This window comes from Nicotiana tomentosiformis, chromosome 5, assembly GCF_000390325.3.
Source record: "Nicotiana tomentosiformis chromosome 5, ASM39032v3, whole genome shotgun sequence".
Lineage (NCBI taxonomy): Eukaryota > Viridiplantae > Streptophyta > Magnoliopsida > Solanales > Solanaceae > Nicotiana > Nicotiana tomentosiformis.
The window spans coordinates 220,017-292,105 of NC_090816.1; the positions used below are offsets into that span (position 1 = coordinate 220,017).

Genomic DNA, 72,089 nt, shown 5'->3' on the forward strand with positions numbered 1-72,089 from the left:
CCGGTTTAATGGCCGTAAAACTCTAGAAAATGAGGAATGGTAATGGAGGGGCGCTGATTATGGTTCCTTAGGTCATATTGGATGTCCCAGAAAAATTTAAGGCGATCCTGGTTCGGGGGCCCGGGCCCATGGCGGAAGGCGTGGACTATATAGCACACGAAAATCTGGGAATCGGGAGGAATTCTAGTTTTATTGCCGTAAAATGCCGAAAATTGAGGAACGGTAATTGCGGGGCATTGATTATGGTTCCATAGGTCGTATTGGATTTCTCGGACAAATTTTAGGCGATCTGGGTTCGGGGGCCTGGCACATGGTGGATGGCGTGGGCTATAGCACAAGAAAATTTAGGAATCAGGCGGAATTCCAGTTTTATGACCGTAAAATGCCAACAAAATGAGGAAAGGTCATGGAGGGGCATTAACTATGGTTCCTTAGGCTGTATTTGATGTCCTGGAAGAGTTTTAGGTGATTCGGGTCCGGGGGCCAGGGCTCATGGCGAAAGGCGTGGGCTATAGCACACGAAAATATGGGAATCAGGCGGAATTTAAGTTTTGTTTCCCGTAAAATGCCAACAGATGAAGAACCGTCATGGAGGGGTAGTGACTATGGTTCCTTTGGTCATATTGGATGTCCCGAAAATTCTTTAGGAGATACGGGTTTAGGGGGCTAGGACCATGGAGGAAGGCGTGGGCTATAACACACGAAAATCTGGGAATCAAGCGGAATTCATATTTTTTTGCCGTAAAACGCCAAAGAATGAGGAAGGGTCAAGGAGGGATGGTGAAAATGGTTCCATAGGTTATATTGGATGTCTCGGACAAATTTTAGGCGATCCGGGTTTGGGGGCCAGAGCCCATGGCGCAAGGCGTGGGCTCATGAAAATCTAGGAATCGGGTGGAATTTCGGTTTAATAGCCATAAAACTCCACAAAATGTGGAACGGTCATGGAGGGGAGATGACAACGGTTCCAAAGGTCATATTAGATGTCTCGGATAAATTTTAAGCGATCCGATTCCAAGGGCCCAGGCCCATGGCGAAAGGCGTGGCTATAGCACACGAAAACCTGGGAATTGGGCGGACTTCCAGTTTTATGGCCGTAAAATGCCACAAAATGAGGAACGGTCATGGAAGGGAGATGATTATGGTTCCGTATGTCGTATATTATGTCCTAAAAGTGTTTAGGCGATACAGGTCTGGGGACCCGAGCCCATGGCGGATGCATGGGCTATAGCACACGAATATCGTTCAATCAGGCGAAATTCCAGTTTTTGTGACCGTAAATGACAGAAAACGAGGAATGATCATGGAGGAGCGGTGACTATGGTTTCTTAGGTCATATTTGTGGTCCTAGACAAATTTTAGGCAATCCTGGTCCAGGGGCCCTAGTCCATGGCGGAAGGCGTGGGCTATAGCACATCAAAATCTAGGAATCGGGCGGAATTCCAGTTTTATGGTCGTAAAATACCAAATAAAGAGGATAGGTCATGGCGAGGCAGTGACTATGGTTCCTTAGGTCGTATTTGATGTCCCGGAAAACTTTTAGGTAGTCCGGGTCAGGGGGCCCGTGGCCATGGCGGAATTAATGGGTTATAGCACCCGAAAATATGGGAATCAGGCGAAATTTCAATTTTATGGCCGTAAAATGCCAAAAATCGAGAAACGGTCATGGAAGGGCGGTGCCTATCATTCCTTAGGTCGTATTGGATGTCCTAGAAAAATTTTAGGCTATCCGGGTCGGGTTGTCCGAGTCCATGTTGGAAGGCCTTGGCTATAGCACACGAAAATCTTTAAATCAGGCGGAATTCCAGTTTTGTGGCCGTAAAACGCCAAAAAACGAGAAACTATCATGGAGGAATTGTAAATACTGTTCCTTATGTCATATTGGATGTCCCAGGTAAATTTCATGTGATCCTGGTTCGGGGGCCCGGGCACATGGCGGAAGGCGTGGGCTATACCACACGAAAATCTAATAATCGGGCGGAATTCCAATTTGATGGCCGTAAAATGCCAAAATACGAGGAACGGTCATAGAGGAGCGGTGACTATGGTTCCTTAGGTCTTATTGGATATCCCAAAAATATTTTAGGCAATCTGTGTTCAGGGGACCGGGCCCATGAGGGAAGGCGAGAGCTATAGCACATGAAAATATGGGAATCAGGCAGAATTCTAGTTTTATGGCTGTAAAATATCAAAAGACGAGGAAATTTCATGGAGGGGCTGTGACTATGGTTCATTAGGCTGTATTTGATGTCCCGGATAAATGTTAGGCGATCCGGGTCCTAGGGTCCGGGCCCATGATGGAAGGCGTGGGCTATAGCACATGAAAATCTGGGATTCAGGCGGAATTCAAAATTTATGGCAGTAAAATGCCAAAAAATGAGGAACAGTCATCGCGGGGCGCTGACTATGGTTCCATAGGTCATATTTCATATAGCGGAAATATTTAGGCGATATAGATTCGGGAGACCGAGCCAATGGCAGAATGCGTGGGCTATAGCACACGAAAATCTGGGAATCTGCGGAATTTTAGTTTTATGGCTGTAAGATGCTAAAATGAGGAACGATCATGGTGCGGTAAAGGCTATGGTTCCATAGCTTGTATTGGATGTCCGAAAGAAATTATAGGATATCTGGATTTGGGGTCCCGGTTCCATGGCGGAAGGCATGGGCTATAGCACACAAAAATCTAGGAATCAGGCGGAATTCTAGTTTTATGGTCGTAAAATGCCAAAATATGAGGAATGGTCCTAGAAGGATGGTGACTATCATTCCTTAGGTCGTATTTGATGTCCCATAAAATTGTTTGGCGATCCCGGTCTGAGGGCCGGGACCATGGCGAAAGGCATAGGCTATAACACCCGAAAAGCTTTGAAATGGTGGAATTCCATTTTTATGGACGTAAAATGCCAAAAAACCAGGAACCGTCGTGGCGAGGTGGTGAATATGGTTCTATAGGTCGAATTGGATGTCCCTGACAAATTTTAGGCGATCCGAGTTTGGGGGCCTGGGCCCATGGCGGAATGCGTAGGCTATATCACATGAAAATCTGGAAATCGGGCAGTGACAAAGGTTCCATAGGTCATATTAGATGTCTCGTACAAATGTTAGGCGATCCAGGTCCAAGGGCTCGGGCCCATGGCGGAAGGCGTGGCTATAGCACACGAAAATCTGGGAATCAAGTGCAATTCCAGTTTTATGGTCGTACAATGCCACAAAATGAGGAACGGTCATGGAAGGGCGGTGTTTGTGGTTCCTTAGGTCATATTTGATGTCATAGAAAAGTTTTAGGAGTTCCAGTTCCGGGGACCCAAGCCCATGGCGGATGCATGGACTATAGTATACGAATATCATTGAATCGGATAAAAATTCTAGTTTTGTGGCCGTAAAATTCCAAAACTCGAGGAACGGTGAAGGAGGAGCAGTGATTATGGTTCCTTAAGTTGTATTGGATATCCAATACATATTTTAGGCGATCATGGTCCGGGGGCTCAGGCCCATGGAGGAAGGCATGGGCTATATAGCACATGAAAATCTTGGAATCGGGCAAAATTTCAGTTTTATGGCCGTAAAATGCCAAATAACGAGGATAGGTCATGGAGGGGCAGTGACTATATCTCCTTAGGTAATATTTGATGTCCCGTAAAACTTTTAGGCGATCCGGGTCCGGGGGCCCGTGCCCATGGCAAAAATCGTGGGTTATAGCACCCTAAAATATGGGAATCGGGCGGAATTTCAGTTTTATAATCGTAAAATGCCAAAACACAAGGAACGGTCATGGTATGGTGGTGACTATCATTCCTTAGATTGTATTGGATGTCCTAGAAAATATTTAGGTGATCCGGGTCGGGGGGCCCGAGCCCATGTCGGAAGGCGTTGGTTATAGCACACAAACATTTTTAAATCGGGTGGAATTCCAATTTTGTGGCCATAAAAAGCCAAAAAATGAGAAGCTGTCATGGAGAGTGGTAACTACTGTTCCTTATGTCGTATTTGATGTCCTAGATAAATTTTATCTGATCCTGGTTAGAGGGCCAGGCCCATTGCGGAAGGCGTGGGCTATAGCACACAAAAATCTAGGAAATGGTCGGAATTCTAGTTTTATGGCCGTAAAATGCCAAAACATGAGGAACAGTCATTGCGGGGCAGTGACTATGGTTCCTTAGGTCTTATTTGATATACCTAAAATATTTTAGGCGATCCGGGTTCAGGGGCCCCAGCCCATGACGGAAGGCGTGGGCTATAGCACAAGAAAATATGGAAATCGGGCTAAATTCTAGTTTTCTGACCATAAAACGCCAAACAATGAGGAACGGTCATGGAGTGGTGATGACTATAGTTCATTAGGTCATATTTGATGTCCTGAATAAATGTTAGGCAATCCAGGTCCGAGGGTCCGGGCCCATGATGGAAGGCGTGGGCTATACCACATGAAAATCTAGGAATCATGCGAAGTTCTGGTTTAATGGCCGTAAAACTCCATAAAATGAGGAACGGTCATGGAGAAGTGATGAGAATGGTTCCATAGGTCATATTATATGTCTCGTACAAATTTTAGGTGATCCGAGACCAAGGGCCCAGGCCCATGGCGGAAGGCGTGGCTATAGCACACGAAAATCTGGAAATCGGGCGGAATTCCAGTTTTAGGGCCGTAAAATGCCACAAAAAGAGGAACGGTCATGGAAGGGCAATGGATGTGGTTCCTTAGGTCATACTTTATGTCCTAGAAAAGTTTTAGGTGATCCAAGTCCGGGGACTCGAGCTCATGGTGGATGTGTTGGCTATAGCACACGAATATCATTAAATAGGGCAGAATTCCAGTTTTGTAGTCGTAAAATGCCAAAAACGAGGAACGGTCATGGAGTAGCAGTGAATACGGTTCCTTAGGTTGTATTCGATGTCCAAGACAAATATTATGCATTCCTGGTCTGGGGGCCCAGGCCCATGGAGGAAGGCGTAGGCTATAGCACACGAAAATCTGGAAATCGGGTGAATTCTAGGTTTATGGCCATAAAATGCCAAATAACGAGGATAGGACATGGCCAGGCAGTAACTATGGATCCATAGTATGTATTGGATGTCCCGAAAAACTTTTACGCGATCCGGGTCCATGGGCCTTGGCCCATGGCTGAAAATCGTGGGTTATTGCACCCGAAAATATAGGAATCTGGCGGAATTGCAGTTTTATGGCCGTAAAATGCCAAAATACGAGGAACGGTTATGGCAGGGCGGTGACTATAACTCCTTATGTCATATTGGATGTCCTAGAAAAATTTTAGGCGATGCGAGTCGGGGGCCCGAGCCCATGTCGGAAGGCATTGGCTATAGCATACGAAAAGCTTTAAATCGTGCGGAATTCCAGTTTTGTGGTCGTAAAATGCCAAAAAAGAGGAAATGTCATGTCGGAGTGGTAAATACTGTTCCTTATGTCGTATTCGATGTCCTAGATAAAGTTTATGTGATCATGGTTTGGGGGGCCGTGCCCATGGCGGAAGGCGTGGTTTATAACACACGGAAATTTAGGAATCGGGCAGAATTCCAGTTTTATGGCCGTAAAATGACAAATAACGAGTAACAATCATTGTATAGCACTGACTATCGTACCATAGGTCATATTGGACATCCCAAAAATATTTTAGGCGATCCGGGTTCTGGGGCCCCTGGCCCATGGAGGAAGGCGTGGGCTATAACACACGAAAATATGGGAATCGGGCGAAATTCTAGTTTTATGGCCATAAAACGCCAAACAACGAGGAACGGTCAGGGGGGGGTGACTATAGTTCCTTAAGTCATATCTGATGTCCCAGATAAATGTTAGGTGATCCAGGTCCGAGGGCCCAGGCCTCTGATGGAAGGCGTGGGCTATAGCACACGAAAATATGGGATTCAAGCGGAATTCCAAATTTATGGCCATAAAATACCAAAATACGACGAACGGTCATGGCGGGGCGGTGAATATTGTTCCATAGGTCGTATTGCATGTCCGGGACAAATTTTAGGCGATCCGGGTTCGGGGGCCTGGGCCCATTACGGAAGGCGTGGGCTATAACATACGAAAATCTAGGAATCAGGAGGAATTCTAGTTTTATGGCCATAAAATGCCAAAAAATAAGGACTATGGTTCCTTATGTCATATTTGAAGTCCCAAAAAAATTTAGCGATCCTGGTCCGGGGGCCCAAGACCATGGCGGAAGGCGTGGGCTATAACACACATAAATATGGGAATCAGGCGAAATTCTAGTTTTATGGATAAACAAATTCCAAAAAATGAGGAACGGTTATGGCGGGGAGGTGACTATGGTTCCTTTAGTCATATTGGACGTCCCCAAATAATTTTAGGCGATATGGATTTGGGGCCCCGAGACCATGGCGGAAGGTGTGGGCTATTGCACCCACGAGTATAGGCCAAAACACTAGTATAGGTCTTGGTGTGGCGGTGACTATGGTTCCTTAGGTCATATTTGATGTCCCAGAAACATTTTAGGCGATCCAGGTCTAGGGGATCGGGCCCTTGGCGGAAGGCGTGGGCTATTGCACCCGAAAATATGAGAATCAAGTGGAATTTTAGTTTTATGGCCGTTAACCGCTAAACAAACAAGGAATGGTCATGGAAGGGTGATGACTATGGTTCCTTACGTCCTATTGGATATCCCGGGTCCCGGTTTAGGGACCCAGGCCCATGGCGAAAGGCATGGGCTATAGCACACAAAAATACGAGAATCGGACGAAATTCCTGTTTTATGGACGTAAAACACCAAACAATGAGAAACGGTCATGGAGGGGTAGTGACTATGGTTCCTTAGGTCATATTTGATGTTTTGGACAAATGTTAGGCAATCCGGGTCCAAGGGCCTTGTCCCATGGCGAAATGTATGGGCTCTAGCACACGAAAATCTGAGAATCGGGCGGAATTCCAATTTTATGGCGGTAAAACTCCAACAAATGAGGAACGGTCATGGCGGGGTGGTGACTATGGTTCCTTTGGTCGTATTCGATGTCCCGAACAAATTTTAAGCGATATTGGTACGGGGACCCAGGCTTATGGCGGAAGGCGTGGGCTATAACATACGAAAATATGGGAATCGGGCGGAATTCTAGTTTTATAGCCACAAAACGCCAAACAACGAGGAACGGTCATGGCGGGGTGGTGGATATAGTTCATTAGGGCGTATCTAATGTCCCAGATAAATGTTAGGTGATCCAGGTCCGAAGGCCCGGGCATCTGATGGAATGCGTAGGCTATAGCACACGAAAATATGGGATTCAGGTGGAATTCCAGATTTATGGCTGTAATATTCCAAACAACGACGAACGGTCATGGCGGGGCAGTGAATATTGTTCCATAGGTCGTATTGCATGTTCGGGACAAATTTTAGGCGATCCGGGTTCGGGGGCCTAGGCCCATTGCGGAAGGCGTGGGCTATAACATACGAAAATCTAGGAATCAGGCTGAATTCTAGTTTTATGGCCGTAAAACGCCAAAATATAAGGACTATGGTTCCTTAGGTTATATTTGATGTCTCGGAAAAATTTTAGCGATCCTGGTCCGGGGGCCCGAGACCATGGCGGAAGGCGTGGGCTATAACACACAAAAATATGGGAATCAGGCGATATTCTAGTTTTATGGAAAAATAAATTATAAAAAATGAGGAACGGTCATGGCAGGGAGGTGACTATGGTTCCTTTAGTCATATTGGACGTCCCCAAAACATTTTAGGCAATACGAATTCGGGCGGCCAGGACCATGGTAGAAGGCGTGGGCTATTGCACCTACGGGTATAGGCCAAAACACTAGTATATGACTTGGTGTGGCGGTGACTATGGTTCCTTAGGTCATATTTGATGTCCCAGAAAATTTTTAGGCGATCCAGGTCCGAGGGCTCGGGCCCTTGGCGGAAGGCGTGGGCTATTGCACCCGAAAATATGAGAATCAGGTGGAATATTAGGTTTATGGCCGTTAACCGCCAAACAAATGAGAAATGGTCATGGTAGTTCAATGACTATGGTTCCTTACGTCATATTGGATATCCCGTGTCCCGTTTTAGGGACCCGGGCCCATGGCGGAAGGCGTGGGCTATAGCACACAAAAATATGAGAATCGGACAAAATTCTAGTTTTATGGACGTAAAACACCAAATAACGAGAAACGGTCATGGAGGGGCAGTGACTATGGTTCCTTAGGTCATATTTGATATCCTGGACAAATGTTAGGCAATCCGGGTCAAAGGGCCTTGGCCCATGGCGAAATGCGTGGGCTCTAGCACACGAAAATCTGAGAATCGGGCGGAATTCCAATTTTCTGGGTGTAAAACTCCAATAAATGAGGAACGGTCATGGAGGGGTGGTGACTATGGTTCCTTTGGTCATATTTGATGTCCCGAACAAATTTTAGGCTATACTGGTTCGGGCCCCCAGGCCTATGGCGGAAGGCGTGGGCTATAGCACACGCAAATATGGGAATCGTGCAGAATTCTAGTTTTATGGCCATAAAACGCCAAACAACGAGGAACGGTCATGGTGGGGTAGTGACTATAGTTCCTTACGTCGTATCTAATGTCCCAGATAAATGTTAGGTGATTCAGGTCCGAGGGCCCGGGCCTCTGATGGAAGGCGTGGGCTATAGCTCATGAAAATATGAGATTCAGGCGGAATTCCACATTTATGGCGTAAAATGCCAAAACATGAGAAACAGTCAGGGCGGGGCAGTGAATATGGTTCCATAGGTTGTATTGGATGTCCGGGACAAATTTTAGGGGATCCAGGTTCGGGGGCCTGGGCCCATTGCGAAAGACGTGGGATATAACATACGAAAATCTAGGATTCAGGCGGAATTCTAGTTTTATTGCCGTAAAATGCCAAAAAATAAGGACTATGGTTCCTTAGGTCATATATGATGTCCCGAAAAAAATTTAGCGAACCTAGTCCGGGGGCTCGGGTCCATGGCGGAAGGCGTGGGCTATAACACACAAAACTATGGGAATCGGGTAAAATTCTTGTTTTATGGCTAAACAAATTCCAAAAAATGAGGAACGTTCATGGCGGGGAGGTGACTATGGTTCTATTGGTCATATTGGACGTCCCGAAAACATTTTAGGCGATACGGATTCGGGGGCCCGGGACCATGGCAGAAGGCGTGGGCTATTGCACCCACGAGTATAGGCCAAAACACTATAATAGGTCTTGGCGTAGCGGTGAATATGGTTCCTTAGGTCGTATTTGGTGTCTCAGAAACATTTTAGGCGATCCAGCTACAGGGGCTCGGGCCCTTGGCGGAAGACGTGGGCTATTGCACCCGAAAATATGAGAATTAGGTGGAATTTTAGTTTTATGGCCGTTAACCGCTAAACAAACGAGGAATGGTCATGGAAGGGTGATGACTATGGTTCCTTACGCCGTATTGGATATCCTGGGTCCCGGTTTAGGTACTCGGGCCCATGGCGAAAGGCGTGGGCTATAGCACACAAAAATATGAGAATCAGAAGAAATTCCAATTTTATGGACGTAAAACACCAAACAACAAGAAAGGGTCATAGAGGCACAGTTACTATGGTTCCTTAGGTCATATTTGATGTCCTGGACAAATGTTAGGCAATCCGGGTCCAAGGGCCTTGGCCCATGGCGAAATGTGTGGGCTCTAGCACACGAAAATCTGAGAATTGGGCGGAATTCCAATTTTCTAGCAGTAAAACTCCAACAAATGTGGAACGGTCATGGAGGGGCTGTGACTATGGTTCCTTTAGTCGTATTGGATGTCCCGAACAAATTTTAGGCGATACTGGTTCGGGGACCCAGTCCTATGGCGGAAGGCGTGGGCTATAACACACGAAAATATGGGAATCGGGCGGAATTCTAGTTTTATAGCCATAAAACGCCAAACAACGAGGAACGGTCATGGTGGGGTAGTGACTATAGTTCCTTACGTCGTATCTGATGCCCCAGATAAATGTTAGGTAATTCAGGTCCGAGGGCCCGGGCTTCTGATGGAAGGCGTGGGCTAGGCGAAATTCCAAATTTATGGCCGTAAAATGCCAAAACACGAGGAACAGTTAGGGCGGGGCGGTGAATATGGTTCCATAGGTCGTATTGGATGTCAAGGACAAATTTTAGGTGATCCGGGTTCGAGGGCCTGGGCCCGTTGAGGAAGGCGTGGGATATAACATACGAAAATCTAGGAATCAGGCGGAATTCTAGTTTTATGGCCGTAAAACACCAAACACTAAGGACTATGGTTCCTTAGGTCATATATGATGTCCCGAAAATATTTTAGCGATCCTAGTCCGGGGGCCCGGGTCCATGGCAGAAGGCATGGGCTATAACACACAAAACTATGAGAATCGGGTAAAATTCTTATTTTATGGCTAGACAAATTCCAATAAATGAGGAACGGTCATGGCGGGGAGGTGACTATGGTTCCATTGGTCATATTGGACGTCCCCAAAATATTTTAGGCGATACGGATTCGGGGGCACGGGACCATGGCAGAAGGCGTGGGCTATTGCACCCACGAGTATAGGCCAAAACACTAGTATAGGTCTTGGCGTGGCGGTGACTATGGTTCCTTAAGTTGTATTTGATATCTTAGAAATATTTTAGGCGATCCAGGTCTGGGGGCTCGGGCCCTTGGCGGAAGACGTGGGCTATTGCACCCTAAAATATGAGAATCAGGTGGAATTTTAGTTTTATGGCCGTTAACCGCCAAACAAACGAGGAATGGTCAAGGAAGGGTGATGACTATGGTCCCTTACGTCGTATTGGACATCCTAGGTCCCGGTTTAGGGACCCGGGCCCATGTCAGAAGGCGTGGGCTATAGCACACAAAAATATGAGAATCGGATGAAATTCCAGTTTTATGGACGTAAAACACCAAACAATGAGAAATGGTCATGGAGGGGCAGTGAATATGGTTAATTAGGTCATATTTGATGTCATGGACAAATGTTAAGCAATCCGGGTCCAAGGGCCTTGGCCCATGGCGAAATGCGTGGGCTCTAGCATACAAAACTCTGAGAATCGGGCGGAATTCTAATTTTCTGGCGGTAAAACTCCAACAAATAAGGAACGGTCATGGAGGGGTGGTGAACATGGTTACTTTGGTCGTATTGGATGTCCTGGACAAATTTTAGGCTATACTGGTTCGGTGGCCCAGGCCTATGGCGGAAGGCGTGGGCTATAGCAAACGAAAATATGGGAATCGGGCGGAATTTTAGTTTTATGGCCATAAAACACCAAATAACGAAGAACGGTCATGGAGGGGTGGTGAATATAGTTCCTTAGGTTGTATTTTATGTCCTAGATAAATATTAGGTGATCTAGATCCGAGGGCCCGGGCCTCTGATGGAAGGCGTGGGCTATAGCACACGAAAATATGGGATTCAGGCGGAATTCCAAATTTATGGCCGTAAAATGCCAAAGAACGAGGAACGGTCATGTAGGGGCGGTGAATATTGTTCCATAGGTCGTATTACATGTCTGGGACATATTTTAGGCGATCCGGGTTCGGAGGGCTGGGCCCATTACGGAAGGCATGGGCTATAACATACGAAAATCTAGGAATCAGGCAGAATTCTAGTTTTGTGGCCATAAAACGCCAATAAATAAGGACTATGATTCCTTAATTCATATTTGATGTCCCGAAAATATTTTAACGATCCTGGTCTGAGGACCCGAGGCTATGGCGGAAGGTGTGGGCAAGAACACACAAAAATATGGGAATCGGGCAAAATTCTAGTTTTATGGCTAAACAAATTCCAAAAAATGAGGAACGGTCATGGCGGGGAGGTGACTATGGTTCCTTTGGTCATATTGGATCTCCCCAAAATTTTTAGGCGATACAGATTCGGGGGACCGGGACCATGGCACAAGGTGTGGGCTATTGCACCCACGAGTATAGGCCAAAACACTAGTATAGGTCTTGGCGTGGCGGTGACTATGGTTCCTTAGGTCATATTTGATGTCCCAGAAATTTTTTAGGTGATCCAGGTGCGGGGGCTCGGGCCCTTGGAGAAAGGCGTAGTCTATTGCAACCGAAAATATGAGAATCGGGTGGAATATTAGTTTTATGGCCGTTAACCGCCAAACAAACGAGGAATGGTCATGGAAGGGTGATGACTATGGTTCCTTACGTCGTATTGGATATCCCGGGTCCCGGTTTAGGTACTCGGGCCCATGGAGGAAGGCGTAGGCTATAGCACACAAAAATATGAGAATCAACAGAAATTCCAGTTTTATGGACGTAAAACACCAAACAACAAGAAAGGGTCATAGAGGCACAGTGACTATGGTTCCTTAGGTCATATTTGATGTCCTGGACAAATGTTAGGCAATCCAGGTCCAAGGGCCTTGGCCCATGGCGAAATGCGTGGGCTCTAGCACACGAAAATCTGAGAATTGGGCGGAATTCCAATTTTCTGGCAGTAAAACTCCAACAAATGAGGAACGGTCATGGAGGGGCTGTGACTATGGTTCCTTTGGTCGTATTGGATGTCCCCAACAAATTTTAGGCGATACTGGTTCGGGGACCCAGGCCTATGGCGGAAGGCGTGGGCTATAACACACGAAAATATGGGAATCGGGCGGAGTTCTAGTTTTATAGCCATAATATGCTAAACAACGAGGAACGGTCATGGCGGGGTGGTGGCTATAGTTCCTAAGATCGTATCTGATGTCCCAGATAAATGTTAGGCGATCCAGGTCTGTGGGCCTGGGCCTCTGATCGAAGGCGTGGGCTATAGCACACGAAAATATGGGATTCAGGCAAAATTCCAAGTTTATGGCCGTAAAATGCCAAAGAACGAGGAACAGTCATGGCGGGGCGGTGAATATTGTTCCATAGGTCATATTGCATGTCCGGGACAAATTTTAGGCAATCCGGGTTCGGGGGCCTGGGCCCATTGCGGAAGGCGTGGGCTATAACATACGAAAATCTAGGAATCACGTGAAATTTTAGTTTTATGGCCGTAAAACGCCAAAAAATAAGGACTATGGTTCCTTAAGTCATAATTGATGTCCCGGAAATTTTTTAGCGATCCTCGTCCGCGGGCCCAGGACCATGGCGGAAGGCGTGGGCTAGAACACACAAAAATATGGCAATCAGGCGAAATTCTAGTTTTATGGCTAAACAAATTCCAAAAAATGAGGAACGGTCATGGAAGGGAGGTGACTATGGTTCCTTTGGTCATATTGGACGTCCCCAAAAACTTTTAGGCGATACGGATTCGGGGGGCCGGGATTATAGCGGAAGGCGTGGGCTATTGCACCCACGAGTATAGGCCAAAACACTAGTATAGGTCTTGGCGTGGCGGTGAATATGGTTTCTTAGGTCGTATTTGACGTCTCAGAAAAAGTTTAGGCTATCCAGGTCCGGCGGCTCGGACCCTTGGCGGAAGGCGTAGGCTATTGCACCCGAAAATATGAGAATCGGGTGGAATATTAGTTTTATGGCCGTTAGCTGCCAAACAAATGAGGAATGGTCATGGAAGGGCGATGACTATGGTTCCTTACGTCGTATTGGATATCCCGGGTCCCAGTTTAAGGACTCGGGCCCATGGCGGAAGGCGTGGGCTATAGCAGACAAAAATATGAGAATCAAACGAAATTCCAGATTTATGGACGTAAAACACCAAACAACGAGAAACGGTCATGACGGGGTAGTGACTATGGTTCCTTAGGTCATATTTGATGTCCTGGACAAATGTTAGGCTATCCGGGTCCAAGGGCCTTGGCCCATGGCGAAATGCGTGGGCTCTAGCACACGAAAATCTGAGAATCAGGGAATTCCAATTTTCTGGCGGTAAAACTCCAACAAATGAGAAGCGGTCATGGAGGGGTGGTGACTATGGTTCCTTTGGTCGTATTGGATATCCCGAAAAAAATTTAGGCGATACTGGTACAGGGACCCAGGCCTATGGCGGAAGGCGTGGGCTATAACACACGAAAATATGTGAATTGGGCGGAATTCTAGTTTTATAGCCATAAAACGCCAAACAACGAGGAACGATCATGGCGGGGTAGTGACTATAGTTCCTTAGGTTATATTTGATGTCCTAGATAAATGTTAGGTGATCCAGGTCCGAGGGCCCGGGCTTCTGATGGAAGGCGGGGGCTATAGCACACGAAAATATGGGATTCAGGCGGAATTCCATATTTATGGCCGTAAAATGCCAAACAATGAGGAACAATCATGGCAGGGCGGTGAATATGGTTCCATAGGTTGTATTGGATGTCCGAGACAAATTTTAGGTGATTTGGGTTCGGGGGCTTGCGCCCATTGCGGAAGGTGTGGGATATCACATACAAAAATCTAGAAATCAGGCAGAATTCTAGTTTTATGGCCGTAAAACGCCAAAAAATAAGGACTATGGTTCCTTAGGTCATATTTGATGTCCCGAAATTTTTTTAACGATCCTGGTCTGGGGGCTCGGGTCCATAGGAGAAGGCGTGGGCTATAACACACAAAAAGATGGGAATCGGGTAAATGTCTAGTTTTATGGCCAAATAAATTCAAAAAATGAGGAACGGTCATGGCGGGGAGGTGACTATGGTTCCTTTGGTCATATTGAATGTCCCCAAAACATTTTAGGCGATACGGATTCGGGGGCCCGAGACCATGGTGGAAGGCGTGGGCTATTGCACCCACGATTATAGGCCAAAACACTAGTATAGGTCTTGGCGTGGCGGTGACTATGGTTCCTTAGGTTGTATTTGATGTCCCAGAAACATTTTAGGCGATCCAGGTCCGGGGGAGTGACTAGTTTTATTGATGTAAAACACCAAACAACGAGAAATGATCATGCCGGGGCAGTGACTGTGGTTCCTTAGGTCATATTTGATGTCCTGGACAAATGTTAGGCGATCCGGGTACAAGGACCTTGGCCCATGGCGAAATGCGTGGGCTCTAGCACATGAAAATCTGAGAATCGGGCAGAATTCCAATTTTCTGGCGGTAAAACTCCAACAAATGAGGAACGGGCATGGCGGGGTGGTGACTATAGTTCCTTTGGTAGTATTGGATGTCCCAAACAAATTTTAGGAGATACTGGTTCTGGGGCCCAGGCCTATGGCGGAAGGTATGGGCTATAGCACACGAAAATCTGGGAATCGGAAGGAATTCTAGTTTAATGGCCGTAAAATGCCAAATATATGAGGAACAGTCATGGTGGTGCGGTGACTATAGTTCCATAGGTCGTATTGGATGTCCCGGACAAATTTTAGGCTATCCGTGTTGTGGGGGCCTGGGCCCATAGTAGAAGGCGTGGGCTATAGCACAAGAAAATCTGGGAATCTGGCGGAATTCCACTTTTATGGTTGTAAAAAGCCAACAAATAAGGAATGGTCATGGAGGGGTGGGGACTATGGTTTCTTAGGTAATTTTTGATGTCCCGAACAAATTTTAGGCAATTCGGGTTCGGGGGCCGGGCCCATGGCAGAAGGCATGGGCTATAAACACACAAAAATCTAGGAATCGAGCAGAATTCCAGTTTCATATCTATAAAATGCCAAACAATGAGGAAAGGTCATGACGGGGTGGTGATTATGGTCCCTTAGGTCATTTAGGCTGTCCCGTACAAATTTTAGGTTATTCGGGTTCGGGGGCCCGGGCCCATGGCAGAAGGCATGGGCTATAGCACGCAAAAATTTGGGAATCAGGCGGAATTCCAGTTTTATAGCCGTAAAGTGCCAAAATATGAGTAACAGTCATGTAGGGTTAGGTAATATGGTTCCTTTGGTCCTATTAGATGTTCCGAAAATATTTTAGGCGATACGGGATAGGGGGCCGGGGCCCTGGGCAGAAGATGGCGCACGAAAATCTAAGAATCGGGCAAAATTCCAGTTTTATGATCGTAAAATACCAAAATATGAGGAACGGTCATGGCGGGGCAATGAATATAGTTACTTAAGTCGTATTTGGTATTGTGGACAAATATTAGGCGATCCGGGTCCAAGGGCCCGGGCCCATGGCGCAATAGCACACGAAAGTCTAGGAATGAGGCGGAATTCCAGATTTGTGGCCGTAAAGAGCGAAACAATGAGGACCGGTCATGGTGGGGCGGGGTCTATAGTTCCTTAGGTCGTTTTGGATATCCTCGATAAATTTTAGGCAATCCGGGTTCGGGGGCCCGGGCCCATGGCTGAAGGCATGGGCTATAGCACACAAACATCTAGGAATCGAGCAGAATTCCAGTTTCATGGCCGTAAAATTCCAAAACACAAGGAACAGTCATGGCAGGGTGGTGATTATGGTTCCTTAGGTCGTTTTGGCTGTCCTGAAAAGTTTTTAGGTGATCCGGGGTCTGGGACCCGAGCCCATAGCAGAAGGCATGGGCTATGCACACAAAAATCTGGGAATCGGGCGGAATTCCAGTTTATTGCCGTAAAATGCCAAAATATAAGGAACGGTCAATGCGGGGTGGGGAATATAGTTCCTTTGGTCCTATTGGATGTCCCGTAAAATTTTTAGGGGATACGGGTTAGGGGGCCTAGGCCCATGGTGCAAGGCGGCAAACAAAAATTTAAGAATTGGGAAAATTCCAGTTTTATGGTCGTAAAACGCCATAAAATAAGGAACGGTCATGGAGAGGCGGTGATTGTGCTTCCTTAGGTCATATTTGATATCACTGACAAATGTTAGCCGATCCGTGTCAAAGGGGCCGGGCCCATGGCGGAAGGCGTGGGCTATAGCACACGAAAATCTAGGAATCAGGCTGAATTCTAGATTCATGGCCGTAAAAAGCCAAAACATGAGGAACGGTCATAGCGGGGCAGGGTTCTATGGTTCCTTAAGTGGTTTTGGATGTCCCGGACAAATGTTAGGTAATTCGGGTTCGGGGGCCCGGGCCCATGGCTGAAGGCATGGGCTATAGCATACAAAAATATGGGAATCGGGTAGAATTATAGTTTCATGGCCGTAAAACACCAAAATATGAGGAACGGTCATGCAGGGGCAGTTATTATGGTTCCTTTGGTCGTTTTGGCTATCACGAAAATTTTTAGGGGATCTGAGTTCGGAGGCCCGAGCCCATGGCAGAAGGCGTGGGCTATAGCATACAAACATCTGGGAATCAGGCGGAATTCCAATTTTATGGCCGTAAAATGCCAAACCATGAAGAACGGACATGGCGGGGCAGGTAATATGGTTCCTTTGGTTCTATTGGATGTCCCAGATAAATTTTAGGCGAAACGCATTAGGGTGCCCGGGCCCATGGCGGAAGGCGGCACACGGTCATGGTGGGGAGATGACTATGGTTACTTATGTCATATTTGATGTCCCGGACAAATTTTACGTGATTCGGGTCCAAGGGCCGGGGCTCATGGCGGAAGGCATGGGCTAAAGCACACGAAAATCTAGGAATCAGGTGGAATTCCAGTTTTATAGCCGCAAAACACCAAACAATGAGGAACAACCATGGAGGGGCAGTTAATATTGTTACTTTGGTCATATTGGATATCCCGGACAAATCTTATGCGATACGAATTCGGGGGCCCAGGGCCATGGCGGAAGGCATGGGCTATAGCACATTAATTTCTTTGAATTAAGTAGCATTCGAATTTTATGGTTGTAACACGCCACAAAATGAGGAACGGTCATGGAGGGATGGTGACTATGGTTCCTTAGGTCATATTGGATGTCCCGAATAAATTTTAGGCGATCTGGATTCAGGGGCCCGGGCCCATGGCGGACGGAGTGGGTATAGCACACGAAAAATTGGAAATTAGGCGAAATTTAGATTTTATAGCCGTAAAATGCCAAATAACGAGGAGCGATAATTGAAGGGTGTTGATTATGGTTTCTTAGGTCATATTTGATATCCTAGAAAAATTTAGGCGATCCCGGTTCGGAGGCCCGGGCCTATGGCGGAAGGCGTGGGCTAGGGCATACGAAAATCTAGGAATCAGGCGGAATTCCAGTTTTATGGCTGTAAAATGCCAAAAAATGAGGAACGGTCATGGCGGGGCGGTGAGTAAGGTTCCATTGGCCTTACAAATCTAGGAATCGAGCGAAATATTAGTTTTATGGCCGTAAAATATCAAAAAACAAGGAACGATCAAGGCGGGCGGTGACTATGGTTCCTTAGGACATATTTGATTGATCGTAAAAATTTAGCCGATCCGAGTCCGGGGGCCCGGGGTCCATATGGAATGCGTGGGATATAGCACATGAAAACATGAGAATCGAATGGAATTCCAGTTTTATGGTTGTAAAACACACAAAAAAACAAGAAACGATCATGGAGGGACAGTGACCATGGTTACTTAGGTCGTATTTGATAGCCTATAATAATTTTAGGCAAATCGGGTCTGGGGGCCCGGGCCCATGCAGAAGGTGCGGGTTATAGTACACGAAAAGCTAAGAATGAAGCTGAATTCAGGTTTTATGGCCCTAAAATGCCAAAAATGAGAAACAGTCATGGCAGGGAGGTGACCATGGTTCCTTAGGTTGTTTTCGATGGCCCGGAATAATTTTAGGCATTCTAGGTCCGGGGCACCCGAGCCCATGCGGAAGGCGTAGGCTATAGATCACGAAAATCTAAGAATCGGGCTAAATTCACGTTTTATGGTCCTAAAACACCAAAATTTGAGAAACGATCATGGAGTGGAGGTGACCATGGTTACTTAGGTCATATTTAATGGCTCTGAATAATTTTAGGTGATCCAGGTCTGGGGGCTCGGGCCCATACGGAAGGCGTGGGCTATAGCACACGAAAATCTAGGAATCTAGCAAAATTCCAATTTTATGGCCGTAAAATGCCAAACAATGAGGAACTATCATGGCGGGCGGTGACTATGGTTCCTTAAGTCGTATTTGATTGCACGAAAAATTTCAGGCAATCCGGGTCCCGGGCCCATATGCAAGGTGTGGGCTATAGCACATGAAAATCTAGGAATCGAGCGGAATTCCAGTTTTATAACCGTAAAATGCCAAAAAGGAGTAATGGTCATAGAAGAATGGTGACCATGGTTCCTAAGGTTGCATTCGATGGCCCTGGAATAATTTTAGGCAATCCGGGTCCAAGGGCCGGGGCCCATGCGGAAGGTGTGGGCTATAGCACACGAAAAGTTGGAAATCGGGCAGAATTCCAGTTTTATGGCCGTAAAATGCCTAGATATGAGGAACGGTCATGGAGGGGCGGTGACTATGGTTCCTTAGGTCATATTTGATGGCCTACAAATTTTTTAGGCGATCCCGGTCCGAGGGCCGGAGTGCATGTGAAGGGGTGGCCTATGGCACACAAAAATCTAGGAATCAGGCGGAATTCACGTTTTATGACCGTAAAACGCCAAAATATAAGAAAACGTCATGGCGGGGTGGTGAACATGGTTCCTTAGATTGTATTTGATAGCCCTATATAATTTTAGGTGATTCTGGTTCGGGGACCCAGGCCCATGCTGAAGGCGTAGGCTACAACACACGAGAATCTAGGAATTGGGCGGAATTATAGTTTTATCATCGTAAAATGCCAAAAGAGGAGGAACCGTCGTGGAGGGGCAGTGGATATGGTTACTTATGTCAAGTTTGATGTCCCAGAATAATTTTAGGTGATTCAGGTCCGGGCCTATGCAGGAGACGTTGGTTATTATAGCACACAAAGATCTAGTAATCGGGCGGAATTCTAGTTTTATGGCCGTAAAATGCCAAAACACAAGGAGTGGTCTTGGCGGAGTGCTGACTATGGTTCCTTAGGTCATATTTGATGGCTTGAAAATATTTTAGGTGATCTGGGTCTGGGCTCCTGGGCCAATGAGGAACGCGTGTGCTATCGCACACGAAAATCTGAGAATCGAGCGAAATTCTAGTTATATGGCTGTAAAATGCCAAATAACGTGAAACGATCATGGCGGGGTAGTGACCATTGTTCCTTAGGTTGTATTTAATGGTTCGGAATAATTTTAAGCAATTCGGGTCTGGGGGTCTGGGCCCATGTAGAAGGCGTGGGCTATAGCACATGAAAATCTTGGAATCGGGCGGAATTCCAGTTTTGTGGCCGTATAACGCAAAAAAATGAGGAAAGATCATGGCGGGGACGTGACTATGGTTCCTTAAGACGTATTTGATGACCCACAAAACTTTTAGGCAATTCGGGTCCCGGGCCCATGAGGAAGGCGTGGGCTGTCGCACAAGAAAATATGAGAATCAAGCGGAATTTTAGTTTTATGGCCGTAAAACGCAAAACAACAAGGAACGAGGTTAGGTCATTGTTTATGGATCGGTATACTTTTAGGCTATCTAGGTCTGGGGTCCCGGCCCCATGCGGAAGGTGCGGGCTATAGTACATGAAAATCTATGAATCAGGTTGAACTCACATTTTATGGCCGTAAAATGCAAGACAATGAGAGACGGTCATGGCAGGGCGGTGACCATGGTTCCTTAGGTCATTTGTGATAGCCCAGAATAATTTTAGGCGGTCCAGGTCCGGGGGCCCGGGTCCCATACGGAAGGTATGGGCTATAGATTACGAAAATCTAGGAATCGGATGAATCATCAACCCGAGGAGCTGCTGCATTCAGTTCTGTCACCATGGCCATTCATGAAGTGGGGAATGGACATTGTTGGCCCCCTTCCATGGGAACCTGGTAAGGCTTAATTTATATTATTTATGACTGACTATTTTTCTAAGTAGGTGGAAGCCCAGGCATACGAGAAAGTCAGGGAGAATGAGGTCATTGACTTTATTTGGGACCACATCATATGCCGGTTCGAAATGCCAGCCGGGATCGAGTGCGACAATAGGAAACAATTCATCGGCAGCAAAGTAAGCAGGTTTCTCGAAGACCATAAGATCAAAAGGATCCTATCAACGCCTTATCACCCTAGTAGGAACAGACAAGCAGAATCGACCAACAAAACCATACTCTAGAACCTCAAAAACAAGTTTGTCGCCAAAGGAAAATGGAAGGAAATCCTTCCCGATGTCTTATGGGCATACCGTATGACCTCAAAGTCCAGTACCAGGGCCACCCCATTTTCGCTGATTTACGGCGTCAAAGCTCTAATACCGGTAGAAATCGGAGAACCAAGTCTCAGGTTCCGATATGCAACCAAGGAATCAAACGACGAGGCCATGAATACAAGCCTGGATCTATTAGATGAAAGGCGCAAAGCTGCCCTTGTTCTATTTGCCGCCCAAAAGTAGTGGATCGAGAGGTATTACAAACGAAGAGCTAACATTCGACACTTCAATGTCGGGGACTTGGTATTAAGGAAGGTTACACTAAACACCCGAAACCCAAACAAATGGAAGTTTGGGCCGAACTGGGATGGTCCGTATCAAATTATTGAGATAACTGGAAAGGGGTCCTACAAACTTAGTGTAATAAACGGCGAGAAACTACCGAACAACTGGAATATAACTTACTTGAAACGATATTACTGCTAAGGTACGACCCCATTCATTTCTTTTATTTTTGAGATAACACTTGCAGGTAACGTGCAATGGACGATACAATTTTTAGGCCTGAAAGCACGCTGTAGACACTTAAATTTTAATAGATCAAGATAAATCCCAAATTTAAGACGACTCTTGAAATATTAGGTGTATATTAAGGTTACTTGGTGTCTAATCCACCCAAACCCTAATTCATGCCTATAAATAAGGCTATATATGTCCTTCATATATGATCTCACCAATCCCATAGTGCACAAAGAGATCACATATACGATCTCAAAATTCCATTAAAATTCATGGAATATTCATTAGCGATCAAAAGCATGTCAATTATATCTTGCTCAAAGTTCTAGCAACATTCAAGATTCAAATGGAGTGTTGCTACATGCTTCTTGATCATCAAATACATCAAGGAGATGCATATCATCCTACATTCGAGAAATATGCTGCTAAGGCCCTCGAATTACGGATAACAAATCGGAGGGAAGAATCAAGGGATAAACAAAGTTGTAACCTACAATATTTATCAATAAAATCTTTTTTTTTTATAGTTGTTTGCGATTACAGTTTTATTTTTCTGCACAAATTTATTGCAAACAAATTGGCATGCCCAGTGGGACCAGTTCTGCCCTTCATCTCTTCCTATTGCATATCAAAAACTTCAAGTTTCAAGATTATCTGTTGTGATGGTCGGGTACTTTAAGTCTCGTCTTCATGTTTCAGCAAGCCTACACCTTGACAAACCTTGAAGTAGGGGGCATTTGTAGACATTGAAATTTTAACAGATTAAGATAAATCCCAAATTCAAGACGACTATTGAAATAGTAGGAGTCTATTAGGGTTACTTGGTGGCTACTCCACCCAGACCCTAATTCATGCATATAAATAAGGCTACATATGTCCTTCAAAGATGATCTCACCAATCCCATAGTGCAGAAAGAGATTGCATATACGATCTTGAAATTCCATAAACATTCATGGAATATTCATTAGAGATCAAAGACATGTCAAATATGTCTTGATCAAAGTTCTAGCAACATTCAAGATCCAAATGGAGTGTTGCTATATGCTTATTGATCATCAAATACATCAAAGAGATGCATATCATCCTACGTTTGAGAAATACGCTGCTAAGGCCTTCGAATTACAGATAACAAATCGGAGGAAACAATCAAGGGATAAACAAAGTTGTAACCTGCAATGTTTATCAATAAAATCTTTTTCTTTATAGTTGTTTGTGATTGCAGTTTTATTTTTCTCCACCAATTTATTAGAAACACACGCGTTGCACTCTTTTTCCCTTGAACCGATTTTGTCCCAAATGTCGGCGAGGTTTTTAACTAGGCAATAATAAATCGTGCTAACTTAGACCGGTATCGAAGATCAGGACAATAGTATTCGAGGCCTTTGTACTATCAGCCCCGAACACCGGGGAGCATTACCCTCAGATAACGACTTTAGCAAGGAAAGAAACTTTATGATTGAATGGTCTTGGTACGATCGATAGGATTCACTGTAAGGGCCAAACAATCAAATGAACCATGTCCGCATAGACTGCTCGAGCCCTGGCACAAAACTTGTACACTTGTGTAACTATTGCGCACCAGAATAAAAATAAGTCTCTACCTTACGGATAAATATATTCTCCCTTAAAGATTTCTCTTTTTTCTTTCCTCTTAAGGAATTTCCTACATTCAATTCCCTAAAGGTATCGAGCCCAAGGGCTGCCTTTATCCGTGTTCAAATGATCACTACCAATCGGGGACTGCCGTCCAAAAACAAACTCGGACGGCTCGAGGTAAGGGAGCCAGGGGGTACAAGACCTATTAGGCAACGCCCGAACCTTAAAGGCTACGGCCATCCCCATTCGGGGATTGTTATCTTAGGCAAGCCCGGATAATTCGAGGTGGCAAGCCCACTTGGCAACACCAAAACTAAAAAGGGCTACGACCATATTAAAATGGCTCGAAGACGTCTGTGACCCTTAATAAAAAACAAGGACTTGAAAAATTTCTAAACCGGTTCTAAAGGCTACCCTCGACAAACTATAGTCTAAAACATTATAAGTACTTTTGGGAAAATTTTTCGTCATACTGAACCCCCACGACGCCTTGAACAAAATAATGTCAAAGGCAATTAGTGTTCGAACCACCGAACATGACCTAACTAGTTCATGCTAAGGCATTTCGATCTTTGCAAACATAAAGAATAAATAAAAAAAATACAAAACTCAGAAATTGTCGAAGGGAAAAGGAAGCCTTGTATTATATATACATAAAATCTTTACAAAGGCCAAATGGCCTTGACAAAAAATACAAAAGTATACAAGTACAAAAAAACAAAAAAGCAAAAACATCTACAAAGGCGTCTAAATAGCCTAGTCTTCTTCACCCCGGGATCCATCGGAACCCTAGGAGTCTTTTTCTTCTTCCTTGAGGTTAGCCAACTTCTTGGCCTCGGCCTCCCCTTAGCGGTATCGATCTCGGCCGACATATCAAAACCCCGAGCATGAATCTCCTCGAGAGCCTCTCTTCTTGATTGCCGCTTCTCGTATTCAACGAAGTCTTTCAAGCGGTCCTGGGCCGCCTCGACATCGGCCTTATATTGGGCCACCATTTCGTCGGCTTCGTCTTTGACCACCACGACCGCTGACTTGGCCGTTTCAAGCTCCTTGGCCATAATTTCTCAATCATAGGCGGCCAAACTTAGCAGAGATTGGAGCTCTTCAACCGTTTTGGCTTGCACCTCGGCCTTTTCCTTTACCGCTCGAAGCTGGACCTCAGTCGAAGTCAGTTGCGCCAGAGCAACCTCTTTTTCTGAGGCCATACAGTCCATTCTGCCTCTCTTTTCTTCGGTCTTGGCCTTAATTGCATCCATCTCGGCTCAAAGCTGATCGATCCGATCGATCTTCTGTTGGACCTGCGGATTTCGACCATCAGTCACCGAACTTAGTTCATCGTCACTAACCTCAAATATTTTTAGCTGCTCTGCCAGGTCGACATGCTCCTTCTGAGCAACCCCCAGCTCAGCTCGGAGGCTCTTAGCCTCCCCTTCAAACTGCTCGTTGAGAAGTTTATAAGCATTTCTCTTCTCAGTGAGCCCTCAAATCTAGGTTTAAAGCTGTTTCATCTCATCCCAGTATTGGAGAAAAGTCTCATGGTGAAGCACTGAGGCCTACAAGCACAAAGATAAAATGTTAGAGTTATCTATAAAATAGCCTAAGTACAAATTAAAAACCATTGAGGCGTATCTGAAGATTACCCGGTTTAACGCCTGTTATGCTTTATTGAATAGATAGGGTGCATCCACCTCATTCATCTTGGCCTAATCATCCTCGGTCACTAGACACCGAAGATAACAGACCACCAATACGGGGGAGAAGAGGACCCAAGCATCCTCTGGAAGGGAGAAAATGATGGATTGTTTTCGGCAAGGATTCACACTCAGAGCAGGGAATCGATTGACCGGTTTAGATCTCGAGGAAGGTCTGCTTGCTTCCGAAGATGGGATTTTCCTCGGTATCTCTAAGTCACCCAATCCGATGATGTCCTCCGTGGCCGTAGAGTGCACTCCATCAAGAAACCAACTGAAGGGGTCGTCCGCTCCATGGGCCCTCTAATTGGGCCGTACTTTATCCGTTTGGGCCTCATTGTACATGGACTCAGTAAACGGGGGTGACTTGGTGATCTCTATCACACCAAGTGCTTCCTTCAGGGCATTGCCCACATCCCGTGAAGCTTCGGTCCCGGCCTCCTCCTCGACCTTCCAAACTTGATAAATATCGGTATCACCTGCCTCTGGTTCGGATGCCCCTTGCCCTTCGAGCCGCAACGGCATGCTGGCCATCAAATCGAAGGCTTGTCCTTATGCCTTTAGATTCATCCCTCAGCCGATAGAGTGAATTCGGAGACGGTGCTCGAGCACTGGTGCTTTCTTCGGATTTATGCACCAACCTTCTCCTTGGCTTCTTTTTCTCCGAGCTCGGAGAACTTGTAGCCCTTTTTCTTTTCTTCCTTTCATCCTATCTTGGAGCTGGGGACTTGGTGTGGAAATCATCGCTACCGGATGGAGGCATCATTTTGACATCCTGAGATGATAGGCCGGTGAGAACTTAATGATGCAAAAGGGAAACCAAATATTACTCATGAAAGAGATCTCACCGTGCAAACAGGCCTCTCATCGGCCCTTTGAAAGCTCGCGGCATGAACGCTCGGAATAAGGCCTTTGTAATACGATGCCCTCGACCCGCTCCTTGAGTCAAGGAACTGCATTCGTGATCCGAGCAACAGCTGCACCACCACAGAACACCGATAAGAAGAAAGAAAAAAAGCGATAAATTAAATCTTGGATCAAAATTATACTTACGTGATGTGTTCCACTTCTCAGGGAACGACATGTGCTCGGCCGGGATCAAGTCCGAGGTCCTCACTCGGACGAAATGGCCTAGCCAACCTCGGTCTCGATCTTCATCGATACTCGAGAACGGGGCTTTACTGGACTAATGGGAGAGCTTGACTAGTCCCCCCGGTAGAGTCGGGGACAGTGACGGACTCAGGAGTTTGTATAAGCGGGTTCAATCAAATATCACGGTAATCGATTGTATAAGTGCAGCAATAAATGAAATTTGTACACTGCTCTTTTTTGTTCATCAAATCACTTCAAAATGAAGTCATTTTTTTAAGGTAGGGGGAAATTTTAAAAAAATATAACAAAGAAAATTTCGCCCATTAATTTTATAAAAACATTTTTCTATATAAATTAACAAATTATATTTCAAAAAATTTAGCAATTTTAACCAAAAAGTATTTAACCTACTTAAAAATTGTACTATAAATTTAAGAAATTTAACATAAAAAATTATTACAAAACAAAGACATGTAAAAAGAGAGTAATAAACTAAACTAATTTATACTAATTATTAAAGAAAAAGATATTTTACACCAAACTAAAGCTTTGAATATAACACAAATTAACAATTTCAATACAAACTAAACTAAACTAAATTAAAAGATTACAAGTAATTTCGATAACGTACTAGAAAAAAAATTCATTTTGTAGAAAGGATTAAATTTTTCTGAAGTAAAATGGAGGAGTTTAATAAAAATAGATTTTATTGGATTTAAGTAAAAAAAGGAATCATAAAGCGATGTAAGAAAACAAAGATAAAATAGGAAACAATAAGCAAAATAATATATATGTTCAGCAAAAAGGCCATAGGTAGTTCGTTGCATTAGCAGCGGTTAAAACTTGGTACATTGGCCTTACTTTGAACCCACTTTGCCACTGCTCTATCGCTTCTGTTAGTGTAAAGTGGGTTCAGGTATTATAATATATATCAGTTTCATAATTTTTTGATGAAATTCCAAGTTAAAAATAATTAATTTTTTCAACGAAGCGGGTTCAACTGAACCTCCTTCCTATAAGGTGGGTCCTCCCCTGGTCGGGGATTGTATAAACGCATGAGGTGGTCGATAGTGAAGGGGCACCGAGTTTATAATGAAACAGAGGAGGATTACGATCCTCCAGAAAGAAGGGTGAATTTGACCGAGGGTTACCTCGTATCTTCTGCAAAAGTTGATGATAACCAGGTCCAAGGGGCCCAGCGTGAAGGGATAAGTGTAAAAACTTAAAAATCCCTCGACGTGGGTGGTGATGGCTTTGTCAGGTTCAGGAATCACCACATGTTTGTCAACCCAGTTGCAATCCCTTTTCAATTCGGATAGAATATCCTCAGTGATAGAGCAGATGTACCTCGAGACGTCCTCGCACCGGCCTGGTACGGAGGAGGGCTTTTCGACCTTAAAATCAACATTTATCGGGCACCCCCCGGGGATGAACATTTTCAGAGGAGGTTCCGGTACATGTTCCTCGACAGCAGTATGCGAGACGGTTTCCTCGATAGCCGACTGCGAGATAGAGGGAGTTTCTTTTTGGGGAATGGATTTTGAAGTCTTCGCCATTTCTTTGAAAGATGGAGAAAAAATGAGGGAAAAGAAGAAGTTAAACAGTACACTTGATGGTTTGAGATGAAGATGAATGGGAGTTCTTATAAAAGATCTCAAAGTAACCAGAATATGAGTGCTTGGAAGTATTGAAATTTCATAGACACGAGGGCAGAAGGCTTGGATGTAAAGTTTGAATGAACAAAGGGAGGAGCATTTATAGTTTTCAGTGATGGTTCACATCTGGGAGTGGCTGACCGGTAACTGACAAGCATTTAATGCCATTAAGACTAGACTGACTGGACGTTTCAACTATTTTGTCGTTTCAGTCACGGGATATCGAAGTGAGAATTGGGAGCTCATGTCGTTTCTCGCCATCTACTCTCCAAAAAATGAGGGGACTATCTGTATATGGGTAAAATCGAGCTCGGAGTATACCCTACATACGACATGATAGGCCGGGCTCGAGACATGGCAATAAATGACTGAAGATCGGCCCCAAGCCCCACCGGGTTAACAACGGGGACCAAACACCTACCTTCGATAACACCGAGGTCGTGACTCCGAAATCGGACCTGGTTCAAACAACCTCGAAGAAACATTATTAGCATAACAGAAGATCGAAATATCCGTGACCGATCGGATATTACAATGGGAATCTCAACATGTATCAATAAGGAACCGACAATCAGCAAATCAAGAGATTTATTTATCTTTTATAGAGTTGTAACTAATGTAGGACTCCCCAACTATATAAAGGGGTTCTAATTACTTGTAAAAGATATCGAAACACGCATTCCAAATCAATACATTATTATTATCATTACTCTCTTATTCTTCCTTGTCTTGATACCGATCAAAGTACGTATGTCTCAAGGGTGATTAACCTTCCAAGGCTGAGACTGTTCAATTCGTGTGGTTTGCATTTACTTTATCATTATTTATTTTAATTGCTATCTAATTTATCATTTTGTGTCAAGTTAATCCATGTATCCTTAAAACAACTTATAAATTCAATTATTATCCGATTTTGAGGGTAAACAATAGCCTTAAGAACCTACTTCATGCCCATGGATCTCTAATCCTCTTTGTGGGAAAAGCCATGACTGCTAAAGCGCCCGCGATAAGAATGGCTCTTGAACGAGCAATTACAAATGGTTGGAAGAAGGTGAAGCTTTTATCAGATGTAAAGAGTGTTATTGATATGATCCGAAATAAAATTAATATCTCATGGGAGATAGAAGTAACGTGTGAAGACATTTCGAAGCTATCGACTTTGCTTGATCATGTCGAATTTGTTTATATTCCTAAAAGTCTAAATAAACTATCACATAACTTAGCTAAGTTTTCTTTTACTTTGTTAAAGGAAGTATCTTGGGAAAACTATTTTCCTAGTTGAAATGCAAATGATGCTATGGGCACCTTTGCTCAAATTATTTATTTGCTGCATTAATAAAATATCTACCTTTGATGGGGAAACAATGTAAGCATTGAAGAGTAAATAATGTTTCTGAATATATTCCATTGCTTGAAATATCAATCAAAACATCAAATGGAGTAATGTGCCAAGCAAGACAAATATAAGGAGATAAAACTCAACTTTTATTAATAACGTTTTATCATATGTCCCCGAAGGCACAATATTTTTTTGCTTCAATAACAACAATAACAATAACTATTCTGGTCCCAAAGAAGTAGGGTAACGATTCTGGTCCCAAACAAGTTGGGTGTTTTATTTGCTTCAAAAATAAAAATAAAATCAAAGAACAACCATAACAAACTGCAAAATGAGGAATCACATAAAGACTTGCGTAGTCTCGCAAACACTCTATATGATCCCAATTTCAAAATTTAGGGAGCCAATTCCAGGGCACGGAAAAAATCATCCACAGAGTTTTCAGCAATAGACTGAGCCACCATGTCTTCCATTTCAGGAGGAACATGGACGTTCGTCGCCTCGGTTGGAGGCTGAGGGATGTAGATGTTAGCATCAGGAGGAGCAAGCGTGATCGATGAAAATTGAGGCAACCTAGGCATAGACTTCGAGGAACCAGCTTGATCCTCGAAAGGTAGCATTATATTGAACTTCGTCGCAACTTCTTTAATCTGTACGACCATCAGATGACTGACAAATTGAACTCGATTTACTTATCACTAGTTCTTTTCTTCAAGAGTTTAACTTATAAAAAAGCTAGTGTAACAAATTTTTATACTAGTTATCCATTGCATGAAGTAATTAACCTGCTTTATTTTCAATTTACAAATCTCACTTTTCAAGATTAATTAAAAGATCTTTCTTCATTTATATATTCTTCATTCCTTAAAAGAATCAAGAAGTGAGCGAGGAACGTACCTCCACCTCGTGGAGCACCTTTTGTTGTCTCTCTTCCAACGAAGCTTCTCTATTGCTAGAAAATAAATGAATCCATTAAAAGAAAGAGGAAAAAAATTGACCTAATTAAGCATATCAGAAAAATAGAATGGAGATCTTTTATCAATTTATGGCATGAAAAAGGATTCAGGATTAATTCAAAACAATAGCATGATTTGAAATATCACTATGTAACCCCCCCCCCCCCCCCCCGCCCCAAGGCAATGCTAAGGAAGAAACAGAACAGGTTCGAGTCTAAGAGAGCAAAGTGGATAGTTGATGTGAGGGGTAAAAAAAAAAGAAACGGAAAGCTAATATACTCATCGCCTTCCTTCTTCTCGCGTCATCCGGCTCCTGCGCCATTCTATACTTCTGCAGAGAATATCATATTTTGAGTAATGTTAGAATATTGGATTGATTAGTATTACAACTCTACGAAGAATAAAGATTAATTAAAGATGATTACAAGATACCTGTAAGTGACTTTTAATGTGGTACAGAGTTATAGCCGTCACTCGCATTTTTCTCCAAATCGCCCTTGGCTTAGCCTCTGCAAATTAAACAGATTGAAATATATAAGAAGAATATATATTGCTTATAAGAACCAACAATAACAACAGTTTAAATGATTATTTCTGCTTTGGTATAATAAAAATGTCATTAAAAATAAGAGTTTATCACTAATTACAACGTACCACATCTTTTGTTTACATTGCAAGTTGCTATTTATATGTATTAAATAGAATTAATAACCTAAAACATATACAAGGCAAGTGATATTTTGGAGTATGTTAAAATTACATCTGTAATTTACAATTTTTCATTACGTTATATTATATGTTTAAATTTTTGCCTAAATCTAAACGGATCGGATCTATTAAGAGCAAATAAGTGATGGTAAAAAGCGAAACAAAATAAATGAATATAACAGAATGTCACTTGGGAGTTTCAAATTAAATGGAATTCAATAACACCCCCTCTTGGCCTCTCCTCTCCCCAAAAAGAAAAAGAAGAACGATTGCTAGCTTCTTAAACAAAAAAAATGAAAAAAATAAAAAAGGTTTCATATGAGGAGCCGCCTTTCGGCCAAGTATTAATTAAGAAGAGATGGAGTATTTGAGAAAGATAGATTTGCATACTAGGTAGTTATTACTATGAATATGCAAACATATCACAAAAGGTTGTGATGATATGGATATGATCTCTCTACCGTTAATTAGACTTTTCGGGTTCGAGTCCTGAAAAATAAAAAAAATCCTGATTTTCTCCTTTAATGCCTTACACGGCGCGAATTCGAATTAATTGGAGTTCCAATACAATTACTGTTTGCATATAAAAAAAAGGAAAAATAAAAAGCAATGTAACCATATATATATATATATATATATATATATATAGATATAAAAAAAAAAAAGGTAAAAAGTTACTAACCCCATGCTCCACCAAGTTCGGCAACAGCATTGACAAAGCTTTCATGCAACTCTTCAGTCCATTTCATGCGAGGTTTGACCAATCTAGGCTGGTCAACTTCTTGTTCAACTTGAGGCACATTAACATCAAAGAAACAAAGATTGTTATCATCATAATTATTCATCACATTCATTTCTCCAAGAAATCTTAGAGGTTGGTGGTTTTGGTTAGCCAAGGCTGGTAAATTGTTCAATGGTAAAGGGTTTAGTTGTTCCTGAAACTAACGGTCCAGAATGGGGATTCTTCTGTATTGACGAGAGTTGTCATTCATGGCAAAAGGCACAAGGGGAAACATTGTCATAGAGTTCAGAGAAAGAGAGGTAACAAAAATAGTACTGAACTCTCTGTGAATGGGATGTAGAGAGAAACCTTATGACATCCTTTTATAGTTGTATTCTCACCAAGGAGAGGACCACCTTTTGAATTCTCATAATCTTAAAATAAAAATAAATAATAATAATAATATTATTATTATTATTATTATTATTATTATTATTATTATTATTATTATATGGGTTGTTATTTTTTTTAATGTATTTCGCCTCGCGGTGAGTAAGAGATTATAATAAAGACAAAAAACTAATTGCTTGGCTCTTGATTTACAAAAGTAATGGATGAAAGGCCTTTTCAATTTTACACTTATATGACGTTCTGAGGTCCTTTAAAATAATTAATTTATTTATTGCGTAAAATGTATGATAGTTTTGATTTAGATAATTTTTGATTTATTTATAAATTTTTTAAAGTCAAAAATTTCATATTAAAGAATCTAATGAATCAAATCTTCGTCTTCAACTTTGGCTAATATTAAACACGCTTAACTGCTAACCAAAATTCGTGTAAGTATGTTTTAGTAAGTAAAGAGTCAAGAAGAAAATAAAACAAAAAGATCATAGTCAATGACACGTCAGAAGTGCAAGTAAATCAATCATATCAGATATTGTTCAGTAATGTATCAAACGATGCATTACTAAACGATGCCGTCTATATTTATTTACACATGTGCTTCTACTATATACATAAGTTCTTACCATCGCTGCGGGATTCGAACAATATATTGAAAATTATGCATACACGATTTAAGAAATACTTACTATTTTCTTTTCTTCACCTTTTTTTCAACTTTTTTCTACACCTAGATTCGAGAATGGTTGGAAAACTTAAATAAATAATTCACTTGTGCCTGCTCTTGTACACGTTCAATAAATATCAGAATTATAATAGTACTTTCTGCTCCTTACAACTTAATTTTAAAACTTATTACAAAACATACGTTTTACCCTTCTTCCTTTTTCCGGCTACCCCTTTTTTTCAAAATTATAAACATCTTTCATGCGCCAAAAATGCCTAACATTTCTGACCCACAAAAATAAATTGCCCGACATTTTTCTACTCTGGGTTAGGAAAGTTCTATTATTACTAGTAATAAATACAAGTATATTTAATGAGAGGGAACTTGGCTTTTTTGATAAATCAATAGAATTGGCTAGGAGGACGATACCTGAGCATTTTGATTTTTGGATAAATCTTCATAGAGAGCGTAGAGCAGTAAGTTTTACTCACACTCAGTTGTTTGATAAATTCAATGAATACATAATATACGTCTTCATATATGCACACTTATCACTAAACTATGATTCATTAATACATATTCTCACGTTAATTTATGACTTATCATGGTAAACTAGTATATATGGTATAATCTAAACACCGAATATGAATGAGTTTTTACCTAAGCGAGCAAACATATATTTTCAAGATAGTTTGGGAAATTTGCTTCTTCTTTTTTGCCCCTTCTAGCTTCCCACTTTTTAGTTCAAGTTGCGACCATTCAAACTACATTTTGGCTTGGTGCACAGATAAGTTGATATCATATTTGTATACGGTCAAAACCGGGTTCACCTCTTGTGTGACTAATCGAGACTGAAATATGGTAGGTTAAAGTTCGACCTCGAATTATATCGAACCAAGGTGCAAATTATATCGTTAAGATCGAGACCATGTCATCGAACAAAATCGAGATTAGACGAGATCGAGGAAAATTTTCCAAGCCGAATAACAGAAGGACGAAATATCCGCGATCGGTTGTAGATCATGACGGAAATCTCGGCACATATCAAGGATAGGCCAATTGATTACCAAATCATGAGGTTTTTTACCTTGTATAGAATTATATCAAGAGTAGGACTCCCCTGCTATATAAAGGGGGTATGGTCATTTGTAATACAGAACACATTATGCAACATAAAGTAATATACTGTCATTTTCTAGCTTTTATCATCTTGTTATTCTATTCATACATCAGTTGAGACATCTCTTGGTTCAAGGGTGATCTAACTTGAGGAACAAGGCTGTTCGATTTGGTAAACAGTTTGGTATAAGGTTATTCGATTTGTGTGGTTTGCATTTATTCTTTTGTTGTCAATTTCAATTCTAGTTTGTTTCCTTAATTTGTATCAAGTTATATCACGTATCCTTAAAACCGCATATAAATTCAAGTGTTATCCGATTTTTTGGGTAAACAGTTTGGCTCCCACCGTGGGGCTAAGGATAATAGTAATTATTTTGGCTCATGCATCAAGGAGCATTGCAACATGCGTGGACTCTTCCGTTTTATCTTCGGATGAATACTTGCCCCCATTCTCAGCATCCTTTTCTTCTATTTCATAATGAGGCTCAAAGCGAGGAGACCTTTGATATCTACTTATAGACATACTCAATTCCATATCATGTGCACGAGTTATTAGTTCTTCAAATGTTTTGGGCTTTATGCCTTGTAAGATATAGCAAATACTCTAGTGCATGCCTTAAATGCACATTTTGATGCCTAAAGTTTCGCTAAGGCGATCTTTGTAGTTGAGGCTTAAGCTCCTCCAACAGTTGATGAAGTCAATAACTGGCTCATCCTTTCCTTGATGAGTGTTTGTACGTTCGATTATGCTTACGGTGCATCTTGATAGAAAATATTGAGAAACTCTTGCTCCAACTGCTCCCAACTATCGATAGAATCAGGTTCGAGATCTGTGTACGAATCGAATGCATTACCTTTGAGAGAACGAACAAACTGTTTGATAAGATAATCACCGTACTTTCCAGCATTGTTGCAAGTTTCAACAAAGTGTGCTATATGTTGTTTTGGATTTCCCTTGCCGCCGAATTGTTAAAATTTAGGAGGTTGATAACCAACATGCATCTTCAAGTTATCAATTCTTTGCGTATACACCTTTGCATATGTGACAGATAATTTGGACGATGACTCAGGATTATCTTTGATATCCTCCATGATGAATTCATTTAATTTTTCAACGGGAATCAGACCTTCGATAGAGACTTGGATCTCCTTGGCTGTCGTTGCTTGCTTTCCTGAAAAGTCTCCTTTTTCTTGTGACCTTTGAAAATTTAAAGGTATTTGTGTGAATTCTCCTTCTACCATGCTATCCAATTTATTTGTTAACTTGGAAAGTTTAGCATCTTGATCATGCATGTGCTTTGATAAGACTTCAACTGCTTTCGTCAAATTTGTAAGTTGTTCTCCTATGGGAGAAACTTCAATAACCATTGCTTGTATGATCGACATAGAGGATGAAGAATGATATAGGTCATTATTGGGATAGAGATCAGAGGTCATATTAATGGAGGCTATAGTAGATCCAGCACTCAAGTCATCATCATCGGCTTGCATGAAGGGTTTCTTGGACTTAGATAAACTAAGTTGGGCAACAACCTTTTCAATAACTTCGGCGCCATCGTTCCCTTTTTGGGGCGTGCTTACAGAAGATCTCACTCTTTTTGAGAATGACGATCCAAAAATAGGGGTTGATACGGATGACACTTGGAGTATTTGTTGTCCTAAAGAGCTTGCTTTGCTCCTTGTAAGTGACTCAGAGCTTTCAAAGGTAACATCGAGTATACTTTCCACATTAGCATAGAACTTGGAATTAGCAGCCTTAATGGAAGTTGATCTGGAGTTGATTTTCTGTGAAGCCATTTCGATGTTCTTGAACTTTGGTGATTGAAAAGTTGAGATGAGAAGTAGATATTGTCCCACTGGGCGTGCCAGAATTTGTAGACAATAAATTTGCGTCGAGAAAATAAAATCAAGACCGAAAAATATTGCAACAATTGTAGTATTTGATTTCAAATAGTTTGAGTGTTACAATCTCTATGGTTCCTCTGATTCAACTTTTTCAATATAAATTCAAGGGCCTTTGAGCTTGATCTTGAATTTGAATTTGATTTATCCGTCGTGAATGCTTTGATGGTTGCCACGAATTCTATCACGAATAAGTAGCCTCGATCTTGAATTCCTTGTATTTGATTTGACTTCATTCTTGATCTTGAATACTTGAAATGTGTGTTGAAGTGCTTGAATGCTTGAACACTTGTAGTTTGTAGAGAATTGTGACCTTTGATCCACGAGCTCCCTTGTGTCTTCTTGATATAATTTCTAATGTATTTTCTGGGTTATGAAGACCCCTATTTATAATTGTGGGAGGGAAGAGTTATGATAAGAACAAACTCCTTCTGATCAATCAAATTGAAGTGTGACAAGGTCGCATTTGATTGGTCAGAACATGTCACTTGTACACATGGCACAGTTTTATTGGCCTTTCAATGTGACTTGGCATACTTTGTCATTTTTACACGTGGCATGATTCTATTGGCTCTTCCGTTTGACTTGATGTGCCACGTCAATTGACACGTGGCACAAAACTGGGCCTCTAGGAAGATTATATCTTGGGTCTAATGAAGTGGGCTCATCATTTATAGCTCAATCGAATGGGCTAGCCCAATGTATTTGGACTATTTATTAAATCTGTATTTATTGAACTTAAATAATTAATCCAATTATATTAGCCCATAATATTTATTTGGACTAACATTTATAGAATTAAAAATATAGTTCAAATAATTTTATGGATTTAAATATAATAAAATTTAATTCCCTACAACCATATCATAGCTCCCTTTGACAAGGTTTCCCCAAATTTCTTTATCAAGACAGATTCGATCTCATCATCCTCTAGATCATTCCCTTTGATAGCACATGTGAAAGAGGTGACATGCTCATTTGGGTCGGTCGTTCCATTATATTTAGGAATCTAAGGCATGCGGAACTTCTTGGGAATCATTTTGGGAGCCGTGCTCGGGGGGAAATGTTTTTGAACGAACATTTTGGAATCCAGACCCTTCAGTATTGGTGGTTCCCCCGGGATTTGATCAACCCTGGAGTTGTAAGTTGCCACCTTCTTGTCGTTTTCCTCGATCTCCTTTTCCCCCGACTCAACTCGTTTTGTTAGTTCTTCGAGCATCTTCATCATTGCAGTATCAGCCCCCGCTTCCTTCTCGTTTGATTTCCTTGAAACCGATTCGACCTTGTGGACAACTTCCTCGTACGGCTCGGGCTCGATCCTTCTCGGTGGGTGATTCTGGTTTTGGAGCTAGGCTATCGCTGCTTGTTGAGCCTGCAACATTTTGATGATCACCCGCAGGCTGATCCCGCCCTCTTCGCCACCATGCATGCTTTGAGTGACCGATCAAACGTCTCTATGGATGTTGCTCTCGGGATCGGTGGCCGAATTTGCATTAATGGCTACATGCTAGCTGACGTCGATTAGATCTACAACTGGAACTCCGTCGAGGCCAATTGGAGGTACGTTGTTCCCTAGTGTTATGTTATCATTTTCGTCGTGGTAACCGAAATCATTGTCCACGTGTAGGGGTGCTGACTGAGAATTCGACATTTTGATCCTGGAATCAAAGATACTCCAAAGAACAAGTGTAAAATAATATATGTTATGAAAGTTTGTACCAGGAAGTCGTAATGCTCCTTAACGCATGAGCCTAAACTACAAGTTATAATGCTCCTCAACGCATGAGCCTAAACTGCAAGTTATGATGCTCCTCGTTACACGAGCCTAAATTGCAAGTTTATGATGCTCCTCAAGCATGAGCCTAAACTGCAAGTTATGACGCTCTTGGACGCACGAGCCTAAATTGCATGTCATGAAGCTCTTCAAATTTGAGTAAAATTTTGAGGTTGCAAAGCTCCTCAAAATATTAGCTTAAATTGCAAATCGCTACACTCCTTAACGCAAGAGCATAAACTGCATGTTACTCATGGCCCGCTGTCACGACCCAATTTTCCCTCCATCTAGGTATCGTGATGGAATCTAGTTTTAGGGACGAGGTAAGCCTAACTTTAATTAAAACAACATTATTTAAATAGAATCTCTTTAAATTCCCAAAATCGGTAGTACAAGTCATAAGCTTTACAGAGTGTTTACTAGAAAACTTCTAAATACAACTGTCTAGAAATAAGAATAAACAGTGCAAAATGAAAAGTTGAAGGTAACTCTGAAGCCTGCGAACGCAGCAGTAGGTTTACCTTGAGTCTCCACAGCAACCGTCCACACAGATAGCCAACGAACAAGTACCTGGATCTGCACACAAAAAATATGCAGAAGAGTAGCATGAGCACACCACAGCGGTGCCCAGTAAGTATCAAGACTAACCTCGGTGAAGTAGTGATGAGGACTAGTCAAGAAACCCTCTGGTCTAATAAACTGAACAAGTATAAGTATAGGGGTGACAGAACATGACATCTATCTAAGGACCCCGCGATATGGCTAATGACATAGCAACTGCAATAAGGAAGGAAACATAGCAAGTAACAGCGGAACACCAGAATAAGACACAGAAGAATGAACGAAAACATAACCCAATCCAAAAATCACAATACAGTAAAGGCAAGTAATAACTCAGCAACTGCAATAGTTTTCACATCAGGTCTCACCCAACAAACCCAATAAATTGGTCAACTCCTTCAAGTGTAAACTTTCACCCGTAACTTTTTAAATTGAAGTCTTTAGAATATAATCCTTTCCAATAAGATTTTATTTTTGAAATATACTTCCTTCAAACATAGTTCTTTCAGGATAAAACTTTTCAAATATAAACTTTTCAAATAATTAGCCTTCAAACATAGCTCTTTCAAGATAAATACTTTTCAAATATAAACTTTTCAAATAATATCCTTCGAGTATAAGTCACCCTGTGACACCTAAGCATGGAAGATTTGCATCTCCAAACACAGATATAACCATAGGGGAAAATCTACTAGAATACCGTCCCGTAATCCCAAAATAAATATGCAGTGCTGGGGGATCTCTCGGAATACGTCCATAGTCCCAAAGTAAATATGCAAGACAAGGGGGATCTCCGGAATACGTCCGTAGTCCCAATCTAAATATGCAGTGCTGGGGGATCTCCCTGAATACGTCCGTAATCCCAAAGTAATTATGCAAGATAGGGGGATCTCCCGGAATACGTCCGTAGTCCCAAATTTAAATATGAAGTGCTAGGGAATCTCCCGGAATACGTCTGTATTCCCAATATAAGTATGCAGTGCTAGGAGATCTCCCAGAATACGTCCGTAGTCCCAATTTAAATATGCAGTGCTGGGGGATCTCTCGGAATACGTCCGTAGTCCCAATTTAAATATGTTGTGCAAACAACAGAGATAACAACTATAACACGACATAAACCTCGTAAATCACCACAACGAGTACAAAAGCAACACTGACAGAAATGCAACGTACGACGAGCAAATCAACTCAAGAATTTAAATCACAAGAACGGTATAACTCATTCACAAGGAATAACCACAGTAAAGAATGTTAGGCACAAGGAGAGCAACTTAACAAGGGAAAACAAGACAAAAATGTAGCAATGATTCCACAATATTCAAGTTAACAATAAGAAGCCAACATGAGTCAAATAGTTCCAATTAAGATTTAACAATTATAGGATGAGAAAATAATGATTTCAATTAAAGATAAGCAGTTATGAAAAATATAGCACAACGATAGAAGAGGTAAAATCTTTGGTTAAGTCGAATAAGGGTCATATAGACAGTAAGGGTGAATCATAAAGCAATTATCTCTAAATCAAGCATGTAGAGGTGAAATTAGCAAATAGGAGTTCAAACGTATAAAAACAAAATCACATCATACACGGTGAATATAAGGACATAAGAACCCTAAAAGGCCAACTTTTCACAAATAAGTCTGAGCAAGCACTCATCACCTCGCGTACACAGACTACAATCAACATAGATGACTCAAATTCTAAGGGGTAGTTCCCCCACACAAGGTTAGGCAAGATACTTACCTCGAGTCAAGATCAATCAATCCGTAAGAATGCCCTTTCCATGAATATCCAGCTCTGGATGGCCCAAATCTAGCCAAAAGCAATTACATATCATAATTACAACAATAATAGAATCATCTAATTAACGAAATCAACATTTTAACGAAAATTCCGAAATTAACTCAAAATTGCCCATGGGGCCCACTTCTTGGAATCGGGTCAAAGCCATAAAATACGAAAGCTCATTCACTCACGAGTCTAACCATATCAAATTTACTAAAATACGACACCAAAATCTCGATCAAAACCCCAAAATTTAGACTAAGAACTTTTCTCCAATTTTCACCCCAAATCCGAATTTAAACGATGCATTTGAGCATAGATTAGTGGAATATAACCATAAGGGAGTTAAGAATCATTACCCCAAAGTTTCCTCTGAAAATCCCTCGAACAATCGCCAAATTCCGAGCTCTCAAGTCCAACAACGAAGAATGAAACCAAACCCTCAGATTTCTCTTTTCTGCCCAGGCGTGACCGCACTTGCGCATAATTAGCTGCATCTGTGCGACCGCAGGTGCGCACGTCCAAACCGCACCTGCGCTTCCTCTCGCTTATGTGCGCCAAAATACGCTTCTGCGGAGCCGCTGATGCGCACAATTTCTCCGCACCTGTGGAGATTGTCAAGTCTAGCTTTTCTCGCACTTGCACCTCAACCTTCACATCTGCGGGCATCGCAGATGCAGAATATTTTCTCGCACCTGCGACCCCTGGAAATCCTCCACTTTTCCTCTTCTACGCTTACCTCTCTGCATGTGGGCTCCCGCACCTGCGGACTCTTCACCGCAGGTGCGAAAATACCAGAAGCCTGAAGACTTAGCAACAACACAAAGAAACGTTTAATCCGTTAAGCACCTGAAACACACTGAGGCCCCTGGGACCTCAACCAAACATACCAACCAATCCTAAAACACCATACGAACTTAGTCAAACCCTCAAATCACATCAAATAACGATGAAACTACGCATTGCACCATGAATCAAATTTATAAATTTCAAATCTTTCAACTTCTAAAACCTATGCCGAAACCTATCAAATTAACCCGGAATGATGTCAAATTTTGCAGGCAAGTCCCAAATAAATAACAGAGTTGTTCCAACTCTTGGAATTGCATTCCGACCCCGATATCAAAAAGTCCACTTCCGGTCCAAATCTCCAAAAATTCGACTTTCGCCATTTCAAGCCTAAATCAGCTACAGACCACAGATTTGCAGTTCAGACATGCTCCTAGGTCCAAAATCGCCCAACGAAGCTAATGGAGTCGACATAATTCCATTCCGGATCCGCCTTCAAATAGTTCCGACTACGGTCCAAATTCTAAGACTTAAGCTCTTATTTAGGGACTAAGTATCCCAAATCACTTTGAATCACCCGATAATCGAATTCAACCACGCACGCAAGTCAAGGCACATAATACGAAGATGCTTAGGGCCTTATGCCGTCGGACGGGACTTAAATTCTCAAAACGACCGGCTGGGTCGTTACATCCTTCTCCTCTTAAACAAACGTTCATCCTCGAACATGCTAAGCATCGCCTCGAAGTCTTGAAATCCCTGAAAGCACATATTCAACATACACCCGTGGGTGACCCCACGTCACCCCAATCCACATAAGCCTAACGACACCATCCCATCTGTAATGTATCCCTTATATCAATACCGATAAGCCTTAGAGTCAAAATTCTCACCTTTCATTTGTCTTCAAAAGACCCGATTCTAAATCCATAACCGACATCAGTCTCAACCAGCTATAACAACTTATGCCTACACCCACAAGGTACAACCACACAATAAGACACACCATACATAGGCTCATAATAACATTTCTGATCACAATAGTTGCCCATAATCAAAACCATCACCAGCAATTAGCCTCATATCCATTAGAACCCTGTTCAAATCTCCACAACACTGATAACGATGCAAGAAACACGAAGACCACTTAACTATACATCTGAATCAACAAGTCACAACTAACACCACCAGGCACACACCCCGCAAGCTAAAACTCAAGGAGCACCGAACGAAATTGACTGAATATGAAATGAGAAATAATTAAGGAAACTACTAAACAAGCCCGACATGCACAACTCTCTATCAATACTAACTTACAAAAAAATATAACAAGAAAAGAATTTGAGCATATGAACAATCATAAGGGTCCCATCCTGATATACCTTCCATCGCGGTACTCAGCCCGGTTCAAACATATCAAATCACATGGAATCGCGAGGGTCTCACCCTCAACTCTGAATCACAAGTCGAATACACATCATACCAATGGAAATCTTCCACTAATTCAATTATGCCAATAAAATCACAACACTTACTAAACCCTCACCCTAGTAGAGTATCAATTCACAAATCATAACCAATTTACTCAGGAATCACATCAAACCTGCCATAATGGACAACATGAATTCACTCCTAGTATCGAAACTTTCGATAATGAATATAAACAAATGATAGACATGGGCTACCACTCATAGAGTCTCCCAACAGGGGTAAACACCTAAACATAATACTAAGTCATGAACTCACCCATAAGTGGGACAACAAATAGGGGAACTCGCCCCGATAAGTAGAACCGAATCAAAATACGAATAGTGCCCCTTCGTAACAAATCAAAAGCCTACCTGTATGACATCATCTAGCACAGTTGCCTCAAGCCTACTATATGAAACACATCAACGGGCCGGGCCTTCCCCTCTTGGATGCTCTCTACTCGCTTGAATACTCCACTGTGACACACCTGTCCGGAGTCTAGGAAAAACTCTTACCCTGTGGCTGGTATCTCCATACTCGAAGCAATCTCTCTGCTGATGTGGTTGTGGGAACTATGCGGTACGGGTACTCTAAGACCCATGAGCACCTGAAACACGGTGCGAAGCCTGAAGTGCAAAATGAACTAGCTGACCCACAAAACCTCTACCGTGTCGTACCCTGCCTCCAAAATAAGGACTAGTAGATCTCTCCGGTCTATGAGGCCTTCTCACCTCCCTGTCCTCTCTCTCCTGATCTCGCTTGTACTATCTCTCGTGGCCTAGCCTATCTTCTCTCTCCGGGTCCCACATGCCCTTTACTCGGCGGGCGATCCCTATAACCTGTTGAAATGAAACATCTGACTCGAACTCACGAGCCATGTTGAATCGAATATCATGTCTGAGTCCCTCAATGAATCTACGGACGTGCTCTCTAATTGTGGCGACCAAAGCAGGTGCATGCCTGGCCAAATCACTGAATCTCACGGCATATTCTGACACTGATATAGTGCCCTGGCACAGCTGCTCAAACTCTGCATGCCATGCATCTCGGTGGGACTGAGGTACAAACCCTCCCAGGAATATCTCTGAAAATCGAACCCATGTAAGTGACGCTAACTCGGCCGGGCTACCCCACTCATATGCCCGCCACCACTGGTAAGCCGCTCCCCTAAGCTGGAATGTAGTAAAAGCAACCCCGCTCATCTCCACAATACCAATGGTACGGAGAATGTGGTGCACTCTCTGAAACCAAACCACCAAATGTAAGAGGGTCATATTTCTTGAACCTTGCAAGTCTAAGCTGCTCTTCCTCAGATGCTGCTACCCTGGTAGATGCTTTGACTGTGGCACTTACTCCTCGTTGGCCTCTGCCTCTGCCTCTAGTGATACCTGGTCTGGGAACAGCGTCGTCGATAACTGCAGCTCGTGTCCTCACCATCTATGAGAGAATATAATGATAGAAGTTCAAACTTCGAGATCAATGAGCTCGCACGATAGGAATGAAAGAAGTGAAATTGTCCTAATAGTTTTGTAGCCTCTCAAAGATAAGTACAGACGTCTCCGTACCGATCCGCAAGACACTACTAAACTCGCTTATGACTCGTAGCACCCATGATCCTAGAGCTTTGATAGCAACTTGTCACGACCCAATTTTCCCTCCGTCTGGGTATCGTGATGGCACCTAGTCTTAGGGACTAGGTAAGCCTAACAATAATTAAAATAATATTATTTAAATAGAATCTCTTAAAATTTCCAAAAATGGTAGTACAAGTAATAAGCTCTACATAGTGTTTACTAGAAAACTTCTAAATACAATTGTCTAGAAATAAGAATAAACAGTGCAAAACAAAAAGTTGAAGGTGTCTTCGAAGCCTGCTAACGCAGCAGCAGGTTTACCTTGAGTCTCCACAGCAACATTCCACACAGATAGCCAACGAACAAGTACCTGGATCTGCAGAAGAGTAGCATGAGCACACCATAGCGGTGCCCAGTAAGTATCATGACTAACCTCGGTGAAGTAGTGACGAGGACTAGTCAAGACACCCTCTGGTCTAATAAACTGAACAAGTATAAGTATAGGGATGACAGAATATGACATCTATCCAAGGACCCCGCGATATGGCTAACGACATAGCAACTACAATAAGGAAGGAAAAATAGCAACAGCGAAACACCAGAATAAGACATAGAAGAATGAACGAAAGCATAACCCAATCCAAAAATCACAATACAGTAAAGGCAAGTAATAACTCAGAAACTGCAATAGTTTTCACATCAGGTCTCAGCCAACAACCCCAATAAATTAGTCAACTCCTTCAAGTGTAAACTTTCACTCGTAAGTTTTTAAACTGAAGTCTTTAGAATATAATCCTTTCCAATAAGAAATTATTTTTGAAATATATAATTCCTTCAAACATAGTTCTTTCAAGATAAAATCTTTTAAATATAAACTTTTCAAATAATTAGCCTTCAAACATAGCTCTTTCAAGATAAATACTTTTCAAGTATAACCCTTTCAAATAAATATCTTCAAATATAGTTCCTTCGAGATAAATACTTTTCAAATAAAAACTTTTGAGATAATTAGACTTCAAACTTAGTTCTTTCAAGATCAATACTTTTCAAGTATAACCCTTTCAAATAAATATCTTCAAATACAGTTCCTTCGAGATAAATACTTTTCAAATAATATCCTTCGAGTATAAGTCACCCTGTGACACCTAAGCATGGAAGATTTGCAGCTCCAAACACAGATATAACCACAGGGGAAATCTACCGGAATACCGTACCGTAATCCCAAAATAATTATGCAGTGCTGGGGGATCTCCCGGAATACGTCCGTAGTCCCAAAGTAAACATGCAAGACCTGGGAATCTCCCGGAATACATCCGTAATCCCAAAGTAATTATGCAAGACAGGGGGATCTCATAGAATACGTCCGTAGTCCTAATTTAAATATGCATTGCTGGGGGATCTCCCGGAATACGTCCATAGTCCGAATTTAAATATGCAATGCTGGGGGATCTCCCAGAATACGTCTGTAGTCCCAATTTAAATATGCAGCGCAAACAACAGAGATAACAACTATAACACGACAGAAACCTAGTAAATCACCACAACAAGTGCAAAAGCAATAATGACAAAAATGCAAAGTACGGCGAGCAAATCAACTCAAGAAATTAAATCACAAGAACGGTATAACTCATTCACAAGGAATAACCACAGTAAAGAATGTTAGGCACACGGAGAACAGCTTAACAAGGGAAAACAAAACAAAAATGTAGCAATGATTCCACAATATTCAAGTCAACAATAAGAAGCCAACACGAGTCAGATAGTTCCAACTAAGATTTAACAATTATAGGATGAGAAAATAATGATTTCCATTAAAGATAAGCAGTTATGAAAAATATAGCACAATGATAAAAGAGGTAAAATCTTTGGTTAAGTCGAATAAGGGTCATATAGACAGTAAGAGTGAATCCTAAAGCAATTATCTCTAAATCAAGCATGTAGAGGTGAAACTAGCATATAGGAGTTCAAACGTATAAAAACAAAACCACATCATACGCGGTGAATATAAGGAATCATCTAATAATAGCCAAAAGCAATTACATATCATAATTACAACAATAATAGAATCATCTAATTAACGAAATCAACATTTTAATGAAAATTCCGAAATTAACTCAAAATTGCCCATGGGGACCACTTTTCGGAATTAGGTCAAAGTCATAAAATACGAAAGCTCATTCACTCACGAGTCTATCCATATCAAATTTACTAAAATCCGACACCAAAATCTCGATCAAAACCCCAGAATTCGGCCTAAGAACCTTTCTCAATTTTCACCCCAAATCCGAATTTAAACGATGAATTTAAGCATAGATTAGTGGAATATAACCATGAGGGAGTTAAGAATCATTACCCCAAAGTTTCCTCTGAAAATCCCTCGAAACATCGCCAAATTCTGAGCTCTCAAGTCCAAAAACGAAGAATGAAACCAAACCCTCGGATTTCTCTTTTCTGCCCAGGAGTGACCGCAACTGCGCATAATTAGCCGCATCTGTGCGACCGCAGGTGCGCACGTCCAAATCGCACATGCGCTTCTTCTCGCTTATGCGCGCCAAAATTTGCTTCTGCGGAGCCGCTGATGCGCACAATTTATCCGCACCTGCAAGTCCAGCTTTTTTCGCACCTGCACCTCAACCTTCGCATCTGCGGGCATCACAGATGCAGAATATTTCCTCGCACCTGCGTCCACTGGCACTCCTCCACATTTATGCTTCTACGCTTACCTCTCTGTATGTGCGCTCCCGAACCTGCAGACTCTTCACCACAGGTGCGAAAATACCAGAAGCATGAAGACTTATGAGCAACACAAATCAAACTTTTAATCCGTTAAGCACCCAAAACACACCCGAGGCCCCCGGGACCTCAACCAAACATATCAACCAATCCTAAAACACCATACGAACTTAGTCAAACCCTCAAATCACATCAACTAACGATCAAACTACGCATCGCATCATGAATCAAACTTATAAATTTTAAATCTTTCAACTTCTAAAACCCATGCCGAAACCTATCAAATCAACCTGGAATGACGTCAAACTTTGCAGGCAAGTCCCAAATAATATAACGGAGCTATTCCAACTCTCGGAATTGCATTCCGACTCTGATATCAAAAAGTCCACTTCCGATCCAAATCTCCAAAACTTTGACTTTCGCCATTTCAAGCCTAAATCATGTACAGACCTCGGATTTACAGTCCGGACATCTCCTAAGTCCAAAGTCACCCAACAAAGCTAACGGAGTCGACAAAATTCCATTCCGGTTCTGTCTTCACATAGTTCGGACTACGGTCCAAATTCTAAGGCTTAAGCACTTATTTAGGGACTAAGTGTCCCAAATCACTTTGAATCACCCGATAATCAAATTCAACCACGCACGCAAGTCAAGGCACATAATACGAAGCTTCTAAGGGCCTTATGCCGCCGGACGGGACTTAAATTCTCAAAACGACCGCCGGGTCGTTACACTCGCAAGAGTATAAAATGTGTACGGTCCAAAAGACAAAGTCCTCTAGGTTAAAAAACTAGAAAGAGGCGGCCTAGGCAAAAGTTAGGACTTATAAAAAAAACTCACTCATTCTGAAATACGATATGACTTTATCCTCTTCACCGAGGTACGTAGGCAGCTTAGAATTTCATTCTAAGTTAAGTCAAACAAGTTCAAAAGATACATATTGCCCCAATCGTTGTCCAAATGAAGTATGATGGAAGTAATTCATTCAACCAACACTTGAAAATCGGGTTGAAATATCATTGTTATGTTGAACTTTGGATCTCATATGACTTATAGGGGGCAATACTCCATGGTAAACATGTGTCTTCAATGGGACGATTATAGTCTTTTAGGAGGCTACCAAGTATTTGTACTGAAATTCAGAGATTCACTATGTCTTCATCTTTATATCTGCCGATCTTCAAGTTGAAATATTTAAGCCCTCAAAGTCTTCAAGTTGAAGTCCTCCAATTCGCCGGTCTTCAAGTTAAAATATTTAAGCCCTCCAAGTCTTCAAGTTGAAGTCCTCAAGTCCATCGGTCTTCAAGTTGAAGTCCTCAAGTCTGTCGGTCTTCAAGTTGAAATCCTCAAATTTGCCAGTCTTCAAGTTGAATTGTTTAAGCCCTCTAAGTATTCAAGTTGAACTCTTCAAGTCTGCTAATTTTTCAAGTTAAAGTTTAAAAGTCCAGCACTCTTCAGGTTGAAGCATCAAAGTCCGTTGAATCGTCAAGTCCATAAAATCTTCAAATTTGTCGGCCTTCATGTTGAAGTCTGCAAAGTCCTCCAAATCTTCAAAGTTCGAAAATGTTCAAGTCGATGTCGTCAAGTCCACCAAGTCTTCAAGGTGAAGCTTTCTAGTCTTTCAATTTTAAGGTGGACACTTAAATCTCTTTGCACCTTAAGTTGGCCTCGTCGTGGGTTTGTCCTTATTAGGAACTATAACTTTCCACTTTTAAGGTGGATATTTAAGTCCCTTTGCACCTTAAGTTGGCCTATTCGTGAGTTTGTCCTTAAAATGAACTATAATTTTTTAATCTTAAGGTGGACGGTTAAGTTCCTTTGCACCTTAAGTTGCCCTCTTTATAGATTTTTTCCTTATATATGTTGCCATGGATCTGTTCTCCCATACGATGTTGAGAATTTTTCCATCTATTTGTTACCGTAGACTTGTACTTCGATATGCTATATGAACCTTTGCGCCCTGAAATGGACTTCGGTTTTTGGGCAGAGATGATTATCCATCCCTTCACACCATGAGAGTAATCTCTCCGATATTCGAGCCACTTTGAGAGTAATCTCTCCGATATTCGGGCCACGTTGAGAGTAATCTCTCTGATATTCGAGCCACTTTGAGAGTAATCTCTCCGATATTTGGGTCACATTGAGAGTAATCTCTCCGATATTCGGGCCACCTTAAGAGTAATCTCTCCGATATTCGAGCCAGCTTGAGAGTAATCTCTCCGATATTCGGGTCGCTGCCTTCGCGTCAATGCTTCTAAGTCATCAAAAGTAGACTCAAAGCAATTGCAAATGCTGAAATTAGTACGGAAATTGATACTAATATAATGAAGGATGTATGGTATTTATAGATATCAAAAGGATGGCATAAAGAAGTTTGATCCGATGTGGATCATGTTAAAGGCGGCGGCTCTTTCCGATATGGATTCGGTGGCTTGATTCTTCCGTATTTGAATAGAAGTCGACCGAAGCAATTTGGTTTAGAGTCCAAATACAAAATGTTCGATATTAAACTATGTGATAAGACAATATCTGTACATATTTATTAGAAATAGAGCTTATGTGTGACTCTTCAAAGATTAACAAGTAAGAATTTCAAATGCAGAAAGTGGTCACGTGCAATCATTGTTCCGGTTAGCAGAAGTGGAAATCATTGGCAAAGTTGGAGTTCAAATGGCATAAGTCTCAAGCTTACGTGGCTTTTCTTTGTCTTTATAAAGTAAATGAATTTCTATTATAAGCAAAAGAAGAATCATTTCAAGCCACTGCCAGGTTCTTTTCATTACAAAGTACAAACAAATTGCCTAGGCTAATAAATTGGGAGATCAAAGTCATCCTATTTTAGGTCTTCATAATACTTCCATTCTTGTCTTAAGTGCGACATGTCTGAAACCGACAAAGCTTGAAATAGGAATATTTGTAGGCAATTAAATTTTATTAGATTTAAATCCATAAAATTATTGGAACTATATTTTTAATTCAAGAAATATTAGTCCAAATAAATATTATGGGGTAATATAATTGGGTTAATTATTTAAGTTTAATAAATACAGATTTAATAAATAGTCCAAATACATTGGGCTAGCCCATTCGATTAGGCTATAAATGATGAGCCTACTTCATTAGGCCCAAGATACCATCTTTCTAGAGACCCAATTTGGTACTACGTGTCAAATGACGTGGCACACCAAGTCAAACAGAAGAGCGAATAGAATCATGCCACGTGTCAAAATGACAAGGTATGCCAAGTCACATTAAAAAGCTAATAAAACTGCGCCGCGTGTGCAAGTGACATATTATGACCAATCAAATACGATCTTGTCATACTTCAATTTGATTGGTTAGAAAGAGTTTGTTCTTATCATAACTCTTCCCTCCCACAATTATAAATAGGGGACTTCATAACCCAGAAAACACATTAGAAGTTATAACAAGAAGACACAAGGGAGCTCGTGGATCAAAGGCCACAATTCTCTACAAACTGCAAGTGTTCAAGCATTCAAGAACTTCAACACAAATTTCAAGTATTCAAGATCAAGAATGAAGTCAAATCAAATACAAGGCATTCAAGATCTAGGCTACTTATTCGTGATAGAATTTGTGGCAACCATCAAAGCGTTCACGACGGATAAATTAAATTCAAATTCAAGATCAAGCTCAAAGTCCGTTGAATTTATATTGGAAAAGTAAAATCAGAGGAACCATAGAGATTGTAACACTCAAACTATTTGAAATCAAATACTACAATTATTGTAATATTTTTCGGTCTTGATTTTATTTTCTCGACGCAAATTTATTGTCTACAATAGTACCACAATTTACCACCTAGCTCTATTGATTCATTTGCTATGCTTGAAGATTCTTTTGTAAAGGCACACGCTAGGTCCATCAAGGTTGAAACCAGGAAGTCGGACCTTTTCAAGGTAAGGCAGAAGGACAACGAAATACTCAGAGAATTCGTGTCTCGATTCTAATTGGAACGAATAGATCTGCCACTGGTCGCCGATGATTGGGATGTTCAAGCTTTCACCCAAGGACTCAATGTTAGAAGTTCAGTGGCTTCACAGCAATTGAAGAATAATTTGATAGAGCTGTTACTTGGGCCGATGTGCACAATCGGTATCAATCAAATATCAGGGTCAAAGACGACCAGCTTGGGGCTCCTTTCGGGTCCATTTATCCTATCAGGACCAATGATAGAATCAAGAGGGACATTGATCGAGAACTAAAGTTGAACAGGGATCAGTACCAGCCGTATAATGGAGATCATAGGAGCACCAAATCTGAGCGAAATCATGTACGAAATGAAAGGAGGAGTGATCGAGGCAAGAGCTCTCGAGGGCTTATGAGTAAGAACGGCTTTGACAGGCCTATTAGACCTAAAGAGGCACCACGAGCATCAAAATATAACTTTAATGTTGACGCAACCGCCATCGTATCAGCTATCGGATGCATCAAAGATACCAAATGGCCTCGACCTTTACAAAATGATCGAGCCTAGAGAAATCCCAACCAAATGTGCAAATATCATGGCACCCATGGCCACAGAACGGAAGATTATCGACAGTTGAGAGAAGAAGTAGCCAGGTTATTCAACGACGGGCACCTTCGGGAGTTTCTCAGTGATCGAGCTAAGAATCATTTCAAAAATAGGGATTCCAATAAACAAAATGAGCAAGAAGAACCTCAACACATCATTCATATGATTGTCGGAGGGGCCGATGTTCCCCAAGGTCAGATGTTAAAATGCACCAAGGTGTCAATCACGAGGGAGAAATGAACTCGAGACTACATACCAGAAGGAACCTTATCTTTCAACGACGACGATGCAGAAGGAATCATACAGCCCCATAATGGTGCATTGGTAATATCTGTACCAATGAATAAAACTCGAGTTAAACGTGTGTTAATTGATCTAGGTAGTTCGGACAACATCATTCGATCAAGGGTGGTAGAACATCTCGGCTTATAGGACAAAACTGTGCACACAGATCTAGTGTTAAACGAATTCAACATGGCTTGTGAAACTACTAAGGGGGAAATAACATTACCAGTGAATGCAGTCGGGACCATCCAGGAGACCAAGTTTTATGTGATCGAAGGGGACATGAGATATAACGCCTTGTTCGGGAGACCATGGATCCACAACATGAGGGTTGTGCCCTCGACCCTTCATTAGGTGCTAAAATTCCCAACAACCGTCAAACGCCAAGAAACAAGGAACGGTCAAGGCGAAACAGTGACTATGGTTCCTTAGGTCATATTTTATGGCTAAAGAAATTAAAGGCGATCTGAGTCTAGGGGCCCGGGCCCAAGTGGAAGGCGTGGGATATAGTACACAAAAATCTAGGAATCAGGCGGAATTCACGTTTTATGGCTGGGAAATGCCAAAACCCGAGAAACGGTCATGGAGGGGCGGTGACAATGGTTCCTTAGGTTGTATTTGATCGCTTGAAATAATTTTAGGCAATCCGGGTCCGGAGACCCGGGCCCATGAGGAAGGCGTGGGCTATCACACACAAAAATCTAAGAATTGTAGTATTATGGCCGTAAAATACCAAAAACAAGGAATGGTCATGGCGGGGTAGTGACTATAGTTCTTTAGGTTGTTTTTTATGGCCCGAAATAATTTTATGCGATCCGGGTCCAGTGTCACGGGCCCATGCGGAAGGCGTGGACAATAGCACATGAAAATCGAGGAATCGGGCGAAATTCCAATTTTATGGCTGTGAAATGCCAAAAACGAGAAACAATCATGGTGTGGCGGTGACTATGGTTCCTTAAGTTGTATTTGATTTCCCAAATAGGCAATCCGGGTTCGGGGGCCAGGGCCCATGTGAAAGGCGTGGGCTATAGCACATGAAAATCTTGGAATCAGGTGGAATTCTAGTTTTATGACCGGAAAACACCAAAAAAGGAGTAACAGTCATGGCGGAGTGGAGACTATGGTTCATTAGGTCGTATATGATTGCACGAAAAATTTTAGGCGATCCGGGGTCGGGCCCATAGGGAAGGTGTGGGATATAGCACATGAAAATCTAGGAATCGGGTCTAGTTTTATGGTCGTAAAATGCCAAAAAAGGAGAAACGGTCATGGAAGAATGGTAACTATGGTTCCTTAGCTCATTTATTGTGGCTGGGATTAGTTTTAGGTGATCCGATACCGGAAGCATGGGCCATGCGGAAGGCGTGGGCTATAGCACACGAAAATCTTGTAATCAAACGAAATTTCTGTTTTATGGCCGTAAAATGCCAAACAATGAGGAACGGTCAAAGCAGGGCAGTGACTATGGTTCCATAGGTTATTTTTGATAGCTCAAAATAATGTTTTTCTATCTGTCTTCGGGGGCCCGGGCCCATGCAGGCGGCATGGGTATACGAAAATCAAGGAATCGGCCGGAATTCTAGTTTTATGGTCGTAAAACGCCAAAAAAAGGAATGGTCAAGGAGGGACGGTGACTATAGATCCATTGGTCGTATTGGATGGCTCGAAAATATTTTAGGCGATCCAGGTCTGGGGGCCTGGGCCATGCGGAAGGTATGGGCTATAATACACGAAAATATAGGAATCAAGCGGAATTCACGTTTTATGGTCGTAAAATGGCCATGGCAGGGCGGTGACCATGGTTCCTTAGGTAGTATTTTGACAACCCAGAATAATTTTAGGTGATCCAGGTCCGAGTCCCCGACCCATGAGGAAGGTGTGGGATAGCACATGAAATCTAAGAATCACGCAAAATTCTAGTTTTATGGCGGTAAAATGCCAAAAAACAAAGAACGGTCATGGTGGGGCAGTGACCATGGTTACTTAGGTCATTTTCGATGGCCCAGAATAATTTTTGGTGGTCCAGGTCCGGGGCACCCGGGCCCATGAGGAAGACGTAGGCTATAGATCACGAAAATCTAGAATCTGGCAAAACTCTAGTTTAATGGTCGTAAAACGTCAAGAAACAAGGAACGGTCAAGGAGAGATGGTGAATATGGTTCCTTAGGTCATATTTGATTGCCTGAAATAAAATTGAAGGCGATCCGAGTCAAGGGGCCCAGGCCCAAGAGGAAGGCGTACACGAAAATCTAGGAATCTAGCAGAATTCTTGTTTTATGGCTAGAAAATGCCAAAAATCGAGAACCGGTCATGGAGGGGCGGTGAAAATGATTCCTTAGGTCATCTTTGATTGCCTAAAATAATTTTAGGCAATTCGAGTTTGGCGGACCGGGCCCATGAGGAAGGCGGGGGCTATCGCACACAGAAATCTAAGAATCAGGCGGAATTGCTATTTGATGGCCGTAAAATACCAAAATCGAGGAATGGTCATGGGGAGGGGGGAAGTGACTGTAGTTCCTTACATTGTTTTTGATGGCAGGGAATAATTTCAGGCGGTCCACATCTGAGGGCCCGTGCGGAGGGCGTGGGCGTACACAAAAAACTAGGAATCGAGCGAAATTCACGTTTTATGGCCGTAAAACGCCAAAAACAAAGAACGGTCAAGGCGGGATGGTGACTATAGATCCTTTGGTCGTATTTAATGGCTTGGAATAATTTTATGCAATTCAGGTCTGGGGTCTCGGGCCCATGCGGAAGGCATGGGCTATAGCACACGAAAATCTAGGAATCAGGCGGAATTCCAGTTTTATGGCCGTGAAATGCCAAAATATGAGAAACAGTCATGGCGTGGTTTTGACTATGGTTCCTTAAGTCGTATTTGATTGCCCGAATAATTTTAGGCAATCCGGGTCCGAGGGCCTGGGCCCATGTGGAAGGTGTGGGCTATAGCACATGAAAATCTTGAAATCGGGCGGAATTCCAGTTTTATGACCGTAAAACATCAAAAAGGAGTAACAATCATGGCAGAGAAGAGACTATGGTTCCTTAGGTCGTATTTGATTGCACGGAAAATTTTAGGCGATCCGGGTCCGGAGGCCCGGGCCCATATGGAAGGCGTGGGATATAGCACATGAAAATCTAGGAATCAGGCAAAATTCTAGTTTTATGGTCGTAAAATGACAAAAATGGAGAAACGGTCATGGAAGAATGGTAACTATGGTTCCTTAGATCATTTATTATGGCCCGAATTAATTTTAGGTAATCTGAGACTGGGGGCATGGGCCATCTCAAAGGTGTGGGCTATAACACACGAAAATCTTTTAATCGAATGGAATTTCAGTTTTATGGCCGTAAAATGCCAAACAATGAGGAACGGTCATAGCAAGGTAGTGACTATGTTCCATATGTTATTTTTGATGGCTCAAAATAATCGTTTGCAATCTGGGTCAGGGGGCCCGGGCCCATGCAGGCGGCATGGCTATAGCATACGAAAATCAAGGAATCGGGCAAAATTCTTGTTTTATGGCCGAAAAAAGCCAAAACATAAGGAACGGTCAAGGCGAGACGGTGACTATAGATCCTTTGGTCGTATTTCATGGCTCGAAAATATTTTAGGCGATCCGGGTCTGGGGGCCTGGGACATGCGGAATGCGTGGACTATAGTACACGAAAATCTAGGAATTAAGTAGAATTCACGTTTTATGGTCATATAACGCCAAGAAATGAGGAGCGGTCATGGCGGGGTAGTAACTATGGTTCCTTAGGTCGTTGTTGATGGCCCAACATATTTTAGGCGATCTGGGTCCGGGGTCCCGAGCCCATGAAGAAGGCGTGGTCTATAACACACAAAATCTAAGAATTGGGTGGAATTCTTGTTTTATGGCCATAAAACGCCAACAAATAAGGAACGGTCAAGGCGGGGTGGTGACAAATAAGGAACGGTCAAGGCGGGGTGGTGACAAATAAGGAACGGTCAAGGCGGGGTGGTGACAAATAAGGAACGGTCAAGGCGGGGCATAAAACAACAAATCCTTAGCTTGTATTTGATTTTCCATAAAATTTTAGGTGATCCGGGTCTGGGGGCCGAGGCCCATATGGAAGACGTGGGCTATAGCACATGAAAATCTAGGTATCACGCGAAATTCAAGTTTTATGGTCGTAAAACGCCGAAAAAGGAGTAACAGTCATGGAAGAACGGTAACTATGGATCCTTAGGTCCTTTTTAATGGCCTGGATTAATTTTATGTGATCCGAGTCCGTAGGCCTGGGCCATGCGGAAGGCGTGGGCTATAATAGACGAAACTCTAGGAATCTAACAGAATTTCAGTTTTATGACCGTAAAATGCCAAAAAAGAGAAACGGCCATATTAGAGCAGTGACTATGGTTCTGTAAGTCATTTATGATGGCCCGAAATAATTTTTTGCGATCTGGGTCCTGGGGCCTTGGCCCATGCAGACGACATGGGCTATAGCATACGAAAATCTAGGAATTGGGCGGAATTCTAGTTTATGGCCGTAAAAGGCCAAAACATAAGGAATGTCCAAGGCGTGATGGTGAATATGGTTACTTAGGTCATATTTGATGGCTAAAATATTTTATAGGTAACTCGGGTCTGGGGGCCCGGACCTATGCGGAAGGCGTGGGCTGTAGTACACGAAAATCTAGGAATCAGGCAGAATTCACGTTTTATGGTTGTAAAATGCCAGGAAACGAGAAATGAGAAACGACCATGGTGGGCAGTGACCATGGTTCCTTAAGTCGTATTTTGATGGCCCAGAATAATTTTAGGTGATCCGGGTCCTGGGGGCCAGGCCCATAATGAAGGCGTGGGCTATCGCACATGAAAATCTAAGAATGAGGAGAAATTCCACTTTTATGGTCGTAAAATGCCAAAAAATAAGGAACGGTCATGGGGGGCAGTGACTATGGTTCCTTAGGTATCTTTTGATGGCCTAATAAAATTTTAGGCGATCCGGGTTCGGGGGCCTGAGCCCATGCAGAATGCGTGGTCTATAGCACATAAAAATCTAGGAATTGGGCAGAATTCTAGTTTTATGGCCGTAAAACACCAAAACAAAATGAACGGTCAAGGAAGGGTGGTGAATGTGGTTCCTTAGGTCATATTCTATTGCCCGGAAATATTTAGGCGACCCGGGTCCGGGAACCCAGGCCCATATGGAAGGCGTGAGCTAATAGCACAAGAAAATCTGAGAATCGAGCCAAATTCTAATTTTATGGCCGTAAAATGCCAAAACACAAGGAACAGTCATGGAGGGATAGTGACTATGATTCCTTAAGTCATATTTGATTTCCCATAAATTTTAGGCAATCTGGGTCCAGGGGCCCGGGCCCATGCGGAAGGCGTGGGTTATAGTACACGAAAATCTAGGAATCAGGCGAAATTCCGGTTTTATGGCCGTAGAACACCAAAACATGAGGAACGGTCATGGAGGGACGGTGACTATGATTACTTATGTCATATTTTATGGCTCGAATAAATTTTAGGCGATTCGAGTCTGGGGGCCCGGGCCCATGCGGAAGGCATGGGCTACGGTACACAAAAATCTAGGAATCAAGCGAAATTCACGTTTTATGGCCGTAAAATGCCAAACAATGTAGAACGGTCATGGTGGGTATTGATAATGGTTCCTTAGGTCATTTTGGATGGCCTAAAAACTTTTAGGCGATCCATGTTTGGGTGCCCAGGGCAATGCGGAAGGCGTGGGCTATAGTACACAAAAATCTAGGAATCGGGCAAATTCTAGTTTATGACCGTAAAATGCCTAAAACAAGGAACGATCAATAGGAGGTGGTGAATATGGTTCCTTAGGTCGTATTTTATTTCCCATGCGATCCAGGTTAGGGGGCCCGGGCCCATATAGAACGCGTGGGCTATAGCACATGAAAACATGAGAATCAAATGGAATTCTAGTTTTATGGCTGTAAAATGCAAACGAAAACAATAAACGGTCATGGAGGGGCGGTCACCATGGTTCCTTATGTCGTATTTGATGGCCCTGGAATAAATTTAGGTGATTCGGGTCCAGGGGCCCGGGCCCATGCGGAAGGCGTGAGCAATAGCACATGAAAACATGGAATCGGGCAGAATTCCAGTTATTTGACCGTAAAACACCAAAAACCGAGGAACGGTCATGGAGGGGTAGTAACTATGGTTCCTTAGGATATTTGATGGCCCAAAATATTTTTAGGCGATCTGGGTCCAGGGGCCCGGGCTCATGCGAAAGGCGTGGGCTATAGCATACGAAAATCTAGGAATCACGCTGAATTTCGGTTTTATGGCCGTAGAACGCCACAGACTGAGGAACGGTCATGGAGGGGTAGTGAATATGGTTCCTTAGGTAATATTTGATGGCCCAAAATATTTTTAGGCGTTCTGGGTCCAGGGGCACGGGACCATGCGGAAGGCGTGTGCTATAGCACACGGAAATCTAGGAATCAGGCGGAATTCCGATTTTATGGCTGTAGAATGCCAAAAAATGAGGAACAGTCATGGAGGGGCAGTGACTATGATTCCTTAGGTCATATTTGTTGGCTCAAAAAGAACTTTAGGCGATCCGGGTTTTGGTGCCCTGGCCCATGTGGAAGGCGTGGACTATGTACACGAAAATCTAGGAATTAGGCGGAATTCAAGTTTTATGGCCATAAAATGCCAAAAAATGTGAAACGGTCATGGCGGGGCATTGACAATGGTTCCTTAGGTTGTGTTTGATAGTCTGAAAAACTTTTAGGCGATTCAGGTCTAGGTGCTCGGGCCAATGCGGAAGGCGTAGGCTATATTACGCAAAATATAGGAATGAGGTAGAATTCTAGTTTTATGGTTGTAAAACGACAAAAAACAAGGAACGATCAAGGCGGGGTGGTGACTATGGTTCCTTAGGTCGTATTTGATTGCCCAAAAAAATTTATACAATCCGGGTCTGGGGGCCCGGGCCCATATGGAACGCGTGGTCTATAGCACATGAAAACATGAGAATCGAACAGAATTCTAGTTTTATGGTTGTAAAACACAAAAGGAAACAAGAAACGGTCATGGGGGGGGCACCATAGTTCCTTATGTCGTATTTGATGGCCCTGGAATAATTGTAGGCGATTTGGGTCCAGGGGCCCGGGCCCATGCGGAAGTCGTGGGCTATAGCATACGAAAATCTAGGAATCGGGCGGAATTCCAGTTTTATGGCCGTAGAATACCAAACAACGAGGAACGGTCATGGAGGGGCAGTGACTATAATTCCTTACGTCATATTTGGTGGCTCGAATATATTTTAGGTGATCCGGGTCTGGGGGGCCCCGGCCCATGTGGAAGGCATGGGCTTTAGTACACGAGATTCTAAGAATTAGGCGGAATTCATGTTTTATGGCCGTAAAATGCCAAAAAATGTGGAACGTTCATGGAGGGGCATTGACAATGGTTCCTTAGGTAATTTTTGATGGTCTGAAAAGACTTTAGGCGACTGGGTATGTGTCTTCGGGCCAATGCCGAAGGCGTGGACTATAGTACACAAACATCTATAAATCAGGCAGAATTCTAGTTTTATGGCCGTAAAACTCCAAAAAACAAGGAACGATCAAGGCAGGGGTATGACTATGGTTCCTTAGGTCGTATTTGATTACCCGTAAAAATTTAGGCGATCCGGGTCAGGGGGCCCGGGCCCATATGGAACGCGTGGGTTATAGCACATGAAAATATGAGAATCGAATGGAATTCAAGTTTTATGGCTGTAAAACGCAAAAGAAAACAAGAAACGATCATGGAGGGGCGGTCACCATTGTTCCTTAGGGTGTATTTGATGGCCTACAATAATTTTAGGCGAATCGGGTCAGGAGGCCCGTCCCCATGCGGAAGGTGCGGGTTATAGTACACGAAAATCATGGAATCAGGCTGAATTCACATTTTATGGTCGTAAAATGTAAAACGTAAAATTACAAGGGACGGTCAAGGCAAGACGATGACTATGGTTCCTTAGGACGTATTTGATGGCTTAAACAAATTGAAGGCGATCCGGGTCTGGGGGCCCGGGCCTATGCGGAAGGCGTGAGATATAGTACATGAAAATCTAGAAATCATGCAAAATTCAAGTTTTATGGCAGGAAACGCCAAAAAATGAGAAACGGTCATGGTGGGGCGGTGACAATGGTTCCTTAGGTCGTATTTGATGGTCTAAAATAATTTTAGGCAATCCGGGTTCGGGGGCCCAGGCCCATGAGGAAGGCCTGGGCTATCGCACACAGAAATCTAAGAATCGGGCATGTCACGACCCAATTCTCCCTACATAAATTATCGTTAGGTCACCTAGTCTCTATGACTAGGTAAGACTAACATTTGCGGAATAAAGAAAATGAAAGCAAAACTTTAACAACTAACTGCAATAGACAATTAAATAACTGATAAAAATGCCATCTGGCATGTACAATAACCAACACTCGAGTATACACTGGATTCCCAAAACCCGGAACATCATAAGTCACAAACTACAGAAGAACAACTAGTATCTCTATACACTAGAGTCTAAGTAAAAGAAATACGGGGGGTAAATGACATAAAAGGGAATAGAGGGGGACTCTGAGGTCTGCGGACGCGATAGATATACCTTGAAGTCTCCAAAATCTCACTGCTCACTGATGATGTGGTTGGTAAGGAGTACCTGGATCTGCACACAAAACATGTGCAAAAGAGTAGCATGAGTACACCATAACAGTACCCAGTAAGTGCCAAGCCTAACCTCAGTCGAGTAGTGATGAGGTCAGGTTAGCTCCCTACTGGCATATATATATATATATATATATAAGGGAGAGAAATATTGCAGTGTAATAAAAGACTGGAATTTAACAAAGAGGAAACCACAGCCAAATAACAATACAGCGCACAGGGAGAAAACAGCAGGGGATCTTTCGAGATACCGTCTCGTAGTCCCAAAAGTAAATATGCAAGGAGATCTCCCGAGGTACCGCCTCATAGTCTCAAAAGTAAATGTGCAAGGAGATCTCTCGAGGTATCGCCTCATAGTCTCCAAAGTAAATGTGCAGGGAGATCTCCCGAGGTACCGCCTCGTAGTCTCAAAAGTAAATGTGCAGGGAGGGATCTCCCGAGGTACCGCCTTGTAGTTCCAAAAGTAAACACACGGCCCAAACCGATAAATACAACAATTTACAGCAAGAATTTTACAGTTAAGACTGATACCGATAGAGGAAAAACAGTAAATCAACTAAGCATGCTGCACAAAGTTCAAATAAGCATTTAAGACACGTAGATGTAGACATGCGATATTAGGCTAACAGGATAACTACATATGCTTGTATAGCTCAATTGAGATGTAACATGTTATTACTCAGTGAAAACCGGATTTTACAATAATTAGCCCGTACACACACTCATGACCTCGCGTACACGGCGCTCATATATCACAGAAGTATCACCACAGTACCAAATCCTAAGAAGATTTCCCCCCACACAAGGTTAGGCAAGCCACTTACCTCGAACCAAGCTCAATCAATCAGTAAGAATGCCTTTTCCACGATTTTCCTACTCTGAATGGCCCAAATCTAGCCAAAAGCAATTACATACCATAAATATAACTATAAGAAACTAATCTAATTAATGAAATCAAGGCATAAGCAAGAAATTAGAAGATCGCCCCAAAACGTCGACCCGGGCCCACGTCCCAGAATCGGGTAAAAGTCACAAAATATGAACACACATTCACTCCACATCCGACATCAAAAATCCGAATCAAAACTCAAAAACTTAGTTGAAGAACTTTCCAACTTGTTCCCCAAATTTCTCAACCAAATTCCTTAATTAAATGATGAAATCAACTATAGATTAGTGAAATATAACCATAAATGATTTAAGAATCATTACCCAATAACTCCCTCTAAAACATCCTTCAAATTATCGCCCAAATCTGAGTTCTCAATGTCCAAAAATTGAAAATGAGATTAAACTCTCGTAATTTCCCCTTTTCTGCCCAGCGATCTTGCACCTGCAGACCTTTAGTCGCACCTGCGGAAATTCCATCGTAGGTGAAAAAATGACTTAAGAAGGCTGGTTTTTCTTCTGCGATGAGGGGGCGCACCTGCGGACATTTGTCTGTTTTTGCGAACTCCCCACTCAGCTCACCTTCCGCTTCTGCAATCCCTTCTCCGCAGGAGCGACTCCACTTCTGCGGTTCTAGTCTCGCACGTGCGCCCACAAGCCAGGCCTATCCAAACCGCAGCTACACTCATCCTTCCGCACGTGCAAGTCCGAATATGCGGTCACCCCACCGCAAGTGCGATTAAACCACAAGCTTGAAAGCTTCAGCAACTCACATAAGTCCAATTTTGATCCGTTAAGCATCCTAAACTCACCTGAGGCCCCCGGGACCTCAACCAAACATACCAACAAGTCCTAAAATACCATACCAACTTAGTCAAGCCCTCAAAACACATCAAACAACAACAAAAACACGAATCACCCTCCAATCCAAACTTAATGAACTTTGAAACTTCAAACTTCTACAACCGATGCCGAAACCTATCAAACCGCGTCCGCTTGACCTCAAATTTTGCACATAAGTCATATTCGATATTTTGGACCTACTCCAACTTTCGGAATCAAAATGCGACCCCGATATCAAAAAGTCCACTTCCGGTCAAACTTTCCAAAAATTCAACTTTCGCCATTTCAAACCTAATTCAGCTACAAACCTCCAATTAACAATCCGGACACGCTCCTAAATCCAAAATTAACCAACGGAGCCAACGGAATAGATGAAACTCCATTCCGGAGTCGTCTTCTCATAGTTCTGACTACGGTCAAAATCCTAGAACTTAAGCTATAGCTTTAGGGACTAAGTGTCCCAAATTACTTTGAAACCACAAACAAAACCTCCCGAGAAGTCACACAAGCAGGAAACGATACGGGAAAAGTAGTAAATAGGGGATCGGGGCTATTTCTCTCAAAATGACTGGCCGGGTCATTACATCCTCCCTCTATTCAAATAATTGTTCGTCCTCGAATGAGCATAGAGACATACGTGAAGGGGAGAAAATATGAGGATAATGGTTGCGCATATCATTCTCGGTCTACTAAGTAGCCTCCTCGACCAGTTGACCCCTCCACTAAACCTTCACTAAAGCAATGTTCTTTGACCTCATCTTTCGGACCTGCCTGTCCAAAATAGACACCGACTCCTCAACATAAGATAAATCCTTGTTCAACTGGACTAAGCTAAAATCCAACACATGAGATGGATCGCCGTGAAACTTCCGGAGCATAGAAACATGGAATACTGGATGAACTCCTACTAGACTGGGAGGCAAGGAAAGATTTTAAGCAACTTCCTCAATTTGCCGCAACACCTCGAATGGGCCAACAAACCTTGGGCTCAGGTTGCCCTTCTTCCCGAACCTCATAACACCCTTCATGGGCGAAACCCGGAGCAATACCCGCTCCCCAACCATGAATGCAACATCGCGAACCTTCCGATCCGCATAACTCTTATGTCTGGACTAGGTTGTGCGAAGCCAATCCTGAATCACCTTAACCTTTTCCAAAGCATTCTGAACCAAGTGTGTGCCGAATAGCCTAGCCTCGCATGGCTTGAACCAACCCACTGGAGACCGACACCGCCTACCATACAGAGCCTCATACGGTTCCATCTGAATTCTCGACTGATAACTGTTGTTGTAGGAAAACTCCGCAAGTAGAAAGAACCGATCCCAAGAAACTCCAAACTCCATCACACACGTATGGAGCATATCCTCTAGTATCTGAATAGTGCGCTCGGACTCTCCGTCCGTCTGAGAGTGAAATGTTGTGCTCAACTGAACCTGAGTACCTAACTCATGATGTATGGACCTCAAGAACCGTGATGTAAAATGCGTACCCCGGTCATAGATAATAGATACAGGCATGCCATGAAGCCTGACAATCTCACGAATATAAACTCCAGCCAGCTGCTCGGAAGAATAAGTAGTCATCATAGGAATGAAATGAGCTGACTTGGTCATTCTATCCACAATCACCCAAATTGCATCAAACTTCCGCTGAGTCCGTGGACCCAATAATAAAATCCATAGTGATCTGCTCCCATTTCCACACCGGAATCTATAACTTCTTAAGCAACCCACCTGGCCGATGATGCTCATACTTCACATGTTGGCAATTTAGACACCGAGCTACATATTCCACTATGTCTTTCTTCATTCTCCTATACCAATAATGTTGCCTCAAGTCTTGATACATCTTCGCGGCACCTGGATGAATAGAGTACCGTGAACTGTGATCCTCTTGGAGGATCAGCTCATGCAGCCCATCTACATTGGGCACACATAGCCTGCCTTGTATCTTCCATACACCATCGTCTCCAATAATGACCTCCTTGACATCACTGTGCTGAACCAGCATTTTACGGCCATAAAATTGTCATGCCGCCCGATTTAAAGACTTTCGTGTGTTGTAGCTCACGCCTTCCGCCAAGGGCCTAGTCCCCGAGACTCGGATCGCCTACAATTTTTTCGGGAGATCGAATAGGTCCTAAGGAAACATAGTCACCGCCCCGCCATGACCGTCCCTTATTTTTGGTGGTTTACGACCATAAAACTGGAATTACGCCTAATTCCCAGATTTTCGTGTGCTATAGCCCACGCCTTCCGCCATGGGCCCGGGACCCCGGACCCGGATCGCTAAAATTATTTTCGAACATCAAATATACCCTAAGGAACCATAGTCACTACCCCGCCATGATTGTTCCTCTTTATTTGGCATTTCATGGCCATAAAGCTGGAATTCCGCCCAGTTCAATGATTTTCGTATGTTATAGCCTATGCCTTCCGCCATGGGGTCGGGCCTCCGGACCCGGATGACCTAAATTTTTTACAGGACATCAAATATGACCTAAGGAACCATAGTCACCATCCCGACTTGACCGTTCCTCTTTTTTGGTGTTTACGGCCATAAAACTGAAATTCCGCCTCATTCCTAGATTTTCGTGTCCTATTGCCCATGCCTTCCGCCATGGGCCCGGGCCCCAGAACCCGGATCACCTAAAAAAATTTCGAAACATCCAATACGACTTATGGAACCATAGTCACTACCCTATCATGACCGTTCCTCATTGTTTGACATTTTACGGCCATAAAATTGGAATTCCTCGTGACTCCCAGATTTTCGTGTGTTATAGCCCAGGCCTTCCGCCATCGTCCCGGACCATAGGACCTGGATCGCCTACCATTTATCCGGGACATAAAATACGACCTAAAGAAGCATAGTCACCACCACGCCATGACCGTTCCATGTCTTTTGGCGTTTTACAACCATAAAACTAGAATTCCGCCTTATTCCCATATGTTTGGGGTGCTATAGCCCACGCCTTCCTCCATGGGCCTGGGACTCTGAACCCGGATCACCTAAAATTTTCCGGGATATCTAATACGACCTATGGAACCATATTCACCGCCCCTCCAAAATTGTTCCTCATTTTGTGACATTTTACAGCCGTAAAATTAGAATTTCTCCTGAATTCCATATTTTTGTGTGCTATAGCCCAGGCCTGCCGCCATGGGCCCGAACCCTCGGACCTGGATCACCTAACATTTATCCAAGACATCAAATTCTACTTAAAGAACCATAGTGTCCTCCACGCCATAACCATTCCTCATTTTTAGGCGTTCCGCCCGTGTCCCAGATTTACGTGTGCTATAGCCCACGCCTTACGTCATGGGCCCGGGCCCCAGAACCCGATTCTCCTAAAATATTTTCGAGAGATCCAATATGACCTAAGGAATGATATTCAATGCTCCCCAGAACCCGATTCTCCTAAAATATTTTCGGGAGATCCAATACGACCTAAGGAATGATATTCAATGCTCCACCATAACCGTTCCTCATTGTTTGACAGTTTACGGCAACAAAACTGGAATTCTACCTGATTCCATGAATTTCGTGTGCTATAGCCCACGCCTTCCGCCATGGGTTAGAGCCCCCAGACTAGGACCGTCTAAAATTTTTTTAGGACATCAAATACGACCTAAGGAACCATATTCACCGCCTTGCTATGATTGTTCCTTGGGTTTTGGCATTCATGGCCATAAAACTGAAATTCCGCTTGATTCCCATATTTTCGGGTGCTATAGCCCACGCCTTCCGACATGGGCTCGGGTCCTCGAACCCGGATCTCCTAAAATATTTTTGGGACATCCAATACGTCATGAGGAATCGTAGTCACTGGCCCTCCATGGTCATTCCTTGTTTTTCGGTGTTTTAAGATCACAAAATTGGAATTCCGCCCGATTCCTCGATTTTCGTGTGCTATGGCCCATGCCTTTCCGTCATGGGCTCGTTCTCCCGGACCCGGATTGCTAAAATTCTTTAGGACATCAAATTAGACCTAAGGAACCATATTCACTACCATGCCATGATCGTTCCTCATTTTTTGGCGTTTATGGCCATAAAACTAAATATTTCGGGTGCTATAGCCCACACCTTCCGCCATGAGCACGGGCCCCCAGACCCAGTTCTCCTAAAAGTTTTTCGGGACACAAAATATGACCTATGGAACCATAGTCACCGCCCTTCCATGACATATCCTTGTTTTTGGCATTTTACAGCCATAAAATATGAATTATGCCCGTCTCCCAGATTTTCGTATGCTATAGCCCACGCCTTACGTCATGGGCCCGGGTCCCCGAACCCGATTCTCCTAAAATATTTTCGGGAGATCCAATATGACCTAAGGAACCATAGTCATCGCTCCACCATGACCGTTCCTCAGTTTTTGGCATTTTATGGCAACAAAACTAGAAAAATGCCTGATTCCATGAATTTCGTGTGTGCCATGCCTTCCTCCATGAGCTCGAGCCCCCTGACTCGGATCGCCTAAAATTCTTCTAGGACATCCAATATGACCTAAGGAACCATATTCATCGTCCCTCCATGATCGTTCCTCATCTTTTGGCATTTTACGACCATAAATCTGAAATTCCGCTCGATTCGCATATTTTCATGTGCTATAGCCCACGCCTTCCGCTATGGAACCATAGTCACCGCTCCACCATGACCGTACCTCATTCTTTGGAAATTGTTAATCCATAAAATAGGAATTTCGCCTGATTCCCATATTTTCATGTGTTTTAGCCCACGCCTTCCGCCATGGTCACGGTCCCCCGAACCCAGACTGCCTAAAACTTTTCCAGGACATCAAATACGACCTATGGAACAATAGTCACCATCCCTCTATGACTGATTCTCATATTTTGGCGTTTTATAGCCATACAATTAGAATGCCGCCAGATTCAAAGATTTTCGTGTGCTATAGCCCACGCCTTCTGTCGTGGGCCCTAGACCCCGGAGGGCCTAAATTTTTCCAGGACATCGAATACAACCTAAGGAACCATAGTCAATGCCTCTCCATGACCTTTCATCGTTTTATGATATATTACAGCCATAAAACTGGAATTCTGCCTGATTCCCAATTTTTGTTGTGCTATAGCCCATGCCTTTCGCAATGGGTCCGGGCCCCCGAACCCAGATTACTTAATATTTTTCTAGGACATCCAATATAACATATGGAACATAGTCACCACCACGCCATGATCGTTCCTCATTTATGACGTTTTATGGCTATTAAACTAGAATTACTCTCGATTTATATATCTTTGGGTGCTATAGCCCACGCCTTCCTCCATGGGACCGGACCCCGAACCCGTATCACCTAAAATTTGCGTGGGACATTAAATACAACCTAAGGAAAGATAGTCACTGTCTCTCCATGACTGGTTCTCATTTTGTGGCGTTTAACGGCCATAAAATTGGAATGTCGCCTGATTCAAAGATTTTCGTGTGCTATAGCCTATGCCTTCCGCCATGGGCCCGGGCCCCCAGACCCGGATCACCTAAAATTTTTAAGGGACATCAAATACGACCTAAGGAATCGTAGTCACCATCCCTCCCTAACTGTTCCCCGTTGTTTGGCATTTTACGGCCATAACATTGGAATTCCGCCCGATTTCTATATTTCTGTGTGTTATAGCCCACGCCTTCCGCCATGGTCCCGGGCCCCAGAACCCCGATAGTCTAAAATTTTTCCGGGATATCCAATATGACCTATGGAACCATAGTCACCGCTCTGCCATGACTGTTCTTTATTTTTTGCGTTTTACGGCCATTAAAATGGAATTCCGCCCGATTCCCAGATTTTCGTGTGTTGTAGCCCTAGCCTTCTGCCATGGGCCTAAGCCGCTTAACCCGTATCGCCTAAGTTTTTCTGGAACATCAAATATAACCTAAGGAACAATAGTCACTATCACACCATGACCGTTCCATGTTTGTTTGCATTTTACGGCCTTGAAACTAGAATTCTGCCCGATTCCTAGATTTGCGTGTGCTATAGCCCACGCTTTTCGCCATTGGTCCGGGCCCCCAAACCGGGATCGCCTAAAATTTGTCTGGGACATTCAATACGATGTATGAAATCATAGTTACCGCCCTGCCATGACCGTTCCTCATTGTTTGGCATTATACGGCCATAAAAAAGGAATTCCACTAGATTCCTAGATTTTCGTGTTCTATCCCATGCCTTCCTCCATGGGACCCGGATGTCTTAAAATATTTCTAGGACATGAAATACGACCTTAGGAACTATAGTCACCACTCTTCCATGACCGTTCCTCAGTTTTTGGCGTTTTATCGCAACAAAACTGGAAATCTGCATGATTCCATGAATTTCGTGTGCTACGCCTTCCTCCATGGGCTCGAGCCCCCTGACTCGGATCGCCTACAATTCTTCTACGACATCAAATACGGCCTATGGAACCATATTCACCATCCCTCCATGATCGTTCCTCATTTTTGGCATTTTATGGCCATAAATCTGGAATTTCGCTCGATTCCTATATTTTCATGTGCTATAGCCCACGCCTTCCGCCATGGGCCTTTGACCCAAACCCGGATTGCGTAAAATTTGTCCGGGACATCAAATACAACCTATGGAACCATAGTCACTACCCCACCATGACCGTACCTCATTCTTTGGAATTTGTTAATCCATAAGACAGGAATCTTGCCTGATTCCCATATTTTTGTGTGTTTTAGCCTACGCCTTCCGCCATGGTCCCGGCCCCACAAACCCAGACTGCCTAAAAGTTTTCCAGGACATCAAATATGACCTATGTAACCATAGCACCATCCCTCTATGACTGATTCTCATATTTTGGCGTTTTATAGCCATAAAATTGGAATGTCGCCCGATTCAAAGATTTTCGTGTGCTACAGCCCATGCCTTCTGCCATGGGCCCTAGCCCCCGGATCCGGATTGCCTAAATTTGTCCAGGACATCGAATACGACCTAAGGAACTATAGTCAATGCCTCTCCATGAACTTTCCTCATTTTATGATGTATTACAGCCATAAAACTGGAATTCTACCTGATTCCCAATTTTTGTTGTGCTATAGCCCATGCCTTTCGCAATGGGTCCGGGCCCCCAAACCCAGATTGCCAAAAGTTTTTTAGGGACATCCAATATGACATATGAAACTATAGTCACCACTACGCCATGATCGTTCCTCATTTTTGACGTTTTATGGCTATTAAACTAGAACTACTCTCAATTTATATATCTTTGTGTGCTATAGCACACGCCTTCCCCCATGGGCCCGAACCCCGAACCAGTATCGCCTAAAATTTGTCTGGGACATCCAATACAACCTAAGGAAAGATAGTCAATATCCCTCTATGACCATTTCTTATTTTGTGGCGTTATACGACCATAAAATTGGAATGTCGCCCGATTCAAAGATTTTCATGTGCTGTAGCCTATGCCTTCCGCCATGGGCCCGGGCCACCAGACCCGGATCACCTACAATTTTTAAGGGACATCAAATATGACATAAGGAATTGTAGTCACCATCCCTCCCTGACCGTTCCCCGTTGTTTGCCATTTTACGGCCATAACATCGGAATTCCGCCCGATTTCTATAATTCTATGTGCTATAGCCCACGCCTTCAGCCATGGTCCCGGGCCCCCGAACCGCGATGGTCTAAAATTTGTACGGTACATACAATATGACCTATGGAACCATAGTCACTGCCCCATCATGACTGTTCTTTATTTTTTTGCGTTTTACGGCCATTAAAATGGAATTCCGCTCGATTCCCAGATTTTCGTGTGCTATAGCCTATGCCTTCCGCCATGGGCCCGGGCCCCCAGACCCGGATCACCTACAATTTTTAAGGGACATCAAATATGACATAAGGAATTGTAGTCACCATCCCTCCCTGACCGTTCCCCGTTGTTTGCCATTTTACGGCCATAACATTGGAATTCCGCCTGATTTCTATATTTCTGTGTGCTATAGCCCACGCCTTCCGCCATGGTCCCGGGCCCCCGAACCCCGATAGTCTAAAATTTGTACGGTACATCCAATATGACCTATGGAACCATAGTCACTTCCCCATCATGACTGTTCTTTATTTTTTTGCGTTTTAGGGCCATTAAAATGGAATTCCGCTCGATTCCCAGATTTTCGTGTGTTGTAGCCCTAGCCTTCTGCCATGGGCCTAAGCTGCTTAACCCATATCGCCTAAGTTTTTCTGGAACATCAAATATGACATAAGGAACAATAGTCACTATCACGCCATGACCGTTCCATGTTTGTTTGCATTTTACGGTCTTAAAATTGGAATTCCGCCCGATTCCTAGATTTGTGTGTGTTATAGCCCACACTTTTCGCCATTGGTCTGGGCCCCTAAACTCGGATCACCTAAAATTTGTCTGGGACATTCAATACGACATATGGAACCATATTCACCGCCCCGACATGAACGTTCCTCAATGTTTGGCATTATATGACCATAATAAAAGAATTTCGCCTGATTCCTAGATTTTCATGTGCTAGCCCATGCCTTCCGCCATGGGCCCAGGGCCCCGAACCCGGATCTCCTAAAATATTTCTAGGACATACAATACGACCTAAGGAACCATAGTCACCGATCCGCCGTGATTGTTCCTCGATTTTTGGCATTTTACCGCCATAAAACTAAAATTCTGCCTGATTCCCAAATTTTCGTGTGCTATAGCCTACTCCTTCTGCCATGGGCCTGGACTCCCTGACCACGTCACCTAAAATATTTCTAGGACATCAAATACGACCTAAGGAACCATAGTCACTGCACTGTCATGATCGTTCCTCAAAGTTTGGCATTTTACGGCCACAAAAATGGAATTCTGCCTCATTCAAAGATTTTTGTGTGCTATAGCCTACGCCTTCCGCCATGGGCTCGGCCCCCCGAACCCGGATCACCTAAAAGTTTTCTAAGACATCCAATACGACCTAAGGAACCATATTTACCACGCTTTTATGACCGTTCCTCGGGTTTTGGCGTTAATGGCCATAAACTTGTAATTCTGCCTGATTCCCATAATTTCGGGTGCTATAGCCCACGCCTTCCACCATGGGCCCAGGCCCCTGGACTCAGATCGCCTAAGGAACCATAGTCACCTCCCCTACATGACCATTCCTCATTTTTTTAATTTGTTCAGCCATAAAATGGGAATTTCGCCTGATTCCCATATTATCGTGTGTAATATCCCACGAATTCCGCTATTGGCCCGGTTCCCCGGACCCGGATCGCTAAAATATTTTTGGCACATCAAATATGACCTAAGGAACCATAGTCACCACCCCTCCATGATTGTTCCTCATTGTTTGGCATTTTACGGCCATAAAACTAGAATTCTGCTTCAATTCAAAGATTTTCATGTGCATAGCCTATGCCTTCCACCATGGGCCCGACCCCCCCAGACCCGGATCGCCTAAAATTTTTATGGGACATCCAAAACGACATAAGGAATCATAGTCACCATCCCTCCATGATCCTTCCTCATTGTTTGGCATTTTACGAACATAAAACTGGAAATCTGCCCGATTCAAAGATTTTCGTGTGCTATAGCCTATGCCTTCCGCCATGACCCCCCTCCCCGAATTGGATCACCTAAAAGTTTTACGGGACTTTGAATATGACATAAGGAACTATAGTCACCATCCCGCCATGACCGTTCCCCGAATGTTGGCATTTTACGGCCATAAAACTGGAATTCTACTCAATTCTTATGTTTTCTTGTGCTATAGCCCACGCCTTCCGCCATGGGCCAGGGCCCCCAAATCCGGATAGCCTACAATTTTTCCGTAATATCAAATACTACCTATGGAACCATATTCACCGCCCTGCCATGATCGTACCTCATTATTTGGCATTATACGACCATAAAAAAGGAATTCCACCTGATTCCTAGATTTTCGTGTGCTATACCCACGCCTTCCGCCATGGGCCCGGGCCGCCGAACCTGTATCGCCTAAATTTTATCGGGACATCCCATATGATATATGGAACCATAGTCACCTCCCTTCCATGACCGTTCCTCATGTTTTGGCATTTTACGGCAATAAAATTTGAATTCCACCTTAATCTCTGATTTGCGTGTGCTATAGCCCACGCCTTCCGCCATGTGCCCATGCCCCCGGACCTGGATCGCTTGAAATTTATCCGAGACATAAAATACGACCTAAGGAACCATATTCACTGCCCCGTCATGACCGTTCCACGGTGTTTGGCATTTTATGGCCATAAAACTAGAATTTCGCCTGATTCCGCCATGGGCCCGGGCCCCCGAACCCGAATGGCCTAAAATTTTTCCGGGACATCACATATGACCTAAGGAACCATAGTCACCATCACTCCATGTCCGTTCCTCATTTTTGGCATTATACGGCCATAAAACTAGAATGCCGCCATGGCACCCGGACCCGGATCACTAAATGTCGTACCCAAATATCGTAAAATGTTCACTTGTTTCCTTATAGGACTGGCACAATACACATTTCTCATCCATATAGAGACCCCATCTCTTCAGCCTATCTTTTGTTAGTAGCCTTCCATGGTTCTGTAGCCACATAGTAAATATGGCTTTAGGTCTAGCATTGTTTTGGAACATTAAGCATCTCCAATCCATCTTAGGGTGTATTGGTATCAATTGTAAGTATATGTGCTTAATCATACTCTTTTGTTCATCAAGTGGTATGTAAAGTTGGTTGATGATCCATTTAGCTTCAAGGATCTTCCTGATCATCCAGCTTGCACACTGAGGGATACTCATATCATCAATCCTTTGCCTTTTAACATAATAAGCATGGATCCACTTGATCCATAACTTATCTTGCTTCTGAGTTAGGTCCCAGTAGGACTTGGAAATTGCAGTAATGTTCCACACCTGCACATTAGTAAGGTTGAGTCCCCCTACAGAAAATGGAATTCTGCCTGATTCCCAGA

The 72,089-nt window shown here is 43.0% G+C and overlaps 1 protein-coding gene across 1 annotated transcript; it reads right to left on the bottom strand.

Annotated features, from left to right (window-relative positions):
• Window positions 1–29,170: 29,170 nt before the first annotated feature.
• On the bottom strand, window positions 29,171–31,293 carry LOC138891702 (myb-related protein 1-like). The gene is made up of 3 exons (XM_070175455.1): window positions 31,122–31,293; window positions 30,164–30,240; window positions 29,171–29,425 (listed from the first exon to the last, which is right to left on the bottom strand). Exons 1-3 carry the CDS (start codon window positions 31,291–31,293, stop codon window positions 29,171–29,173), a joined length of 504 nt encoding a protein of 167 aa, XP_070031556.1.
• Window positions 31,294–72,089: the final 40,796 nt, after the last annotated feature.

Coding starts and splice junctions, on each gene's coding strand:
- LOC138891702 (XM_070175455.1), bottom strand. CDS start 31,293: ATGAATGTGATGAATAATTATGATGATAACAATCTTTGTTTCTTTGAT. Junction 30,241..31,121: donor CGAACTTGGTGGAGCATGGG/GTTAGTAACTTT, acceptor TTTAATTTGCAG/AGGCTAAGCCAAGGGCGATT. Junction 29,426..30,163: donor ACATTAAAAGTCACTTACAG/GTATCTTGTAAT, acceptor ATGGTCGTACAG/ATTAAAGAAGTTGCGACGAA.